This window comes from Oncorhynchus mykiss, chromosome 16 (genome assembly GCF_013265735.2).
Source record: "Oncorhynchus mykiss isolate Arlee chromosome 16, USDA_OmykA_1.1, whole genome shotgun sequence".
NCBI lineage: Eukaryota > Metazoa > Chordata > Actinopteri > Salmoniformes > Salmonidae > Oncorhynchus > Oncorhynchus mykiss.
The window spans coordinates 53,090,008-53,154,424 of NC_048580.1; the positions used below are offsets into that span (position 1 = coordinate 53,090,008).

General features: G+C 42.2%; 1 protein-coding gene across 2 annotated transcripts; it reads right to left on the reverse strand.

Annotated features, from left to right (window-relative positions):
- Positions 1–7,873: 7,873 nt before the first annotated feature.
- On the reverse strand, positions 7,874–56,166 carry LOC110492274 (semaphorin-3F). 2 transcript variants are annotated; one of them, XM_021566456.2, is made up of 18 exons: positions 55,687–56,166; positions 35,511–35,644; positions 15,683–15,843; positions 14,845–14,907; positions 14,595–14,714; positions 14,429–14,522; positions 14,199–14,318; positions 13,862–14,007; positions 12,993–13,107; positions 12,499–12,568; positions 12,172–12,316; positions 11,473–11,695; positions 11,081–11,169; positions 10,900–10,941; positions 10,632–10,789; positions 10,397–10,464; positions 10,031–10,161; positions 7,875–9,909 (listed from the first exon to the last, which is right to left on the reverse strand). In XM_021566456.2, exons 2-18 carry the CDS (start codon positions 35,611–35,613, stop codon positions 9,487–9,489), a joined length of 2,271 nt encoding a protein of 756 aa, XP_021422131.1. In that variant the 5' UTR covers positions 35,614–35,644; positions 55,687–56,166; the 3' UTR covers positions 7,875–9,486. The 2 variants fall into 2 exon arrangements, with proteins under 2 accessions (XP_021422129.1, XP_021422131.1); XM_021566454.2 differs by having other exon boundaries at positions 7,874–9,909; positions 14,429–14,714.
- Positions 56,167–64,417: the final 8,251 nt, after the last annotated feature.

Genomic DNA, 64,417 nt, shown 5'->3' on the forward strand with positions numbered 1-64,417 from the left:
AACCAGATACAATTGTATTTTACAGTAAACTTATGGACACTAGACTTTCAGCACGCTTATAGGGAAGGACATTCAGCACATACACAAATGACTGATGATTGGCTGAGAGAAACTGATGATAAAAAGTTTGTGGGAGCTGTTTTGTTAGACTGCAGTGCGGCTTTTGGCATTATCTATGATGGTCTGCTGCTGGAAAAACATATGTGTTATGGCTTTACACCCCCTGCTATATTGTGTATAAAGAGTTACCTGTCTAACTGTTAGGAAATTATGATTAATATGACTGAACAAATAATTTTAAATGGAACTGTAACTAAGTAAACTTATACTCTGTTTTATTATATCTGATTAACTATATGAGTTCATAAAGTGGGATTGTGAGACACGGACAAGGAGTAATAAAAGTTAATGAACACCATTCCAACTAGGAAGAAACGAATGGGTTGGGGACTGTGTAAACAAATAATGTCGTTAACTTAACGTTGAACCTACAGAAACTTAGCTCTGGGGTTTTTAGATAAGGCAGTGAGTGCATTCCTAGGTTTTCTGTTAATTAAAATTGTCAGTTCAGTGGTGATCGATAATGTTGAGGGGTCAAAAGTTATCTGGGAGTGTGTTAGTAAGTTAGAATGAACTTTTCACCTTACTTTGTCCCGGTCGAGAGGAGGGGATTCTGTTAAAGCAATGAAATGACGTCATGATCTGTATATAAACTGCTGCACGTGATTAAGTGGGAGCGCGCTCCGAGAATAAATTCTATTACCTATTATTGAAAGACTGGTCTGCGTCTATTTTATGCAAACAAGAAATCGTAGAAATTCTCATAAAATAGATTAAGGGCTTTCAATTGATGAAAGCACATTGGCATAATTAAATTACAGTAACACTAACAGAACACAGAGGGTGTTCTTTAATGGAAGTCTCTCCAACATAATCCAGGTAGAATCAGGAATTCCCCAGGGCAGTTGCCTAGGCCCCTTACTTTTTTCAATCTTTTTGCGTAAAGACAGTGTGTCTATGTATGTGGATCACTCAACACTATACACGTTATTTACTACAGCGATTGAAATGACTGCAACACTTAACAAAAATCTGCAGTTAGTTTCAGAGTGGGTGGCAAGGAATAAGTTAGCCTTACATATGTTATTTTCAAAAACTAAAAGCATTGTATTTAGGACAAATCAAACCCTATACCTCAACTACATTTTGTAATAAATAATATGGAAATTGAGCAAGTTGAGGTGAGTAAACTGCTTGGAGTAACCCTGGATTGTAAACTGTCATGGTCAAAACACATTGATACAACAGTAGCTACATTCTTAACAGCACTATCAACCAGGCAGCTCCTACAGCCTCAAAGTGGAGGAGAGATTGACGTCACCACTACTGGTATTTATGAGAGGTATTGATTGACATGTTGAATGCACAGAGCTGTCTGAACTACTGGCGCATAGCTCGGACACCCATGCATACCCCACAAGACATGCCACAAGATGTCTCTTCACAGTCCTTAAGTCCAGAACAAACTATGGGAGGCGCACAGTACTACATACTATCCCCCTTTTTCTCTCCAATTTTTGATCTTGCCCATAGGCCGATATGTTTTGTTAAGGTTTGTATCACAACTAAAGTGGCCAAATAACTTCTTAAAATTAAGCACATTAAATCGCTTTACAAGGGGTGTAGAGCCTAACCGGCATACATAAGCAGCGCGTGAGTTTTACGTTTGGGAAGATAATTTACCATAAAAATACACATTTCATTTTTTTTTAATTGAACCTTTATTTAACTAGGCAAGTCAGTTAAGAAAAATTCTTATTTACAATGACGGCCCACTCTGGTAAAACCTGGACGACGCTGGGCCAATTGTGCGCCGCCCTATGGGACTCCCAATCACGGCCGGATGTGATACAGCCTGGATATAATACATTTTACATTTTATAATAAAAGCATTACATGAACAATTGCATTTGCGGTCACTTTTGATAATGGTGTTTTCCTGCGAATGGAACATTTGCGTTTATACATTTGCCGTGTGCGCATTGCTGCACTTATAATGTGAAGAAATAGCCTAATAGTGCATAAAAAAAGGAAGCTAAACGTTCTGATCGGTTGCGTCAGCCACATTGCGTAAAAACATTTTTTTTTTATGCTAGTGGTATTAATTTGAGATCTATCTATTCATTCATTTGAGATCTATCTATCTATCTATAACTGACCCCGACTATATTTGGGATAATTATTTCTCGTATAGAATAGAATAGGCCAACTTTTGTGCTAAGGGGGATAGTATATTGACATAGGCTAGTCCTTTTTCTGTTCATTGGGCCTACTCACCTTGTTGGCTGACGAAAAGTAAATGTGGACAGTTCTTCCAATATCTTCAATATGCACCTCGGAATTGGATAAGGATGCACACATTTGTGTCCCCAATGTTGTCTGTCTTCAATTGTAGCCTGTGAGAAAGACCTGATCACGTGAGGGAGAGACATGTGAGTGAGAGGTGCTTCAGAACATGCAGCACTCAGTGAGAAGGGCACAACGCAGCACTAAGGGGCAAGGGCACAATGGCCACTGCACGCAAAAGGCATGGATTTCTTAGAGTGCATTACGACCACATAAAGGGGATGCCGCCAGGAAATTCGAAGCATTATCAAGTGCTTATCAAATTGTGAATGAGAGACTGATGAAGTTTGTACAGCTTGCGTAAAAAAAAAAAGCAGAGCTCATGCCTTTCAAGCGACTTTTTTCAAATCATCATTAGTCACATCATGCAGCCTTACAATGTATTACACATCAAGACATATAGCCCAACCTTTGTAGAACAACTAAAGTTACATGAACAACTCTAAATTAAGCATATTGTCATGCCTTGATCTGTTTCACCTGTCCTTGTGCTTGTCTCCACCCTCCTCCAGGTGTCGCCCATCTTCCCCACTTATCCCCTGGGTATTTATACCTGTGTTTTCTGTCTTTCTGGGCCAGTTCGTCTTATTTGTTCAAGTCAACCAGTGTTTTTTCAGCTCCTGTTTTTCCCCAGTCTCTTTTTCTCGTCCTCCTGGTTTTGATCCTTGCCTGTCCTGACTCCGAGCCTGCCAGCCTGACCATCGTCCTGTACCTTGGCCCCACTACTCTGGATTATCGACCCCTGCCTGCCTTGACCTGTCGTTTGCCTGCCCCTGTTGTTACAATAAACATTGTTACTTCAACATTGTCTGGGTCTTACCTAGAAACCTGGCACATATAGGACAACCTATTTCTTTGTTAACCGTTCATCACGGAATAGACGCAAATTGTTTGGAGAAAAATATCCTTTATTTAACCAGGCAAGCCAGTTAAGAACAAATTCTTATTTACAATGACCGCCAAACCCGGTTGACGCTGGGCCAATTGTGCACCGCCCTATGGGACTCGCAATCACAGCCAGATGTGATGCAGCCTGGATTTGAACCAGGTACTGCAGTGACACCTCTTGCACTGAAATGCAGTGTCTTAGACCACTGCATCACCCAGGAGTACAAGCTTTGATCAATTCTATACTTCATACTCTAAAATAATATAAAATAATGCCACGGAATTCTAAGAAAATCTTGTCTGCTAAATTAATTTGTGTAGCCCACAGCCATTTTGCATAGCCAGATCAGGACCTTACATAAGGACAACGCTATTCTGTTATTCTGAAATACAGGGGCACAACATTCACTGGGGACGGTGGGGGACATGTCCTCCCCTAACATTCTGAAATTGCATTTTTGTCGCCACCCAGTTTTATCATTGGAATGTGATACAAAACGATGCAACGGTGTGCTTCAGGACCATGCGGACTCCCCCGATCGGTCATGATCCTTTAAATCTGTGTAAAATAAGTAATGATGTATTGTTATTACATGGATTTATTAGACTTCTTTAAATGTAGATGTTCCAAAGGTCTTCATCAGTGGCTTGGTAGGTTCTGTGTGGAAGCCAGGAGATGCTAAATGTGTTTATGTTAATTAATGGTAATTTACTGTGAGACCGACAGTTATTTACTTGACAATCATCGGCTGACAAAATGTCACGACCGCCACAGCCCTATATGCACATACCTTTATGCTGACTATACACACACTCACATACAATCATCATACACACTGCTGCTACTCTGTTTATCATATATCCTGATTCCTAGTCACCTTACCCCTATACACATCTACCTCTATCGATCCAGTATTCCTGCACATTGTAAATATGGCACTGGAACTGACCCTGCTTACTTACTTTATAGTGTTCCTTTGGTTTCTTATTTTTTATATCTTGTGTGTTTTAGTTTGAGCTTGTTATTGTTAGTATTACATTGTTATTGATTACTGTATTGTTGGGGCTAGAACTTGCAAGAAAGGCAAGTCACTGTGACATTAAAACATGAAACTAACTGAAGAGAGTGGAAGGAGACTAAATTCAAACATTCTCCGATCTGGATACACTATATCATTAATCTCTACTGAAATACCAAAGCTAACACATATCATAATAATAAAATAATATTTATTACAAACAACCATATCAATTTAAACTAACACAAACACATCTACAAGTACAAAGAAAAAACACAGATAGAGTCAACGTAGCTCAATGACAAACACACAAGCCCAAAAAACAGCAAGACAAAGAACCGCTAAATGCACAGTATTCCTTCTGCGAAGGGTTGTGACCTGCACTAAGCTACAGTGGAATTTCCTGCTGAAGCCAACCATTGTGGCTTGCATATAAGCCACTCTGATTGGCTGACTGGTTAGACGCAGTAGGGAGTGGAAAGGCCTCTCTAAAAGGCCAAGATGGCTGACACCAATGAATAGTTTTGGGAACAAAATAATTGTATAGTTACTGAATGAAATGGGTTTGTTATTCACCCGTAACTCCCTTTAAAAATGTTAATTTACTCATGTCACTCTTGAATCAGGTCACAGACATACTCTAGAAGGAATATGGTACCGAGCGTTACATTGTTTTGTTTGAGTGACTTTTGTTTTATTACAAATAATATTCCAGAAACGAGACAGGTAGACATTTCTGGATTCAAACTCTATAGCTAAGAAAAGACAAAGAAGCCATGTAAAGCCACAAAGAACGTGAATATAGTGACAAATATGTTAAAGGCCCAGTGCAGTCAAAAATGTGATTTTCTGTGTTTTATATTTATTTTTCCACACTATGAGGTTGGAATAATACTGTGAAATTGTGAAAATTATCATAATGCACTTTTAGTGTAAGAGCTGTTTGAAAAGACCACCTGAAATTTCTGCCTGTTTTAGTGGGATGGAGTTTTGGTCTGCCTGGCGACATTACCAGGTGTTATAAGTTATTAGACCAATAACAAAGAGTTGTAAACCTCTCTTCCAATAACAGCTAGTTTTCAGGTTACATATCCCTCCTATTAGGCTCCTCCAATTAGGCCCCACAACTCCCGGACAATCCAAGCTAAATTATTGCTTGAAATATTGCTCTTTGCTAAGAAGCTATTTTTGTTTATTTTTTACAATTTTAATTGAAAACAATCACAGTAAGGTACTTAATTGTTACCCAGAAAGGATTTGATATTGATATAAAAATGGCTCCATTGGACCTTTAAATAGAACACGTTTTCATTCAAATAGAGGATTCTTTGGCTTCAGAGTTGAGTAATCTGTCAGCACGTTGCTGTACTACAGTATTATGGCTTCCTATCCATAATAATTTATTAATATTTTATTGATTCATATTTATTAATATTTTTCATTTCCAAAAAGGTCTACCTATTTTTGATGAAAGCCTCTTTCTGTGAATATTGGTCCTGTCAATCAACAATAAATCATAATAATACCCCCTACCCCATCCCATCCCTTACACCCCCACCACCAAAGTGCAGAACTTACAGGAATATGTACAGTCTCAAAATAAATATGTTTCATGGCGTGGGTGAGAGAAAGAGCAGTGGATTCATGAAAAGTCCAAACCTGACATAGATCTGTGAGATCTAAAAGTCCTTTACATGTATTCACACCATATGAATGCACTGAATACGTGTGGTATCCAACAAAAGCACATGATAGAGCCAGATGAGTGCTAGTGAGTATACTAATGACTCATCTCTAGAGGAGAAGAAAAATACAGTGTGGCCATGTCACATAGTCACATTTTAAAGAGCCTTCCAGGCCAGTTTCTGTTGGTTCAGTTTCTCATCTGATGTCAAGCTGTTGTAAAAGTAATGTAACTCCCACTGAAGAGAGAATATGTACTGCCATTTCGAAGCAACACAATGGAAAACCCCTATACTGTCTCCATTTTCTTTTCTCGCTGCAATTATCAACAGCTAATGAATCTCTTTTTCTGAATGAGTCATTCCAAACCAAACTTGCTCTATGTACATGTTCCTTTTTAAATCCCTTGATAGTCTTGGCTGGAGAATGGAACAGTGTTTGGTCCAAAATGTGGTCTCTGCCTAACACACTGTTGAAGTGCTGAGCAGAAAGAAGCACAAGGTCGAAGCAATTTACTCAAACATTAGACTTGGATAGCTTTTTAGCTGACACTAATGGTTTTGTGTTTAGTAAGTATAGTATTGGGTTAAAAAACAACAATTGCATAACCCCAGGAGTCCAACCAATAAAAATAAATAAAGACTAATTTGGTCAGTTTCTTCCTGCTAACAAATGTTTGGTCAAATTAAGCAGGAGTGTCTGATATTCCACATTTTCTGTGAAATGTCATGTTTGAAAATAGATTATATCAGAATCTTAAGAAATGGCAGACGAAAAACATAACAGGTAATTCTTGAATTGCGGTGGCATTTGCGTCCATCACTTTTGCCACCATGAAAAACGATTGAAAAAAACAAATAGTTACACATCATACATGCTTTTGTTTATATTGAACTGTTTATAAATGACAAATTATAATGCAAGTACTTTATACTGCAAGACTTTATGTTTAGGCATTGTTTAAAGTATTTAGGGAAAGCAAACTGGATTGTCCTAGTAGTGATAAGTAGAGTTGTAGTAACATGTTTTAGGGTTATCTATCTATTACTTTGAATGCTAGAAAGTAAACAAAAGTATATCATATATTTTTAGATCAGGGATGGACATCTTGGATAGGGGTGGGGGCCACCAAAAATCTGAACTCATCATGAGGGGCCCACAAATTTCATGCAATTCTACTCATTTTGCCATGGGGAGGAGATAATCATTTGGAGTTTTACAGCTAATTTCCTATGATATCCGAGTGAGTGTGACTAACAAAATCAAAGTCAGTAATTCGATCATAATTACTACAGATTTAGATAGGTGAGTTAGTTTAGCCAGCTATCAAAAACATATGTTTTGGTGACACATTTAAGCAGATGCTCTTATCCAGAGCAACTAGGGTTAAGTGCCTTTCTCAGCACGTTGCTGTACTACAGTATTATAATTTATTAATTGAAATATTAATATTTTTCATTTCCAAAAAGGTCTACCTATTTTTCATGAAAGCCTCTTTCTGTGAATATTGGTCCTGTCAATCAACAATAGATCATAATAATACCCCCTACCCCATCCTATCCCTTACACCCCCACCACCAAAGTGATCCACGGGCCTACAAAAGTGAGCCGCCGTTAGGCCTCTCGGGTGGCGCAGTGGTTAAGGTGTGCTGTGCCATCAGAGTCCCTGGGTTCGCGCCCAGGCTCTGTCGTAACCGGCCGGACCGGGAGGTCCGTGGGGCGACGCACAATTGGCCTAGCGTCTCCCGGGAGGGCTTGGTCGCGCACCAGCGACTCCTGTGGCGGGCTGGGCGCAGTGTATGCTAACCAAGGTGGCCAGGTGCACGGTGCGGCTGGCTTCCGCGTTGGATGTTCGCTGTGTTAAGAAGCAGTGCGGCTTGGTTGGGTTGTGTATCGGAGGACGCATGACTTTCAACCTTCGTCTCTCCCGGGAGTTGTAGCGATGAGACAAGATAGTAGCTACTACAACAATTGGATACCATGAAATTGGGGAGAAAAAGGGCTAAAAAAAAAATGTTTCCGAAAGTGAGCTGCCGTTGCCCATCCCTGGCAATTGTTTTTATTGTTTTTATTTTTTTACAAATATTACGTGACCCTAAGTTTTATGTCATTGGTGTTATAGAAGGACATTTAGCAATCCCTCGAGCGGCAAATTGTTATTGGCCTCCCCAATATATTAAAGAAAGTTATTAGCTAATCACACCCTTTTAGTATGTCACAAATTTGAGGATTCCATTGATCATTTAGTATGTGTAAATGGAAAGTGTCATTGGTGTTACTCAATTTAAAAGAAGGGAAATGACATTGTGACCTTAGATTTGAACATTTGTGGCCTCCATTTAAGAAAATCCACTATTACCTTAAATGTGTCATTGGGGTGACAGTCATTGGTGTGACAGTCATTGGTGTGACAGTCATTGCTGTCACTACTCCTACTGATGGCACAATGTAATCATAATGGTACAAATAATTAGTCATTAAACTTCCACATTAGTTGATTTAGAATAGAACCCATTTTTTAAACATTAAAAAACTATTTTTGCCAAAATGCCAAGGCCAGATACCACCGCAATTCAAGAACGACCCAAAACTGAGCCTTATTCTTTCTGACTTGACATTGGCAGGATTCTATTGTAACAATATTTAGAATGGAAACATAATATACGTAATACTATTAAATTGCCCATGTTTCATCAACTAGATTCAGTGGATCAAATGGATTGTAAAAAGTGAGGTTGAGGCAGCCATACAACATGTGACACATTTTACAATGAATCATATGATACAGTGTCTCTATATCACCTAACTACCATGGTGGTGGCTAGGCAACTATTGTGTACACTAACAAAATCCTCTGCAGTTTCTAAAATTTCTTACACTGAGTGATACAATACAATGTGACATACTTAAACAATAAGGCATGAGGGGGTGTGGTATATGGCCAATATACCACGACTAAGGGCTGTTCTTAGGCACTAAGCATCGCAGAGGGCCTGGATTCAGCCCTTAGCCTTGGTATATTGGCCATATACGACAAACTCCTGAGGTACCTTATTGCTATTATAAACTGGTTACCAACATAATTACAGCAGGAAAAATAAATGTTTTGTCATACCTGTGGTATACGGTCTGATATACCACGGATGTCAGCCAATCAGCATTCAAGGCTCTAACTAGTTACTAGTTACTAACCAGGTTACTAGCTTGGACGGAATAGGGTAGTTTTGCAGATTAATCTAAATATTCATGTGACCAAACACCCCGTGTGTGTAACACCAATTTTGCAAGAAACCACAGAGCTATGTGCACAGATCTAAAGTTAGAATTGGGCTCATGGAGACTAACCCTAAATGGGAGTGAGATAAACAACAACAACAACAACAAAATCACAACAACATGAGTGAGTCTGCCCGTTACCATTGTGCAGGGCCACAGTGGCCCTACAGGGCCTGGCCCAGGTACCAGTGAAGTAGAGTGAGGGAGATGGGATTTAGGACTGGCTAGGGACTCCCGGGGCTGGCTCTGGCTGGCTCTCAGTGTGCCTCCTGCTAGTGCGTTTGGTGGGCAGGTTGAGGTTGAGCTGCTGCCAGTAGGACTGACAGTACTGGTTGATGAGGCGGATCTCCGGCTGGGAGGAGAACTGCGGGGGCAAGTTGTGAGGAGGGGGTGGTGGAGGCGGAGGGTGGTGGTGGGGGTGTCGGTGGTGATGGGGGTTCTGGTCCTCCGGGGGACCGTCCGGGGAGGTGAGGGCCTCCACAATCTCCCGGTCCAGGATGCGGAGGGCCACGCGGGCCACCGTGTGCTTGAAGTTGTTCTCGGTGGCCAGGCAGTTGTACAGCCCCCCGTCGGCATGGCTCAAAGACTTAAGCAGGATGCCGTGACCAGTCTTCAGCACCTCTCTGTCTCGGCTCAGCTGGGTGGGGGAGAGAGGAAGATAAAGAACATCATTGTGAGAGAAAGGGAGAAGACAACATTATCTACAGCCATCATACAAAAGCTATCTGAATTTAACGATCCCTTAGGCCTTGTCGTACCACTTTCCTCCTGCCATCTGGTTTCTGGTAGAGCCATTTGACTGTCGCTTGTGGAGATCTGGGTTGGCACTCCAGGAAAGTGCTACTCCCCTCCACCCCAAACTGCACTGTTTCACTGAGACGCTTCTCAACTGAAGGGGAGATAATCAGAGAAATACAGTGGAGTAGACATCTGAATCAAAGGCCTTTTAACCCCGTTACAGTGGTTAACTCATTTGTGAGATTTTGTTGTGAGACCTTTGTATGCAGTGACATTATACTCCTTAAAAAATCAAAATAAATCACCAGCCCAGGCTTTCAGATACACACTCTTTATAAAATGAAATATGAGATCTAATGTTCAGTACTTTGGCTGTGATCACATACCTTTTGCATTGAACCCTCTGCACTGCCGCAAGGGGTCTCCATGCTTAATATCCTGTCTTCTGCTCCGCCTGTGAACAAGAATAGGAACAGTGGATGACTATACATTATCACAACATTGACTTATGCCTAAAACCCAGTATTCAGTTTGGATGGAATGATATCCTATTTTAAACATCTAAACTAATACAGTACAAGCATGTTATGTAACCCCTTAATTGGTGCTGAGGTGCCTAACCTCTTGGTGGAGGGGCTAAAGGCAGAGCAGGTCTCCCCATCCCAGGCACAGTAAGGGTCTCTGGCCAGGCAGCAGTCTGAACAGGCCTTCCCATAGACGCCACACCTGTGCAGGGACACCTGGGTAAGCCCCATCTCTGACGACACATACAGCTGTTGCTGTGTGTCAGAATGGGAGAGGATGGGCTATCAGAGGCATAACAACAACAGCAACAACAACAACAATAGCAGTAATCATAGATGAGCAAATTATAATTGATGAAGCCTACCCTTTTTGATGATAGCTTCATAGTCTTAATAGGAGCTGGATTCTGCAAAAAGAAAGAGCACATAAGGGGTCAGGAAAAGATAATATTGCGGAATTAAACTTTTGGATTGTCCCATCTCCCTTCACATATTCAATCAAACTAGACAGTGATTCACATGAAATAGTAAAATTATTGTCATTACCCTGAACACCTCCACCTCCTCTAACGTGAGCTCTTCCGTTGTGCTAGTGTCTTTAGGAAGTACTATCACCTTTTGGACTGTCCCACGATCTACAAAAAAAGAGGGGACATCTCAATTTAGGATTTGACCCAATCTGGGGCCGTATGTATCAAGCGTCTCAGAGTATAAAGGCTGATCAAGAATCAGATCCACCCCCTGTCCATGTAATCTTATTCATTGTGATCTAAAAGGCAATAATATGAGATGCAAACTGATCCTAAATCAGCACTCCTACTCTGAGATGCAAACTGATCCTAAATCAGCACTCCTACTCTGAGATGCTTGATACATAGGGCCCCTGATTTTCCCCCTCAGTAAAAAGGAGGAAGAACCTGGCTTGCAGCGTGACTCACCAGTGCCCAGGAAGAGCACCTCATACCTCCCGTCCACAGCATCCACCAGGTCCACCACGATGGAGGTGAAGCGGTAGTCCACCCCCGTTCGCACCACCAGAGGCCTCTTGTGTATGGGGTAGACAGAGTGGTACATGAGGGGGTGAGCCCTCACAAAGTTCACAGCCTCATCCGAAAACTCCTTGGTGGAGCGGAGGCCTGGGGTAAACGTTCCTCCTGGACACTGTAGATGAAGAAGACAGAGAGCTCTGGTTGAACTAGATCATGTTCAGTAGGCACCAAATGGAAGAAAACAGTCTGAAACAGGGAAGGAATATCAGGACTTGTCTATCAGAACTGCATCCTATCGTTTTCCATTACACCACGATGTGCACAAATGAATACGACCGTCATGTAGCACATCTTGCTGTATGTTGCATCATGGGAATTATTGGATTTTGACCACACAAAGACAATGACAGTTTGGCACATTCTTTCTATAGATTATTTGTTGATCTAGATTTAACAACTTTGACGCTATAGAGGACATACAGTACTCAAAAAACACTATCCATAATTTATTTGTTTGTTTATTAGGCTACTGTCAAGTAGTCAAATCATCTACCATTAATTAATCTGTTATCTCATTATCATGATGCTACATTCCAATGGAAATATATACAGTATTTCCTGGAAGTATTTGGGACTGAGTGTACATACTGTTCCAGGGCGAGGGTAGGGGATCTTTCCAGTGTAGGGGGTCCACTGGTAGTTGTGTCCGTGCTTGTGTGAGAAAGGGCCATTGAAGACATTGCGGATGTCGGACATAGAGTAGACACACACGGCTGAGCCCTTAAACACAGAACTAAGGAAAGAGGTGGAAAGGTGGTGGAAGAGAGTCGTCAAAATAAACTACCCAAGGTTCTAAAACTTAAAGTCGCGGAGAACTACTGGGTGGGCAGGCTATGGTTTCAGTTCAGCACTAACAAAAGACATAGAATGTATGGCCGTGGGCAACATTTTGGAATGATTCAAGTGATATATTACCCCGCAGTGGAAAAGACGGCGTACACGACAGGATTGCGAAGGTCTTGTGTTGGCTGAATGAAGACATCCTCTGAAAGGAAGCATGTTGACATACAGTACCAGTCAAACGTTTGGACACACCTCCTCCTTCAAGGTTTTTCATTTTTTAAACTGTTTTCTACATTGTAGAATAATAGTGAAGACATCAAAACTATGAAAAAAACACATATGGAATCATGTAGTAAGAAAAAAAGTGTTAAACAAATCAAAATATATTTTAGATTTCAAATATAAAATATATTTTGGTTAATACATGATTCCATTTGTGTAATTTCATAGTTTGAATGTCTTCACTATTATTGTAGTTGTAAGAGTGCCTTTTCTATAAACAAGGGTCAAAACAAGGTGAAAGGCTGTAAACATTCAGAGTAAAGCAACATTGTGGTTTTCCTTTATCTGCAATTGATTGAATTGCAGCCTGCTGTCATTACAGTAGCAATGAAAAGCAGTCTCACTCAGCTCGTCGAAATAGGTCTCCACACCATCGCTCCCTATCACTGAGCACACCAGCCGAGCTTTCAGGAAGGTCGTCCACTTGTTGACCAGTGACCTCTGACCCCCATCATCATTCTGGGGAGGTGAAACAAAGTTTGGAATCATTTACACATTTACATTTGCAAGATCACTCAATATCATCACCACCACCATTTGGCATTCTAGGGTCCAATGGTTGTGTGTTCAGTGGGCACAAAATGGGAGAAGATCCTTTGAAACGAAGGTATTACCATAACTTCAATATGAAGACTTACACTGAGTGTACAAAACATTAAGAACACCTGCTCTTTCCATGACAGACTGTCCAGGTGAAATTTATGATCCCTTATTGATCCCCTACAGTGTAGACGAAGGGGAGGAGAATGGATAAAGAAGGATGTTTAAGCCTTGAAAATTGAGACATGGATTGTGTATGTGTGCCATTCAGAGGGTGAATGGGCAAGACAAAATAACGGGGTACGGTAGTTGGTGCCAGGCACACCGGTTTGTGTCAAGAATTGTAACACTGCTGGGTTTTTCATGCTTTTCACGTGTGTTTCAAGAATGAGTCCACCACCCAAAGGTCATCCAGCCGACTTGACACAACTGTGGGAAGCATTAGAGTCAACATGGGCCAGCATCCCTATGGAACACTTTCCACACCTTGTAGAGTCCATGCCCTGACAAATTGAGGCTGTTCTGAGGGCAACTCAACTCAATATTAGGAAGGTGTTCCTAATGTTTGGTATACTCAGTGTATTTTCTGTTTCATAACGTTTTTTCAAGATGTGTGTTTGTGTGCGTGCGTGTGTCTTTGTGCGGTCAGGGGGGATATACGGGGGTCTCTCACCAGGCATACTCGGCCCACCCTGGCCAGGACACTGGGGCTGGCCCCCCCGGCACCATCCAGACTCTTCTCCCGGAAGAAGAAGTAGAGTTTATCATCATTCCTCTCGGAGCTGTCAGGAATCTGCTGGATCTTAACAAACACTGGCTCTGGAAACGAAGTGAGGGAGATTAGTCCATTTGAGAAAGGAGGGTAAGCAAGAGAGTGAGAGAGAGAGCGAGAGAGAGAAATATAAGCGATGTACCTAGGCACAGACAGCTGGTGTGGCTGACTTTTTCTCAGGGAAAAGCAGTCATGGGTTGCTCAGTGTGTCACCTGTGAGTCAGAGGGGCCAACTCACCATTCAGCCAGCGGGAGTCATATTGCTCCGTCCTGACAGCAGGTCTGTCCCCCAGGGTTCTAAAGATGGCCGGATCCGTGCCCATGAAGTCAACGTGGACCCCTGCATACAGATTCCCATCTGTATACAGGGAAGGAAACAGCACAATGGATTATGATAATGGCTATAGGTACCATAAGGGAGGACTGTGGTGGGAACTGTAATGATGAACAGATAAGAAGAGGTCTCACTGATAAGGGCCGCAGCGTTCTCCTGTCGAGGGTCATATGAGCATTTCCCTTTCCCTGAGTCCCCATAGCCAGGGACCAGCCTAAACAGGTACTCCTGCACAGAGAGGGCAATATATGGAGGTAGGAATGTTTGTGTGTGTGTCTGTGCGCATGTGTGTGTCCGTACCTCTGCTCTCCATCCTCTGTTGATGAAGGTGCAGATAGGCTTATAGGCCCCTGTGCCACAGGTGTATAGGTGTGTGCGATTCCAGGGTTCAATCAGACGCACAAAGTTTGCACACTCCCCCTGATTAGTACAGAGGGAACAGAGTTACAATACACTGTACATACTTTACATAAATACAACAACAACAGCTGAATTTGTGTAGCACGTTTCATACATCAAAGCTAAAAGTCAAGAGGTAAAGGGCACTCACCTGCCCACCCTTTCCAGTCATTCTACACTCTCCTTTCCTCTGGGTAGTGGCCGGCCAGTGAATCTGAAGGAAGAAGAGTACAAAATGCAACATTTCAGATCTGGTGCCTCTACATGGAGACATAACATATTCTAAGCCTTATAATACGATATCACAAAGGCATAAATACCTGTAGACATAAAGTATTACTATTATTTGCACTCATAGGCCTACAAATGGCAACAGAATTATAGTGGGCAAAAAAGTATTTAGTCAGCCACCAATTGTGCAAATTCTCCCACTTAAAAAGATGAGAGAGGCCTGTCATTTTTTTTGATCACACATGGGATAGAAATTTGATGTTCAGTCCATATTAATGGATAGTGCAAGTGTATTGCCTAATGAAAAACTGTGTACATTTACTGTACTGTAGCATATTACATTCAAAGGGCAATTTTGGAACATGTATCTTGCATTTTTAGCCATTGGATTAACTGGTTATTTCAATAACTAAATTGAGAAGATATCATTATGTGTTTTGGTGATTAAAATCAATGTTGTCATGGTATTTCAAAGTTTACTTATATTTTGGATCAATGGTTGTGCTGTGAAAGATGTCTTCAAGCAAAATTAATGCACAAGAAAAAGTTCTGAATATGAAACTTGCTGTATTACAAGTCTACAAGAGTTTTGTACTAAGAGTTTTGAAAATTCACCACATACATGTAAATAAAACACTAGAATGGATCCTGGAAACAGGAATACAGGACGGCCATCTTGGTCAGGAAAATCTAATCAGGTATAATATGTATCTCTATGGAATATTTATCATAGGAGTCATTATAGTGTTTGCTCTTACTATGAGGGGCTCCTTGTTGATGTTGTGCATGTCCAGGGCCACCAGGTACTCCCGGCTGCCCAGGTAGAGACGGCCCTGGTCCTGGTCCATGTGCAGGATGCGGTAGTCACTGGTGTTGAAGGAGAAGGAGAAGGGCCGTGCCGTCCGCGTCTCCAACAGCTCTGGACCAGCACACAGACAGAGAGGCAAACAGACAGACACATAGACAGACAGAGAGAGAGAGAGATACAGAGAGACAGACCGACAGACATGCAGACAGACAGAGACAGACAAACATTCAGACAGACAGATAGACAGAGACAGACAGACAGATGGGCGGACAGACAGACATAATTAATTTTGATCTGAATACATTTGGGGACAGGAAATACCTTGGACTTGGCTTGAGAAGCATCAAGGACAGACAATGTTAATGTACCATGACACATTAAACAGTAGAGGGAGCCAAACACCTCCCTCTTTATAAGTGTGAGGTGAGCCAAGGCACTGAAGTAGGTGGGGAAATTAAAGATGGGTTCAGCTGTCTCTGTGTGTGTGTGTGTGTGTGTGTGTGTGTGTGTGTGTGTGTGTGTGTGTGTGTGTGTGTGTGTGTGTGTGTGTGTCTATCAAGTCTCTTATTGTCTATATTAGTTTGGGTTCTAGCTCAGATTTACTGGCCCACCACAATGGGGATAGATACCACGCCACAATCCAAAGTAATGTGTTTTATGGTCAACCGTCTAACACAACACAGGATAATGGCACTTCTCTATTGGACGGACAATTTCAATCCTCATATTCATGTGACCTGCAGGAGGGGGGTGCAGGGAGAGCAGCTCGTTGACTTTAGACATAAATTCTGGTTATGAGGGCGTGAAGACAATGCCACCCTCCAACTATACGAGAGTGGGTGTTAGTTTGGCGATGGAGGCTTGGGGGGAGTATCTATAAATGACTCACGTTAGCCTCATACCAGACACACTTTGATCTCACCAGGTATTACTGCCCTTCCAACTGCTAACCTGTCTGGGCTCCGTCCGAAACTTTAAATACATGAAAATAGCTTGAGCCATAGTGATGTAAGGTCACGGTCGTACGCCGGCCAAGGTTCTGGGAACAGGCTTTGGACGATGCTCAATGGAGAGAATCTTTTTTTACCTTTTTATCCGAAAGGTATTCACTGTAAACCTACATGGAAGCAGAACCTTCATTTAGCTCACACTAAGTTCCACAAAAAGAGGATTAATTTGTGCTTGGAAAACAAAAATGTTTACTTCGAGTTAAGAAAGATACATCCTAGTTGTACTAAAACACATTTAAATATAACGTAACCCTTTCAAAAGACATGGATATTAGTTAACCACAAACCTGTTAGGTCTACATTTACGTAGGTATATGACAATGTATCTTTTGTATTAGAGATGCATATATGGCAGATATATCTTCATGAATGACCATACACTTGCGAGAGTACAGTGGGGCAAAAAAGTATTTAGTCAGCCACCAACTGTGCAAGTTCTCCCACCTAAAAAGATGAGAGGTCTGTAATTTTCATCATAGGTACACTTCAACTATGACAGACAAAATTAGAAAAAAAATCCAGAAAGTCACATTGTAGGATTTTTTATGATTTTATTTGCAAATTATGGTGGAAAATAAGTATTTGGTCACCTACAAAAGTTTATCTCAATACTTTGTTATATACCCTTTGTTGGCAATGACAGAGGTCAAACATTTTCTCTAAGTCTTCACAAGGTTTTCACACACTGTTGCTGGTATTTTGGCCCAACACGGACTTTCAACTCCCTCCAAAGATTTTCTATGGGGTTGAGATCTGGAGACTGGCTAGGCCACTCCAGGACCTTGAAATGCTTCTTACGAAGCCACTCCTTCGTTGCCCGGGTGGTGTGTTTGGGATCATTGTCATGCTGAAAGACCCAGCCACATTTCATCTTCAATGCCCTTGCTGATGGAAGGAGGTTTTCACTCAAAATCTCACGATACATGGCCCCATTCATTCTTTCCTTTACACGGATCAGTCGTCCTGGTCCCTTTGCAGAAAAACAGCCCCAAAGCATGATGTTTCCACCCCCATGCTTCACAATAGGTATGGTGTTCTTTGGATGCAACTCAGCATTCTTTGTCCTCCAAACACGACGAGTTGAGTTTTTACCAAAAAGTTATATTTTGGTTTCATCTGACCATATGACATTCTCCCAATCTTCTTCTAGATTATCCAAATGCTCTCTAGCAAACTTCAGATGGGCCTGGACATGTACTGGCTTAAGCAGGGGGACCAGTCTGGCACTGCAGGATTTGAGTCCCTGGCGGCGTAGTGTGTTACTGATGGTAGGCTTTGTTACTTTGGTCCCAGCTCTCTGCAGGCCATTCACTACGTCCCCCCGTGTGATTCTAGGATTTTTGCTAACCGTTCTTGTGATCATTTTGACCCCACGGGGTGAGATCTTGCGTGGAGCCCCAGATCGAGGGAGATTATCAGTGGTCTTGTATGTCTTCCATTTCCTAATAATTGCTCCCACAGTTGATTTCTTCAAACCAAGCTGCTTACCTATTGCAGATTCAGTCTTCCCAGCCTGGTGCAGATCTACAATTTTGTTTCTGGTGTCCTTTGACAGCTCTTTGGTCTTGGCCATAGTGGAGTTTGGAGTGTGACTGTTTAAGGTTGTGGACAGGTGTCTTTTATACTGATAACAAGTTCAAACAAGTGCCATTAACACAGGTAACGAGTGGAGGACAGAGGAGCCTCTTAAAGAAGTTGTTACAGGTCTGTGAGAGACAGAAATCTTGCTTGTTTGTAGGTGACCAAATACTTATTTTCCACCATAATTAGCAAATAAATTCATTTAAAATCCTACAATGTGATTTTCTGGATTACTGGATTTTTTTTCAAATTTTGTCTGTCATAGTTGAATTGTACCTATGATGAAAATTAAGGACCTCTCATCTTTTTAGGTGGGAGAACTTGCCCCACTGTATATGCATACCCTTAGTGTGTGTGTGTGTGTGTGTGTGTGTGTGTGTGTGTGTGTGTGTGTGTGTGTGTGTCACACCCTGGCCATAGAGATGCTTTTTATTCTCTATTTTGGTTAGGCCTGGGTGTGACTAGGGTGGGCGTTCTATGTTCTTTTTTCTATGTTTTTGTATTTCTTTGTTTTTGGCTGGGTATGATTCCCAATCAGGGACAGCTGTCTTATGTTGTCTCTGATTGAGAACCATACTTAGGCAGCCTGTTTTCCCACTATGGCTTGAGGGTAGTTGTTTTCTGTTTTGTGTTTCTGCACCTGACAGGACTGTTTCGTTTTTGTTCATTCTCTTGTTATTTTGTTTTGTGTTCAGTTTAAATAAAAATAACATGAACACTTCCCACGCTGCGCTTTGGTCCGATCCTTCATACTCCTCGTAAGAAGAGGAGGAAAACCTTTACAGAACTACCCACCAAGAAAGGACCAAGCAGCGTGGTAATGAGAGGCAGCGATATCTGGAGAAATGGACATGGGTGGAGATACTGGAAGGCAAGGGACCCTGGGCACAGGCTGGGGAATATCGCCGCCCCAAGGAAGATCTGGAGGCAGCGAGAGCTTAACGGCGGCGATATGAGGTGAGGCAGCGCAACAGGCACGAGAGGCAGCCCCCAATTTTGGGGGGGGGGAGGAACACAGGGAGATTGGCAGAGTCAGGCGATAGACCTGAGCCAACTCCCCGTGCTTACCGGAAGAAGCGCAGTACTGGTCAGGCACCGTGTTATGCGGTCGAGCGCACAGTGTCGCCAGTTGGCGCTCATAGCCCGGAGCGCTATAGGCCAGCCCCACACAAGTGCCATGCAAGAGTGGGCATCCAGCCAGGGTGTGTTGTGCCAGCTCAGCGTGTTTGGTCTCCGGTATGCCGTTTCGGCCCAGGGTATCCTGCGCCGGCTCTGCGTGCTGTGTCTCCGGGGTGCTGGGAGAGTGCAGTGCGCCCTATGCCTGCGTTCTGCCCGTGCCGGGCGAATGTGGGCATTGAGCCTAAGGGGAAGATGCGAGTGGGGAAGATGCGACCTACTATGCACCAGATCTCGTGCTCACCCACAGCCCGGTTCAACCTGTGCCTGCACTCTGGAGGGTCCAGGCTAAAGTGGTCATCCAGCCTGGAGGAGTGGTGCCAAGGCTGCGCACCAGAGCTCCAGTGCTCCCCCACAGCCTGGTCCATCCGGTGCCTCCTCCACGCACCAGGCCTCCTGTAGGTCTTCCCAGCCTGGTGGGTCCTGTGGCAGCCCCACGCACCAGGCTGTCTCTCCGTCTCCTCCCTCCAGGTTCTCCCGCCTGTCCGGCGCCGCCAGAGTCTCCCACCAGTCCGGCGCCTCCAGAGCCGCCCGTCAGTCAGGAGCCGCCAGAGCCGCCCGTCAGTCAGGAGCCGCCAGAGCCGCCCGTCAGTCAGGAGCCGACAGAGCCGCCCGTCAGTCAGGAGCCGCCAGAGCTGCCCGTCAGTCAGGAGCCACGAGAGCCACCCTTCACTCCGGAGCCGCCAGAGTCGCCCTTCACTCCGGAGCCGCCCTTCACTCCAGAGCCGCCAGAGCCGCTCTTCACTCCGGAGCCGCCAGAGCCGCCCTTCACTCCGGAGCTGCCAGAATTGCAGCCCCTCAGTCCAGAGGTGCCCCTCAGTCCAGTGGCGCCCTCTACGAGGGTCTTCAGTCCGGGGCCCGCTGCTACCTAAGTGGGCCAAGACTGAGGTGGAGCACGTCCCGCACCCGAGCCGCCGCCGTAAGAAGGGGGGGGGGGGGGTACTGTCACACTCTGGCCATAGAAAGGCTTTTTATTCCCTATTTTGGTTAGGCCAGGGTATGATGAGGGTGGGCGTTCTATGTATTTTTTTTTTCTATGTTTTTGTATTTCTTTGTTTTTGGCCGGGTATGGTTCTCAATCAGGGACAGCTGTCTGTCGTTGTCTCTGATTGAGAACCATACTTAGGCAGCCTGCTTTCCCACTATGGGTTGAGGGTAGTTGTTTTCTGTTTTGTGTTTCTGCACCTGACAGAACTGTTTCGTTTTCGTTCATTCTCTTGTTATTTTGTTTTGTGTTCAGTTTAAATAAAAATAACATGAACACTTCCCACGCTGCGCTTTGGTCCGATTCTTCATACTCCTCGTAAGAAGAGGAGGAAAACCGTTACACAATGTGAGTGTGCACATCAGAGAAGAGAGAGGGCAGCAGAGAGGGGTATATGAATGTGTTTGGTGCCGTTATCTGGCCCTCTAACTAGGTGGTGAAGTGTGGCCGTCTGTCTGTCTCTCTCGCAGCTGTGTGACTGATCTGTAAACAATCCGTAGAATTCCGTCCGTCACCGCTCCGTGGAGCGCCTGGGATTCCGGCCGCTCGGTGTGCGTAGGGAGGACAGGGAGGGCAGCGGGCTTCTATTCTCAGGGCTCCTCTCATCCCATTCCAAGTGGGTTTATCCCGAAAATCCAATATCTTTGGGCAAGGGTGGGACAGAGGGCTGACTGTTTGAAAAAGGACACACCTGCTGGCCATCAAGGTCAGGACTAATGGACCCTCTGAGGCTGTTTCTACACTGTGGGGAAGGGAAGGCTAGTCTTAAAACAGGCATGTTGAGATGTACTTACTTACAATATGCTGGGTATGCCTACACTACTATACAACTGCATCACCTAAGAGTAGAATCATGCAAAGGTTATGCAGAGTTGACGACTTAAATGAAATTCACTGAGTGCTATATAGTCTGAGACATAGTTTCTGCTGGTTTGTGGTAATAGGATAGCGGGGAACAGTCACTTATAAATGATTTCACTTCCCATAGCAATGTTCCAGTTGTAAAGCAGCGACAATCTCACAATCTAATCATTCGTCTCCATCATTAAAATGAGAATCCAACGTTGTCTCTCTCTTGGAAGATAGCACTGATGGCCACTTTGTTTCAGGATCCTAAGGGCATTTGTGTGCATTGTTGTCTATTGTTAGATATTACTGCACTGTAGCATTTGGCTACACCCGCAGTAACATCTGTTTCAGCCACATTGATGCCGTATGAACTACAGTAGCCCATCTTTCCAAACTGGATCATTCTGGATCACACTTCTTGTAGTGACCTTTAACCTTTCCACCTCCCGACCTCCATCTGTTAGCGGTCAAATGATCTTCTTCCCATGGCAAACCAACAATAAGGTGTGAAGTATGTGTCGTGGGCAGCTTCACAGGCAGAGGCCATTGTGTTGACTGGTGCTGAAGCCTGTCGATCCTCTCTGGGGGAGCAACCACACTGACGCTTATACTGTACTAGCACAGAGTTGTAATACTTATCACTGCATCCTGTATCAAAAGGTTGGCTGGTCCTCATTAAAGTCCCGTAGACCACTTCACTGCTCCCTTTTTGTTTACAAAACTCTACTACACAAGCTTCCGACTTAACTAACTTCGTTGTTGAAGTATAAAACCATGAGTTACCAAACCCGTTCAAAGGGTTGGTTAACTCTTGAGGTACTTCAGGTCTCCACCGAAGTAGGTAAATCCTCTTTTAGTTTTAATGTACCTCACTGTTGGAAAAATGTACAAAAGTCATTATATTTTCTATGTTCTGGTGCCACTTGGGTAATTTAAAGTGTTGATTGAAGACCCATTAACTGTGGAATGTAACAGTTTTCCTTCCATTTTGTGCTGTATTTTTGTTGTTGTATTGATTGATGTTTTGTTTCACATTGTATTACTGTGATCAGGGTGCCCTTGAGAATGAGACCCTGGCCTCAATAGATTACCCTGAAAAAATAAAGAATAAAAAATACATTTAAATAAAAATGGAGTGAATGCCATCCCCCGTGAGCAGAGCTACCTAGTACTGTAACTAGCAAAATATCAGTAGTTGTTGTGACTTCAAAACAGAAACACGCCATGCTTTAGGGACACAAGGTCATGCTGAGTGTAGTGCAAAAATGAAACAGTTACTAAAACGAATAATGGAACAAATAATTTAATATTTTAACCAACAGCTTTACATTGTGAGAATAATAATAACGGTATACAGATGTAGGATCTTAATTTGAGCCAGTTTGCTACAGCAGGAAAATAATCCTGCAGCAACAGGAAATGTGAATTGTTACAGTATGTGGATTATAATTAATGGACATTTTTCAAGGGGTTGATACGTTTTTCATAAGGGAAAGTCAAGTCTGTAATTTCAAAGTGGAAATTACAAACTTCATATCCCTTTTTAAACCTCAAATACACAAGTATGACATGTCCTGCATGCAGGAAAGTTATCCTGGGGGTGATCAAATTAAGATCCTGCATCTGTAGGCCTACTGTAGGATGTAACAAATATGATAAATCTGAGGTTAACCATGACGAGTTGCTCAACCTACTGCTGCATCCGATTTTTGGGCCCGACTGAGTCTTTTCCTCTCTCTCTTATTCGCACACATATGAAAACAAGCACTGCCAAAACAATGTGTGGAAAACCCAGTCAAACCAGGAGTGTTACTGAAGTAAAACATAGCAGATGACATCATCAGAATGGTGAAGAGAGTGTACTGTAGATTTGATTAGAATCACTAGGTGTTTGGGGTATAGTAGTCGTATTTCAGGCCTTGCACTGAATGAACACCACAGAATGTATGTGTCCCCAGTCTTCCTACTTCCCAATGTTGTAATGGACCTATTTTATATCACAGTACAAGACGTATGTATACAGTGTATCAGTGTGGTAATTATGTTAGAGGTCGTGTGGGCAAGTCACTCATCAAACAGTACGGTTAACAGTTCTGGGTGAGTCAGTTATCAGTCCTATATAATTATCATTCAGTTAATACCGTATATTTTTTTCAATTTTCACAAGTATGTGGTACCTTTTTACAACTCTTCGTACAAAAGTTTTTTTTAAATATAATCAAAAAGGCAGTTGTTTCAAAACTCAAAGTACATTGTTAATTGATGAACACACAATTTTCACTTTCTCACCAAACTTAATCAGTGTCTAGAAATACATGTTTCACATTGCAGTACATGTTCATATAAAGTAATTGCCTTTAACAATACAATGCTCTCATTACTTTTTATATGATTCTCTTCTCACTTGTTAAAATACATTTGAATATTACTTAATGCAACTGCTCTTGATTGATAATCACTTTACAGTTTGGTAAACCTACAGTAGAGATTTTAAAAACATGTTTGTCTACTACAGATTTAGAGAACTACATAACAAAAATGGAGGTCCGTAAAGTGGAAACATGGGGCGGCAGGGTAGCCTAGTGGTTAGAGCGGTGGACTAGTAACCGGTTGCAAGTTCAAACCTCCGAGCTGACAAGGTACAAATCTGTCGTTCTGCCCCTGAACAAGGCAGTTAACCCACTAGGCCGTCATTGAAAATAAGAATTTGTTCTTAACTGAGTCAGGGACTTGCCTAGTTAAATAAATAAATAAAAATATGATATTACAATAATGTACCACTGTCCACTGGCTGTGGATGAGGCATGCAATGACATCAGTCAGGACCTACAGTGAAAAGTTTGGACACAACTATTCATTCAAGGGTTTTTCTTTATTTAAACTATTGTGAAGACATTAAAGACATTACAACTCTGAAATAACACATGTAGTAAACAAAAAAGTGTTCAACAAATCAAAATATTTTAGATTCTTCAGCCACCCTTTGCCTTGACGACAGCTTTACACACTATTGGCATTCTCTCAACCAGCTTCATGAGGTTGTCACCTGGATTAACAAGTTAATTTGTGGAATTTATTTCCTTCTTAATGTATTTGAGCCAATCAGTTGTGTTGTGACAAGGTAGGGGTGGAATACAAAAGATAGCCCTATTTGGTAAAATATCCATATTATGGCAAGAACAGCTCAAATAAGTACAGAGAAACGACAGTCCATCATTACTTTAAGACTTGAGGGTCAGAGGGTCAAATTTCAAGTTTCTTCAAGTGCAGTCGCAAAAACCATCAAGCGCTACGATGAAACTGGCTCTCTTGAGGACCGGCATAGGAAAGGAAAACTCAGAGTTACCTCAACTGCAGAGGATAAGTTCATTAGACTTAACTGCACCTCAGATTGCAGCCCAAATAAATAAGCCCAAATAAATTATTCACAGAGTTCAAGTAACAGACACATCTCAACATCCATTGTTCAGAGGAGACTGCATGAATCAGGCTTTCATGGTCGAATTGCTGCAAAGAATCTAGAGGTCGACCGATTATGATTTTTCAACACCGATACCGATTATTGGAGGACCAAAAAAACCCGATACCGATTAATCATGTATTAAAATGTATTTATTTATTTGTAATGATGACAATTACAACAATACTGAATGAACACTTTTAGTTTAACTTAATATAATACATCAATAAAATCAATTTAGCCTCAAATAAATAATCAAACATGTTCAATTTAGTTTAAATAATGCAAAAACAAAGTGTTGGAGAAGAAAGTAAAAATGCAATATGTGCCATGTAAAAAAGCTAATGTTTAAGTTTCTTGCTCAGAACATGAGAACATATGAAAGCTGGTGGTTCCTTTTAACACGAGTCTTCAATATTCCCAGGTAAGAAGTTTTAGGTTGTAGTTATTATAGGAATTATAGGACTATTTCTCTCTATACCATCTGTATTTCATGTACCTTTGACTATTGGATGTTCTTATAGGCACTTTAGTAATGCCAGTGTAACAGTATAGCTTCCGTCCCTCTCCTCGCCCCTACCTGGGCTCGAACCAGGAACACATCGACAACAGCCACCCTCGAAGCATCGTTACCCATCGCTCCACAAAAGCCGCGGCCCTTGCAGAGCAAGGGGAACAACTACTTCAAGGTCTCAGAGCGAGTGACATCACCGATTGAAACGCTATTAAAGCGCACCCCGCTAACCTGCTCGGGAGTTGATAGGCTTGAAGTCATAAACAGCTCAATGCTTGAAGCACAGCGAAGAGCTGCTGGCAAACGCACAAAAGTGCTGTTTGAATGAATGCTTACGAGCCTGCTGCTGCCTACCACCGCTCAGTCAGACTGCTCTATCAAATATCAAATCATATACTTAATTATAATATAATAACACACAGAAATACGAGCCTTAGGTCATTAATATGGTTACATCCAGAAATGATCATTTCGAAAACAAAACGTTTATTCTTTCAGTGAAATACGGAACCGTTCCGTATTTTATCTAACGGGTGGAATCCCTGTGTGTAAATATTCCTGTTACATTGCACAACCTTCAATGTTATGTCATAATTACGTAAAATTCTGGCAAATTAGTTCGCAACGAGCCAGGCGGCCCAAACTGTTGCATATACCCTGACTCTGCGTGCAATGAACGCAAGAAAAGTGACACAATTTCCCCAGTTTAATATTGCCTGGATTTCTTTTAACTAAATATGCAGGTTTAATAAAATATACCTCTGTGTATTGATTTTAATAAAGGCATGGATGTTTATGGTTAGGTACATTCGTGCAATGATTGTGATTTTTTTCGCAAATGCGTTTTAGTTAAATCATCCCCCGTTTGGAGAAGTTGGCTGTTTTTGTTAGGAATAAATAGTCTTCACACAGTTTGCAACAAGCCAGGTGGCCCAAACAGCTGCATATATACCCTGACTCTGTTGCACAGAACGCAAGAGAAGTGACACAATTTCCCTAGTCAAAAGAAATTCATGTTAGCAGGCAATATTAAATTAATATGCAGGTTTAAAAATCTATATTTGTGTATTGATTTTAAGAACGGCGTTGATGTTTATGGTTAGGTACACATTGGTGCAACGACAGTTCTCTTTTTTCGCGAATGAGCTTATTAAATCACCCGTTTGGCGAAGTAGGCTATGATTCAATAATAAATTAACAGGCACTGCATCGATTATATGCAACGCAGGACAAGCTAGATAAACTAGTAATATCCTCAACCATGTGTAGTTAACTAGTGATTATGTTAAGATTTATTGTTTTTTATAAGATACGTTTAATGCTAGCAGCACCTTACCTTGGCTCCTTGCTGCACTCGCATAACAGGTAGTCAGCCTGCCACACAATCCCCTCGTGGAGTGCAATGTAATCGGCCATGACCGGTGTCCAAAAATGCAGATTACCGATTGTTATGACAACTTGAAATCGGCCCTAATTAATCGGCCATTCCGATTAATCGGTCGACCTCTAAAAGATACCACTACTAAGGGACACCAATAAGAAAAATAGACTTGCTTGAGCCAAGAAACATGAGCAATGGACATTAGACCGGTGGAAATCTGTCTTTTGGTCTGATGAGTCCAAATTTGAGATATTTGGTTCAAACCACCGTGTCTTTGTGAGACACAGAGTAGGCGAACGGATGATCTGCACTTGTGTGGTTCCCACCGTAAAGCATGAGGAGGTGTGATGGTGTGGGGGTGGTCTGCGATTTATTTACATTTCAAGGTACACTTAACCAGCATCACAGCATTCTGCAGCAATATGCCATCCCATCCTGTTTGCGCTTAGTGGGACTATCATTCATTTTTCAACAGGACAATGACGCAAAACACAACTTCAGGCTGTGTAAGGGCTATTTGACTAAGAAGGAGAGTGATGGTGCTGCATCAGATGATCTGGCCTCCACAATCACCCAACCTCAAACCAATGGAGATGGTTTGGGATGAGTTGGACCACAGAGTGAAGGAAAAGCAGCCAACAAGTGCTCAGCATATGTGGGAACTTCTTCAAGACTGTTGGAAAATAATTCCTCATGAAGCTGTTTGAGAGAATGCCAAGAGTGTGCAAAGCTGTCATAAAGGAAAAGTATGGCTACTTTGAACAATCTAAAATCTAAAATATATTTTGACTTGTTTAACACTTTTTTGGTTACTACATGATTCCATATGTGCTATTTCATAGTTTTGATGTCTTAACTATTATTCTACAATGTAGAAAATAGTAATTACAAAGAAAAACCCTTGAATGAGTAGGTGTGTCCAAAATTGTGACTGGTACTGTATGTCAGGCTTGGATTCCCCATGCCAAAAACTTTTTCCCCAGGTGCATGAAGAATGAGGACATGTTCCGCGATGTCAATGAGAACCTACGGCCAAATGCTCAAGACAGGATTGATGCAAACTAGTGCCTGCTTAACATTGTTTCTTTCATTTGTTTCATTAGATCACAGTCAGACATAATTACTGTATGTTGTAATTATGTCTGAACAATACATTTATTTATTGCATCAATGATCACACCTTTGATCACACATGGGATAGAAATTTGATGTTCAGTCCATATTAATGGATAGTGCAAGTGTATTGCCTAATGAAAAACTGTGTACATTTACTGTACTGTAGCGTATTACATTCAAAGGGCAATTTTGGAACATGTATCTTGCATTTTTAGCCATTGGATTAACTGGTTATTACAATAACTAAATTGAGAAGATATCATTATGTGTTTTGGTGATTAAAATCAATGTTGTCATGGTATTTCAAAGTTTACTTATATTTTGGATCAATGGTTGTGCTGTGAAAGATGTCTTAAAGCAAAATTAATGCACAAGAAAAAGTTCTGAATATGAAACTTGCTGTATTACAAGTCTACAAGAGTTTTGTACTAAGAGTTTTGAAAATTCACCACATACAGTGGGGCAAAAAAGTATTTAGTCAGCCACCAATTGTGCAAGTTCTCCCACTTAAAAAGATGAGAGAGGCCTGTAATTTTCGTCATAGGTACACTTCAACTATGACAGACAAAATTAGGAAAAAAAAATCCAGAAAATCACATTGTAAGATTTTTAATTTATTTATTTGCAAATTATGGTGGAAAATAAGTATTTGGTCACCTACAAACAAGCAAGATTTCTGGCTCTCTCAGACCTGTAACTTCTTCTTTAAGAGGCTGCTCTGTCCTCCACTCGTTACCTGTATTAATGGCACCTGTTTGAACTTGTTATCAGTATAAAAGACACCTGTCCACAACCTCAAACAGTCACACTCCAAACTCCACTATGGCCAAGACCAAAGAGCTGTCAAAGGACACCAAAAACAAAATTGTAGACCTGCACCAGGCTGGGAAGACTGAATCTGCAATAGGTAAGCAGCTTGGTTTGAAGAAATCAGTAACACACTACGCCGCCAGGGACTCAAACCCTGCAGTGCCAGACGTGTCCCCCTGCTTAAGCCAGTACATGTCCAGGCCCTTCTGAAGTTTGCTAGAGAGCATTTGGATGATCCAGAAGAAGATTGGGAGAATGTCATATGGTCAGATGAAACCAAAATATGACTTTTTGGTAAAAACTCAACTCGTTGTGTTTGGAGGACAAAGAATGCTGAGTTGCATCCAAAGAACACCATACCTATTGTGAAGCATGGGGGTGGAAACATCATGCTTTGGGGCTGTTTTTCTGCAAAGGGACCAGGACGACTGATCCGTGTAAAGGAAAGAATGAATGGGGTCATGTATCGTGAGATTTTGAGTGAAAATCTCCTTCCATCAGCAAGGGCATTGAGATGAAATGTGGCTGGGTATTTCAGCATGACAATGATCCCAAACACACTGCCCGGGCAACGAAGGAGTGGCTTCATAAGAAGCATTTCAAGGTCCTGGAGTGGCCTAGCCAGTCTCCAGATCTCAACCCCATAGAAAATCTTTGGAGGGAGTTGAAAGTCCGTGTTGCCCAGCAACAGCTCCAAAACATCACTGCTCTAGAGGAGATCTGCATGGAGGAATGGGCCAAAATACCAGCAACAGTGTGTGAAAACCTTGTGAAGACTTACAGAAAACGTTTTGACCTCTGTCATTGCCAACAAAGGGTATATAACAAAGTATTGAGATAAACTTTTGTTATTGACCAAATACTTATTTTCCACCATAATTTACAAATAAATTCGTAAAAAATCCTACAATGTGATTTTCTGGATTTATTTTTTCTCATTTTGACTGTCATAGCTGAAGTGTACCTATGATGAAAATTACAGGCCTCTCTCATCTTTTTAAGTGGGAGAACTTGCACAATTGGTGGCTGACTAAATACTTTTTTGCCCCACTGTACTTGTGAAAATGGCATCCAAAGCACAAAAAAAAACCCCGATAATACTTCATATCACCTCTGGGCTCATCCTGACAATAACAATCCTGCCTTAGCCCCAATCCACAGTATGTTAGAGCAGCACTGGATGGAGACAGAGCAAGGTTTGGGAGGAGTTCCTTCTTTACCACAGTGGAATAAAGTTTTGTTTGCCAGTTGCCCGTGTGTGTGTGTGTGTGTGTGTGTGTGTGTGTGTGTGCTCGTGCGTGTGTGTCTGTCTGTCTGTATGTGTGCCAATGTGCCAGGGCCAGAAAAGCTGGTGGTCACATTTTCCACTCGCAAACACTGACTAACGGGTGCTATAGGAATCAGGACTGCTCACAAAAAAAGTTAATAAAACCATGCCTCTGGTGCCAATCCTAGTCATCTATTTGTACTTACAGAAATAATGACAATTGTTTTTATTTTACAGCCATTAGGTAACCACATTATGTCCCCTATTATCTGAATCTAGGTCGATTGACAGACAATTTTGTATAAATAAATCTAAAAATCTAACTTTGCAGTAGTTTGGTAGGCTCTGTATCCAATGAATGCCTAAATTGCTAGTGCTATTGTTAACTTTCTTGTTTAGAATAGTGTGATAGAAGATTGTCTGTGTTCTCATTTCTATGGAAACAACTTAAAGAGTATGTGGACTTTGCCAAGTGTAGTAATAGTATCTCTAATTAGCAGATTGGTCTGACCAGTGAGTGAGTGAGCCAGTGAGTGAAACAGTGAGCTGAGATTAGGAGCACACTCTTAAAGGGAGTACTCCTAATCTCAGTTTGTTACCTGTATAAAAGACACCTGTCCACAGAAGCAATCAATCAATCAGATTCCAAACTCTCCAACATGACCAAGACCAAAGAGCTCTCCAAGGATGTCAGAGACAAGATTGTAGACCTACACAAGGCTGAAATGGGCTACAAGACCATCGCCAAGCAGTTTGGTGAGAAGGTGACAACAGTTGGTGAGATTATTCGCAAATGGAAGAAACACAAAAGAACTGTCAATCTCCCTCGGCCTGGGGCTCCATGCTAGATATCACCTCATGGAGTTGCAATGATCATGAGAACGGTGAGGAATCAGCCCAGAACTACATGGGAGGATCTTGTCAATGATCCCAAGGCAGCTGGGACCATAGTCACCAAGAAAACAATTGGTAACACACTATGCCGTGAAGGACTGAAATCCTGGAGCCCCTGCAAGGTCCCCCTGCTCAAGAAACACATATACATTCCCATCTGAAATTTGCCAATGAACATCTGAATGATTCAGAGGACAACTGGGTGAAAGTGTTGTGGTCAGATGAGACCAAAATGGAGCTCTTTGGCATCAACTCAACTCGCCGTGTTTGGAGGAGTCAGAATGATGCCTGTGGCCCCAAGAACACCATCCCCACCGTCAAACATGGAGGTGGAAACATTATGCTTGGGGGTGTTTTTCTGCTAAGGGGACAGGACAACTTCACCGCATCAAAGGGATGATGGACGGGGCCATGTACCGTCAAATCTTGGGTGAGAACCTCCTTCCCTCAGCCAGGGCATTGAAAATGGGTCGTGGATGGGTATTCCAGCATGACAATGACCCAAAACACACGGCCAAGGCAACAAAGGAGTGGCTCAAGAAGAAGCACATTAAGGTCCTGGAGTGGCCTAGCCAGTCTCCAGACCTTAATCCCATAGAAAATCTGTGGAGGGAGCTCAAGGTTCGAGTTGCCAAATGTCAGCCTCGAAACCTTAATGACTTGGAGAAGATCTGCAAAGAGGAGTGGGACAAAATCCCTCCTGAGATGTGTGCAAACCTGGTGGCCAACTACAAGAAAAATCTGACCTCTGTGATTGCAAACAAGGGTTTTGCCACCAAGTACTAAGTCATGTTTTGCAGAGGGGGTCAAATACTTATTTCCCTCATCCCTCATCCCTCAATGCAAATCAATTTATAACATTTTTGACATGCGTTTTTTTCTCGATTTTTTTGTTGTTATTCTGTCTCTCACTGTTCAAATAAACCTACCATTAAAATTATAGACGGATCATTTCTTTGTCAGTGGGCAAACATACAAAATCAGCAGGGGATCAAATACTTTCTTCCCTCACTTTACTTCCAACAAGTATCAGCTTTCCAGTCATATGGGGGTTCTTTGAGGAAATGTTCACTTTCTTTATCTGATTTCTGGTGTGTGCCCTATAGCTAATGACGGGCTCAACTAAATGAGCAAGACTCAACAGCGTACCACTGGCCCCCCTGACAGCGGTCCCTTAGTTTTCAATCATTAGAAGAGCTTTGGACTGAATTAGTGTCTGGAAGCCAAGTCCTGGCAGGTGGCCAGCTCGTTGGGACAGAGACTGCTATTGACACAAGGGTCCTTTAAGGGGCTGACTTTTTACAAGGCTGGGCCGGTCAAGTATCTCTTTTGGGCTGAATTCCACAAAAGTTCTCAAGGGAAAGAAATGTAATCAGGCAATGCTTGGTTCTCAGCCGCTGGACCTTGATTATCTGCTGACATTCTATCCATCAATGTTCCAATGAAAATTCTATTTCCAAATAGAGCATTACCTAATATGACGATTTGGCCCCTTTGCAGGCTTTTTAATCTAGGAATGGTGACTGCATTAACTCATACAAAGGGAAGCGGAAAGTATGGATGTTGTTCTTTCTGAAGTGATATCATATGATGGATGTTACTCTTTCTAATGTGAAATAATTTGCAGATATTCTTTCTGAAATTCTATCATTGGATATTAAGATGCAATGTTGAGTTGAGCACAAGTGCATTCAAGTGAAAATGGATAGCATCAGCATTTCCACACCTGGAATAGCTGATCAATGTATCATTACACAAAATATATTCATTATTTAAATAAATATTCCTCTTATTCAATGTTTGGGTCCAGGGTTATGTCAAGCTTAAACTTTGACACCAAGCACTGGACATTCACTTCCCACCAAGTTATTTAAATCCTCTTCCCCGATCTCGGTGTGTTTCACCCTAATTGACACAGTGGCTGTTATTCTTTCCCAATGAAAGTATTTCCCACAAGAAGCTTCATAGTCATTCCAGGGGTAGTTGACTACTCTGGGAAGTTCTTCAGTTCCTGGTAGTGCAAATAGCCTAGTCTGTGACAGAGATTGATGGAAAAACCATCAACCACCCTAGGATGAAGAGACAGTAAGTATGCTCTACGGCTGCTGTTTCAACAGATGCAGAATGGGGGGACAAAGAGTAGACCAGACGAGTTGTGTAGAAGAAGAATGCCATGAAGGTTTAAGGAGATAGGGGACAATATTGCGAGACAAAAGGTAGTTTTCCAAATGGATATTTGCACGTTAACATTTGGATGGGACATACCGTATGATGCATCCATCCCATTATTCTATTGTTTTCAGTGTGTGTTTTTTCTCCCCTGCCTGTAATACTGGGTTTCAGAATATTTTCCTGCAGTGAAATGACCAAATCGCCCTCTATTGGCCTCATGGGTGGAATGTTATTCATATTTTTCTGAATTAATAACCTTTTTTTTTTTAAAAAGCTAAAAATATGGTGTTTCTATTTCAAACTGTTTTGTTATATTTCAGTTTTCTGTGATGTATATAAAGTGTAATATTGGGATGAAATACATTTTCAACTCATATCTAACATGGTACAGGTGTCTTTTTTTTAAGCCCAAAATGTATGTGTGGTGTACATACTTTTGTTTCAATGTAGATTTGTTTAAGACTACCAATAAACACTGTGTGACCCTGATTTAGCCCACTGGAGTAAAAGGTTATTAAACTGATTTCAGACACAGTGAGCAAAGTTACATGCACACAATAATACGAATATTGTGGTGGATAATCAAGTTTTTTTTATTTTTTACATGCTTTGCAAGAAGAACGATTTCCCTAATAATCCTGTTTACATGGAAACCACATCTGAAACCAGGCTACCTATGGGACTTGATAAATGCAGAATATCGGCAATCAAAATAAACGCTCTACCACAGTGACCATGTTCATTTTGCGAAACGTTTTTGATTCAGACATTTAAAGTTTGTATGCGAAAACTATTTCTAAGATACATTTTTTCAGTTTTTTTAAACTCACTTCACTCGAGCATAAGAGGGAGGCTTGCGCTACTGGTGCTGGCACATGCGTAGATCACATACACAGCTGCAACGTCCATTAAGCTATTTACATGTCCTAATAGTTCGATTTGGACCTTACGCCGATTAAGATTACTGTAAGCAGAGCAAGGTGTTTACATACTTGGCCTAGCGCCATAATCAGTTTAATATTGAATTATTAGTGTGCATGTAAACGTACTCATTGCAGGATAACTCAACTGAGGTGGCAGTAGCTTCTGCACTCTGCCTTGAGAGAGTCCGTCTGGAACAAGATGACAGGCCCCGCTCTGCATAACAGGCATGTCTGTCTCGCATATTGGAGCAGGTTGTTGGATCTGGGCCCTTGCGTTCTTCAGGGGGCTTCCCTGTGCGTTTGCTGAGGTAAACACAGCAACCATGGCAGGCTATTTATACCCCGGTAACACCAGTGCCCTATCCTGCTTCTCAGAAGAGAAATCCGTTTCACTGTCACCTACGCACACAATAACCCAGGATAGACCACCACCCCCTGTCACCGCTCTCTCCCTCACAGTGACACCCCTCCCCTTTCCTCCCTTAATACCCACACCCATGTCTGTCTCCATTTCTCATTCTCACCACTCTTTCTATCCATTACTCTCTCCAATGCCTTTATTTTCACTCCCTCTCATCTCAAACTTGCTTTCCTTCTCTTCTCCATCTACTTCACCAGATTTATCTTCTTCCTTCCTCCCTTCATCACCCATCCACCCCTCCATTCCGTGTGGCTCTAGTGTTACATGGCGAGCTCATACCTCCTGAGACATGGGCGCCACCAGTGTCCCCTGGGCCCTGGCAGAGGGCCAACAGATCCTGTACCCCCTCCCCTCCACAGAGGGTCAACAGATCCTGTACACCCTCCCCTGCACAGAGGGCCAACAGATCCGGTACCCCCTCCCCTGCACAGAGGGACAACAGATCCTGTACCCCCTCCCCTGCACAGAGGGCCAACAGATCCTGTACCCCCTCCCCTGCACAGAGGGCCAACAGATCCTGTACCCCCTCCCCTGAACAGAGGGCCAACAGATCCTGTACCCCCTCCCCTGTACAGAGGGTGGCAAGCTGTGCCCGTTTGAGTTACATATAGCACATTCAGACACAGAGCTCCACAGAGACACAGCCAGGTATTTTCAGATAAAGAAAACACCAAACGCATTTTTTTGATGAGAAATAGTCTTATTGTCAGTATCGAGGGAAAGTGTCCTTTTGCTCTTGGGTCAAAATGCCAGTCAGCTTTTGGGTTTCTAAATACTATTGTGTTCAAAGGGTGCCTGCTTTCGTTTTATAATTGTCTTTTGGTGTATAAAGTGAAATACGTATTTTATTGAAAAAGTCGCTCTCAAGACCCCAACTTTGATGTCTTTCACATTAAACTAAAATGTCATAGTTAAATGCACTGACACAAATGATCTTAAGTGATGGGGAATGTTGCTGTTGGATAATTATTATAATATCAGCCTTAAAGGGCCAATGTGTATACATCAACCAGCATTAACTTTAGGCAGTCCACAAAAAGTTATTAAGTTAAGCTCCAGATCTGTATTACTTTGAAAGAAAAGATGTGGTTTTGAAGTTTAAAGAGCTATCTATTTCAATTACACTGAATTTCACTAAAGCAACGGTTAATCTTCCCACTAAGAATATCCCAAACGATATCTGTCAACTGATCACTCACTGAAAATAAGTAAGGCTCACCTTTGTAAGACAAATGCACTCTGGGAGCAGTCCGAGCGTCGGCATGGCAACTGTAGACACATAAACTCAGGAGAAAGAAGAGGAGGGCTTGGGTGGTCTCCATAGCAATGAAGGCAGAGTTAACCTTTGGAGTCCTACAAAGGGGAAAGGGAAAAGCATTACAGATGAACTGAATGTCACTTAAAACCATCATATAATTTGCAGCCATTTAGAGAGAGTTCCACATCCAATGCAACATCCCTTGCACAGAAAAGTGTAGATTTGAGAAGTTAAAAAGCAGATGATACGTTTTGAATTAGCTTCCAGTCTTCTGACACTGAAATCACCCTGACCCTTGTAATAATCTGTTTGCAGGTCAGTGAGCATCGACGCTTTCTTTGTCAGAACCAGAGTTAAGAATAAAAAATACCTCATTACTGAGAGATATCATTAGCATGTCAATCGCTAGACATTCCCATTTCAAGAACACTATCAATAACAGGACAACAAAAGAGTGCACACAATCAACTACAAATGGATGCAGAAACTTTGGGTACTAGTAAATATTAGGTGCCAGTTTGCCTGACACAGATTAAACCTAGTCTTTCAATAGAGATGTTTCAATAGAGATGTTTCAATAGAGATGTTTCAATAGAGATGTTTTTTTTTTTGTTAGGACAAGGCCTAATACTGTGTCACGGAAGCGGACACTAAGAAAACTATCCTATTTAACATACTGAGAAATTGTCAATTAAAAAAAATCATTGAATTGTATGACTTTGTAGGAAGCCTCATCAAGTCATCCACATTCAGAGGCTTCTTCATAGCAGGGACACCCAGATAAATCAGATATCAATCAATGACGACAAGACAGAGAAGCCATAGACAGAGAACACAACCTAGTTCACATGATTCAGTTTGGGGCAATGTCTTGTTCCCGTTCCTATGAGTGGGTTATTGTAAAATAGCTTGGGTCTCAGATAGCCAGGGAGCAGCACAAAGTGACCATCTCTTTTTGACCTGTGTGGCCTTCCCCAGTCACTGGGACAGTGGTGGAGTAAAAAAGACTGTGTGAGAGTGGGGCAACAAGGACTTCCCGGGAGTGACACACTCCAAAGGAGATCAGGAAAGTATGCACCCCGAGACTGAGAGTTCTTAAACGCTGCAGCCAAATCCTGGCAGCTAATACAAATCCCAGTCACAATGTCTTGCTTTAAATCTTAAACTCCTTTAGTAAGAGACTGTCTAAAAGCAAGAGAACCACCAATAAGGATCACACTCACTCACTAGGCTTCGGAATCTAATGTAAATCAGGTCTGTTTAAGTTAGGGTGTGGGTGCTGTGCTGTATTTTCCACACATATACCCAAGGTTAATGACGGGTTATCATAACTGGAACAGAAACACCTTTGCCTAAGCTCAGACACACCACAAAGAAGAAGGGTTAAAAGGAGCGTGTGGCCGTCCTATCGTGTCTGACCAGAATATCAGACAACATGTCACGACGATTCTACATGTTGAATTTACGCAAACAGCCACCGTTCGTAGTCACCCAGTAGGGCGATCAATTACACAAAACGGCTACTTGCTGCTTTTAACACTTCGTTGGAAACCAACATCATTATGTTGTCATCCAGAGTCACATTATAGCACACAATATTTTACATACAGCAGGTTTTTAAAGGACCAAAGAGTTTCGTCTGCTTCGTGTTTTCATTTTTGCCATGGAAAAAATATTGCAATACTGGTATCATCACAGCCCTAAATGATAATATTGCTTTTCTCTGTCAACATGCTTACATCCATACTTATCCAACACAATTACCACAGTAATAGTAGTAGTAGCAGTAGTAGTAGTAGTAGTAGTAGTAGTAGTAGTAGTAGTAGTAGTAGTAGTAGTGGTTGTAATGCAGTAGTAGTACAGTAGTATTTTTTTACAGTACCAAAACCATAATTTTAAAGAGCTAGTGTGTAATCACCTCACTTCTAGTTTGACTGAGTTGAGCCCCAAGTCTTACATTATCATAATACTGTTTAATTAAGTCATAATAATAGGCTCCATTATATGCTTGCTGTTATGGTGAATATGAGAGCAGTGGGGCCTCTGCTTGACTTGCTCAGCAACATTCTCCACAGTCTGTTGCTTCTGTATGGCCCCGGAGGGTATCAGGACATTAGGCTGCCTTTGAACATGACACATTGGATGTTTCTCAATCTGCATACTACTGTGCTCCACACTCTCATGCTCCAAGTTCATTGTCCGAGGACGTTTTCTTGAGTACGCTCTTGTGAGGACGAGATTGTGGAGAACACATAAAAATGTATATTTGAGAAGCACTGCCCACTCCCATGCTACTGCATTACCTTTGACCAATAAGGACAAAACAAGATATCTACATAAAAAAAGCAAGCTTGTAACTTAATAATTATCAGCTATATGTGAATCGTATTAATCTATACTGAACAAAAATATAAAAGCAACATTCAACAATTTCAAAGATTTAACTGAGTTACAGTTAACGCAAGAAAATCAGTCAATTGAAATAAATACATTAAGCCCTAATCTATGGATTTCACATGACTGGGCAGGGGTGCAGCCATTCAGAATTAGTTTCCCCCACCAAAAGAGCTTTATTACAGACAGAAATTCCTCCTTTTCTCAAAGGAGAAAATCCTCACTAACAGGGATGTAAATAAATTTGTTCATAAAATTTGAGAGAATTTGCATTTTGTGAGTATTGAACATTTCTGGGATGTTTTATTTCAGCTCATGAAACATGGGACCAACACTTCTTGTGTTTATATTTGTTGTTCAGTGTAGCTAGCCACATAGTTTTACATGTAAAAAACGACCTAAAACTATTGTTGATATGAAAGGCCAACGATAGCCACAAATTCTTCGTGGGTAATTAGCTAGCTACCAATTCTTTGTCAGTTAGCAGCAGTCTTGGCACACTACACTGGGTATTATAGGCAGATAAACATGTCAAAATGACTGCAGCATTTATTTAAGTATCAAGCTAAAATATTGTAGTCAGGCTACATATGTCAGGCAACTTTTCATTCAGAGTTCATTTTCTCTCGCTTCAGATCAAAACCAGCCACCATTGTTTAAAAAAAAACTTAATAATATAATAATAAAAAAAAATAATTTTTTATGTCAACAATCCTGGGAATATTTCAGTTGAAGCTCAAAATGTGTACAAATGAAGTACATGTCTGAGAACTGCCCTCCGTGTTTCGCATACTTTATTTTGGACTCATACTCCGACTGTTCCGTGCTCCAATTTGCATGGTTGTATGCATATTGAGAAACACCCATTGTCACTGACTTGTCATTGACATCAAGACTATCACTGCAGCAAAAATGTTATCCAACTGGATCCACAAACTGGGTCTTACAGTAACACACAACATGGAAAACCATCTTAATTTTACTCGAATTTACTTACTTACTACCTTTTATTTGTCTTTTATATTTATTATTCCTACAAATAACATCAACGTGTAGTCAATCTGGCTCCCAAGTAAAAAATTCAATAAATATACACTACCGTTCAAACGTTTGGAGTCACTTAGAAATGTCCTTGTTTTTTAAAGAAAATATCATTTTTTGTCCATTAAAATAACATCAAATTGATCAGAAATACAGTGTAGACATTGTTAATGTTGTAAACGACAATTGTAGCTGGAAACGGCAGATTTTTAAAGGAATATCTACATAGGCGTACAGAGGCTCATTATCAGCAACCATCACCCCTGCGTTCCAATGGCACGTTGTGTTAGCTAATCCAAGTTTATCATTTTAAAAGGCTAATTGATCATTAGAAAACCCTTTTGCAATTATGTCAGCACTGCTGAAAACTGTTGTTCTGATTAAAGAAGCAATAAAACAGGCCTTCTTTAGACCAGTTGAGTATCTGGAGCATCAGGATTTGTGGGTTAAATTACAGGTTCAAAATGTCCAGAAATTGTCAGTCAATTCTTGTTCTGAGAAATGAAGGCTATTCCATGCAATAAATTGCCAAGAAACTAAAGATCTTGTACAACGCGGTGTACTACTCCCTTCATAGAACAGCACAATCTGTCTCTAAACAGAATAGAAAGAGGAGTGGGAGGCCACGGTGCACGACTGAGAAAGAGGGCAGGTACATTAGAGTGTCTAGTTTGAGAAACTAACGCCTCACAAGTCCTCAACTGGCAGCTTCATTAAATAGTACCCACAAAACACCAGTCTCAACATCAACAGTGAAGAGGTGACTCCAGGATGCTGGTCTTCTAGGCAGAGTTCCTCTGTCCAGTGTCTGTGTTCTTTTGCCCATCTTAATATTTTATTTATATTGGCCAGTCTGAGATATGGCTTTTTCTTTGCAACTCTGCCTAGAAGGCCAGCATCTCGGAGTCACCTCTTCACTGTTGGCCTCTGTACGCCTATGTAGATATTCCATTAAAAATCTGCTGTTTCCAGCTACAGTAGTCATTGACAACATTAACCATGTTTACACTATATTTCTGATCAATTTGATGTTATTTTAATGGACAAAACATTTGCATTTCTAAGTGACCCCAAACTTTTGAACGATAGTGTATACAGTATATATCCGAAGAATTGTGGCCTTTTTGAAATGTCATCAAAGCATTACATAAATCATCCATATGAGCTCGCATGACAGGGTGTTGTGGAGGAGTCTGAGTCTGCATATAGCATGTTGGCCTCTAATCACAAGCCACAGGTGACTGAGAGCATGTTATTATCATCCCAGAGAGAGCCTTGGTCTAAGAGGAAGTTCCACCTGCATATTGGAGACTGGAGACAGAAGAATGGGCCTCGCCAATGCAAACAGACCACACTCTCAAATAGGTTGAACTGCTGAAGATAAGAGGAGATCTGGATGGTCAGATACATGGTCGCAGGGTAGGAAAAATACAACTCTTTATGAAGAATACACAACAAATATGGTTGCTACTAGATCCTCAGAGGAAAAGAAGAGCAGGGTACTAAGTACTTGAGTGTGTTTACTCTCTCTAAAGTCCAACCTGATTCAAGCATATTCATGAAACAATGGTTCTTACTGTACAATTTGCAATTAGCTATTTCTGGTTCTGCATGATTTACAACTGATCTATTCGACCTGAGGACTAGTGCATAGATCTAATGAGATGTGCTAGACTGGACAAGCGTATCCATGCCACATAACAGGGGGGATGGGAGGAGGAAATTAAAAAAAGAGAGAGAGAGAGAAAGCAAGAGAGTGGGGTGAGAGAGGGAATGGACACAAAACATGTTGGGAGAGCAAAACAAATTACACGAAAAGGGTAGGATTTTCACGTTTGAGTCATGATTTTGGACCTGTGTCCACAGTAGATAAACAACAAAAAGCCATCAAGTTCCTTTCCACTGCCTCAATTCCTCTGCCAAGTGTAAGCTTGAAGACAAACAACGAGAAGCTAGCTAAACCTCGGTTTTGGGTTGTAGCGTAGTGAAATTCTCCTCAATATAAATGTAGTTTCTGTGAAACCAGCAAAATTGCCTGCAGTGGCTTGCAAAGGGCATTCAGTCCTTCAAGTGACTGGATAGCAGAAGGAGTATGTCATGGAGCAAAGATGGGTGAAACATTTTCAAAAGAACAGTCATTTCTAGACACAGGGAACATCATAATGGACAATTGAGCACTAGCTCTGCTTATGATGTCATAGATGCTCCTGTGTGGTCAGATGTGGTTGCTTCATAGGCAATGCAATGACTAGTGAAAAGTCCATGGAAATAATGTGGGGTTCACAGCCGTATTCTGGAGTTAGTTCCAAATGACAAACAGTTCACATTAGAAGTCTAGATAGGGGTGGTCCTATCAATGCAAACCACAATTGCGATAAGGAATGCACAGATCCACAGAACGAGACAAACAAAGGAATGCATCAAAGGATCCCTCATATGGAACTCAATGAAAGAGGAATGAAATTAAACAAGCTAGTACAGACTTTTCAAGCAACATGTTTATTTTGTCTGAGACTCCATTTCAGTCCCAAAACTATTCGTCTCATAAAAGTAAAAAATAAAATATGTTTCTTCAACGTTAGTTGATTGAGTGAACCGTTGGCGTTGCAACAAAATCCTGGATCCCGTAATCCAACCTGTCATAGGTTTAAGCCGACAGAAGGGTGGCCATGGCTCTTGGAAACATGTCAACATCTATCTCACACACTACTGTCTGTCCACATCTCACGATGCAATCAGAGTCATTAAAGTAGTGCAGAAAGAGCTGTGTGCTGCACCCTAGAGAAAACATGTTGGGGCCTGAAAACCTGCGACAGCTGATACAACTTTTCACACCATTATTGTCCCATAAAAAAAACAGAGACAGGCTATACTTGAGGGCTAATCCTCGATCTTAGCATACTGTATAATGATACCATTAATCACTAACAGTTACACAGTAAATGGATGTTGCAACAGCACAGGAATTCGCCAACATACATGGCTTTCCTTGAGGCATGAATGTATTGAATAAGTCATATCAAAATGATTTCTATTTGTCTCAAGCATTTGCTTTTTAATCAATGGCCTTCACTTTGGTATAACCAGAGATAATAGTGTTATGGTGAGTGAATGAGGACCCAAAAGCGAACTAACTTAAACAGAGCTTCTTTAATAACCAAACATAGGTAGGCTCAGATAGACCGGCAGATTCCGACAGGACAGGACAAGGTTACAGCAAACATGACGATAGTCTGGCTCAGGCATGAAACACAAACAAACAAGAATCCGACAAGGACAGGAGCAGAAACAGAGAGAGATATAGGGACCTAATCAGAGGGAAACAGGGAACAGGTGGGGAACGGGTAGTTAGAGGAGACAAGGGACAGCTGGGGGAAAGCGGGGGAGAAAAGGTAACATAACAACGACCAGCAGAGGGAGACAGGGTGAAGGGAAAGGACAGAGACAAGACACAACATGACAGTACCCCCCCACTCACCGAGCGCCTCCTGGCGCACTCGAGGAGGAAACCTGGCGGCAACGGAGGAAATCCTCGATCAGCGCACGGTCCAGCACGTCCCGAGAGGGAACCCAACTCCTCTCCTCAGGACCGTACCCTTCCCAATCGACAAGGTACTGGTGACCACGGCCCCGTGGACGCATGTCCAAAATCCTGCGGACCCTGTAGATGGGTGCGCCCTCGACAAGGATGGGGGGGGGGGGGGGGGGAAGACGAGCGGGGGCGCGAAGAACGGGCTTAATACAGGAGACATGGAAGACCGGGTGGACGCGACGAAGGTATCGCGGAAGAAGAAGTCGAACTGCGACAGGATTAATGACCCGAGAAATACGGAACGGACCAATGAACCGCGGGGTCAACTTGCGAGAAGCCGTCTTAAGGGGAAGGTTCTGAGTGGAGAGCCAAACTCTCTGACCGCGACAATATCTAGGACTCTTAGTTCTACGCTTATTAGCAGCCCTCACAGTCTGCGTTCTATAACGGCAAAGTGCAGACCTGACCCTCTTCCAGGTGCGCTCGCAACGTTGGACAAAAGCCTGAGCGGAGGGGACGCTGGACTCGGCGAACTGAGATGAGAACAGCGGAGGCTGGTACCCGAGGCTACTCTGAAAAGGAGATAGCCCGGTCGCAGACGAAGGAAGCGAGTTGTGGGCGTATTCTGCCCAGGGGAGCTGTTCTGACCAAGACGCAGGGTTGCGAAAAGAAAGACTGCGTAAGATGCGACCAATAGTCTGATTGGCCCGTTCTGCTTGACCGTTAGACTGGGGGTGAAAGCCGGAAGAGAGACTGACGGAAGCCCCAATCAAACGGCAAAACTCCCTCCAAAATTGAGACGTGAATTGCGGACCTCTGTCCGAAACGACGTCTGACGGAAGGCCATGAATTCTGAAAACATTCTCGATGATGATTTGTGCCGTCTCTTTAGCAGAAGGAAGCTTAGCAAGGGGAATGAAATGGGCCGCCTTAGAGAACCTATCGACAACCGTAAGAATAACAGTCTTCCCCGCTGACGAAGGCAGTCCGGTGACAAAATCTAAGGCGATGTGAGACCACGGTCGAGAGGGAATAGGAAGCGGCCTGAGACGGCCGGCAGGAGGAGAGTTACCGGACTTAGTCTGCGCGCAGACCGAACAAGCAGCCACGAAACGACGCGTGTCATGCTCCCGGGTGGGCCACCAAAAACGCTGGCGAATGGAAGCAAGCGTACCCCGAACGCCAGGGTGGCCGGCTAACTTGGCAGAGTGAGCCCACTGAAGAACGGCCAGACGAGTAGGAACGGGAACGAAAAGGAGGTTCCTAGGACAAGCGCGCGGCGACGGAGTGTGAGTGAGCGCTTGTTTTACCTGCCTCTCAATTCCCCAGACAGTCAACCCGACAACACGCCCCTCAGGGAGAATCCCCTCGGGGTCAGTGGAGGCTACTGAAGAACTGAAGAGACGAGACAAAGCATCAGGCTTGGTGTTCTTAGAGCCCGGACGATAAGAAATCACGAACTCGAAACGAGCGAAAAACAGCGCCCAACGCGCCTGACGCGCATTAAGTCGTTTGGCAGAACGGATGTACTCAAGGTTCCTATGGTCAGTCCAAACGACAAAAGGAACGGTCGCCCCCTCCAACCACTGTCGCCATTCGCCTAGGGCTAACCGGATGGCGAGCAGTTCGCGGTTACCCACATCATAGTTACGTTCCGACGGCGACAGGCGATGAGAAAAATACGCGCATGGGTGGACCTTGTCGTCAGAGAGGGAGCGCTGAGAAAGAATGGCTCCCACGCCCACCTCTGACGCGTCAACCTCGACAACGAACTGTCTAGAGACGTCAGGTGTAACAAGGATAGGAGCGGATGTAAAACGATTCTTGAGGAGATCAAAAGCTCCCTGGGCGGAAACGGACCACTTAAAGCACGTCTTGACAGAAGTAAGGGCTGTGAGAGGAGCGGCCACCTGACCGAAATTACGGATGAAACGACGATAGAAGTTCGCGAAGCCGAGAAAGCGCTGCAGCTCGACGCGTGACTTAGGGACGGGCCAATCAATGACAGCTTGGACTTTAGCGGGATCCATCTTAATGCCTTCAGCGGAAATAACAGAACCGAGAAATGTGACGGAGGAGGCATGAAAAGTGCACTTCTCAGCCTTCACAAAAAGACAATTCTCTAAAAGGCGCTGGAGGACACGTCGAACGTGCTGAACATGAATCTGGAGTGACGGTGAAAAAATCAGGATATCGTCAAGGTAAACGAAAACAAAGATGTTCAGCATGTCTCTCAGGACATCATTGACTAATGCCTGAAAGACAGCTGGAGCGTTAGCGAGGCCGAAAGGAAGAACCCGGTATTCAAAGTGCCCTAACGGAGTGTTAAACGCCGTCTTCCACTCGTCCCCCTCCCTGATGCGCACGAGATGGTAAGCGTTACGAAGGTCCAACTTAGTGAAAAACCTGGCTCCCTGCAGGATCTCGAAGGCTGAAGACATAAGAGGAAGCGGATAACGATTCTTAACTGTTATGTCATTCAGCCCTCGATAATCTATGCAGGGGCGCAGAGACCCGTCCTTCTTCTTGACAAAAAAAAACCCCGCTCCGGCGGGAGAGGAGGAGGGGACTATGGTACCGGCGTCAAGAGCTACAGACAAATAATCCTCGAGAGCCTTACGTTCGGGAGCCGACAGAGAGTATAGTCTACCCCGGGGGGGAGTGGTTCCCGGAAGGAGATCAATACTACAATCATACGACCGGTGTGGAGGAAGAGAGGTGGCCCTGGACCGACTGAACACCGTGCGCAGATCGTGATATTCCTCCGGCACCCCTGTCAAATCACCAGGCTCCTCCTGTGAAGAAGAGACAGAGGAAACAGGAGGGATAGCAGACATTAAACATTTCACATGACAAGAGACGTTCCAGGAGAGGATAGAATTACTAGACCAATTAATGGAAGGATTATGACAAACTAGCCAGGGATGGCCCAAAACAACAGGTGTAAAAGGTGAACGAAAAATCAAAAAAGAAATGGTTTCGCTATGATTACCAGAAACAGTGAGGGTTAAAGGTAGCGTCTCACGCTGAATCCTGGGGAGAGGACTACCATCCAGGGCGAACAAGGCCGTGGACTCCCTTAACTGTCTGAGAGGAATGTCATGTTCCCGAGCCCAGGTCTCGTCCATAAAACAGCCCTCCGCCCCAGAGTCTATTAAGGCACTGCAGGAAGCTGACGAACCGGTCCAGCGTAGATGGACCGACAAGGTAGTGCAGGATCTTGAAGGAGAGACAGGAGTAGTAGCGCTCACCAGTAGCCCTCCGCTTACTGATGAGCTCTGGCTTTTACTGGACATGAAGTGACAAAATGACCAGCAGAACCGCAATAGAGACAGAGGCGGTTGGTGATTCTCCGTTCCCTCTCCTTAGTCGAGATGCGGATACCTCCCAGCTGCATAGGCTCAGCTCCCGAGCCGGCAGAGGAAGATGGTAGTGATGCGGAGAGGGGGGCAACGGAGAACGCGAGCTCCTTTCCACGAGCTCGGTGACGCAGATCAACCCGTCGCTCAATGCGAATAGCGAGTTCAATCAGGGAATCCACGCTGGAAGGGACCTCCCGGGAGAGAATCTCATCCTTTACCTCTGCGCGGAGACCCTCCAGAAAACGAGCGAGCAAAGCCGGCTCGTTCCAGCCACTGGAGGCAGCAAGAGTGCGAAACTCAATAGAGTAGTCTGTTATGGATCGATTACCTTGACATAGGGAAGACAGGGCCCTGGAAGCCTCCTCCCCAAAAACAGATCGATCAAAAACCCGTATCATCTCCTCCTTAAAGTCCTGATACTGGTTAGTACACTCAGCCCTTGCCTCCCAGATTGCCGTGCCCCACTCACGAGCCCGTCCAATAAGGAGAGATATGACGTAGGCGACACGAGCAGTGCTCCTGGAGTAAGTGTTGGGCTGGAGAGAAAACACAATATCACACTGGGTGAGGAACGAGCGGCATTCAGTGGGCTCCCCAGAGTAACACGGCGGGTTATTGATTCTGGGCTCCGGAGATTCGAAAGCCCTGGAAGTGGCCGGTGGATCGAGGCGGAGATGGTGAACCTGTTCTGTGAGGTTGGAGACTTGGGTGGCCAGGGTCTCAACGGCATGTCGAGCAGCAGACACTTCCTGCTCGTGTCTGCCTAGCATCGCTCCCTGGATTCCGACGGCTGAGTGGAGAGGATCCGAAGTCGCTGGGTCCATTCTTGGTCGGATTCTTCTGTTATGGTGAGTGAATGAGGACCCAAAAGCGAACTAACTTAAACAGAGCTTCTTTAATAACCAAACATAGGTAGGCTCAGATAGACCGGCAGATTCCGACAGGACAGGACAAGGTTACAGCAAACATGACGATAGTCTGGCTCAGGCATGAAACACAAACAAACAAGAATCCGACAAGGACAGGAGCAGAAACAGAGAGAGATATAGGGACCTAATCAGAGGGAAACAGGGAACAGGTGGGGAACGGGTAGTTAGAGGAGACAAGGGACAGCTGGGGGAAAGCGGGGGAGAAAAGGTAACATAACAACGACCAGCAGAGGGAGACAGGGTGAAGGGAAAGGACAGAGACAAGACACAACATGACAAATAGAGTACTGTACTTGAGTTTATAATTTGCAGCCTGCTCCCTGATTGTGCATACTCTCATCATTCTGCATCTGGGCAACTGTAATTTGACCCAGAATCCACTAAGTATACAAACTGTAATTTTACCCAGAATGCACTAAGTATACAAACTATAATTTGACGCAGAATGCACTAGTATACAAACGAAGACTAAAGAGGGCAGAAGTTTACCCAGGACTTTGAGGATTTAGTGTCCATAAAGGGTGGTGATACTTTTCCAAGAGCCAACATTCATAGTAATCCTCCTGATCTTGGTTTTATTTGTTTCGTATAACCGACAGGTTTATGGAGGTTATTTTTTCCTAAAGGCACTTTCCTGTCTGGAAAGCTGTGGATATGGACGGAAAAATATAAAGGCATAAAATGTGTGGGTCATAAGGCTGTTTGAATCCTTCCTGCAGATTTGAAGTGCAGATTAGGAGCTGGTTGAAGTGACAGATTGCATATGGTTTTCTAGGGCACATGGTCACAGGGGAAAAGGAAAGAGGTGCCCACGAGAGGCTTGTGTATATCACCATGCATACTGCATCTCCAACAGTACAGGGACCATAGAGATAAAACTAGCCATACAAAACGAGTGTTTTATCTCTATGACTGGGCCCGCTAGCTTGGCCAACAATTAGTCCCTGATGTTGGTCCGAGTGGTCGTCCCCATGCAGCACCTCTCCACACGCGCCGATCGGGGACAGGGCTGTCAACGTGAGAGCTCATTAGCACGGCCTCTTGGAAAGAAAGCTGCGACAGGCTTGGAGGGCGGCCCCAGGAGGGACGGAGACCGCCAGCATGGGTCAATGGGGGTCATGTTTCCACATCGTCTGCCGAAAACCTAATCATTATTTACTTAGGCCCAACCCTTGCTGTTAGCGCCATCTCCCCAACACCAGGTGGGTTTCTCTCACTGTCTTTCTGTCTGTCTCGTTCTCTATCTATCTCTGGAATGGCACCAGCACATGCCATATAGATCATACGATAATGAAAGTCAAACAAATACCCCTGTGAAACTTTTTCTAATACAATGCTGTATCACCTGTCAGGAACCGTACAACATTACTGTGTGGAGTGACTGACCTGTGCCTCCCTGCCTGTTCTCTCTTGGTCTGTTTCAGTATCAGCACGTGTCAACACCTATTTAATTCTGTGGAGGGTACAGCATGTTTCATCCTCGCTCAGGGGACAAATGCTTGGCCAGTCAGAGGGCCTCCGACTCACAGCAGAAATATTTAATTCACAGACTGTCAATGCCTCCACTCCACTTGCGGATGCACCTGTGCCGTAGTCCTGAGACTTTTAATCAATCATGATTCCTATTTCTGACGCGTCACAAGAACAGTCTGTTTGGTGAACCATGACACCATGCATCCAAAGCATACAGGAGACACTCCCATACATGTTTGTAGGGAGTGTCTCCTGTTAATCTGATGTCTCTTTTGTCACTTTTGGCTCCATGTGTTATGACTTCATTGCCTAAATCAAGAGCCCAGTGTTCTAGAACCCAATAGTGTGTTTGAGGAGAGGAAAGTGCTGCTATCCTATGGTCTGTCCGGAGGGTCCTACAGTGGGTGTGTTGTGGCTCCTCTCCAGTAGCAGCTGTAACCAGGCTCCCTCCACACAGGTCCAGGGTCCAATGTGTAATCCAGGCCAAGTGGTGAACTTTGGAGTTGACCGTTAAGCTCCTGCGCGCCTAAATACTGGATTCAGCACCTCCCTTCAAAGGCTGTTAAGCTCCCGCTGTCTTATCTGCTCCTCTTTGAAGTACTGCACTTCCATGACCATGTCTCCTGTAGCTCCACAATAGGCCTGTCAGCAAGCACAAGACTCAGGACAAGTAGTGAGAGACGAACTGACTGAACTTCAATTTGAAACTAATGTGTTACTTTTCAAGAAGAAATAACTACAAACATTTGAAAGGATCCAGTTTCCTTCAAAGTGTGACTGGCAGCACAGCCTTAATTTCTAGGCTATTTCACAAGGAAAGTGTCACACTTGGCAAACTCAGTGAATTTAAGGAATGAAAAAAAGCTTGGTAGCTGCTGGCGCCAACACAATTGAAGTGTTTCAGAAATGCTACATTAGAAAAACGATGACTGAACATACTAGCTAGCTAGCTAAGTCATAGTCCTTGAAATGTTACCTGTCATTCAGGTGGAACCAGAGCTATATGTGTTAGCTAGCATATACTTGTTCCACTGTGCCTAAGCCCACAATGATATCCACAAGATTACGGTGTCTGGCTACAAGACTACTGGCAGCAACAACAAAAAAGACATTTAGAAGATACATTTGCATTTGCTTTTGTTTGCGTCAACTAAAAATCGAAAGAGCTCCAAAGATAGTCTCAAACAATGTTGGCAAACATTGCTGTTTCCCTGAATCTAGAAGGAAAGTGAGGGCAAGGGGACAACGCATGGATGCCCCCTGCCCTCCCCCTTATGTGATAGCACAAAAGGGGAGCATTTGCGTCACCCCACATTTATGCAGTCCATCGTTCCTCCCTTTCCTGTCTCTGTTGGTAATCCAGCCCCCCAGTACTCATTCCCTCAAAGTGGAGGTCATATGTGCTGTAATGGTACAAAATGAGCGAGGGAGCATTAGAGAGCTATTTTGCAAAAAAATAGAGGGCGATCTATGGACACCCTCCTGTCACATTCCAACACCTGTTTCAAATGGGCTTACTCTTTTGATTTACACAATAAACACTGGATTCCTTTGCAATTACTAAAACTTCTTGCCCTACTATTTATACCCTACAGCTGTTTTCCAGCATTGGATTGGCTTATGACAGAACATAATTTTATTTGTTTTATTTTTTCAATGCTTGTTTGTTTTTGCCAGACCCAAATCCTGGCTTAACAGACCTTCAGAAAGGTTGCCGTGTTTAGATATAGATTTCACACACATTACAGTCAAGGCTGCACTGCGCATCCAGAATTCTATGTTTAATAGAACATTCTTCACTAAAATCAGAACATAGAAAATGTAACACTGAACTCTAAAACAACAGTACATAGTATCCAAGTCCACAAGAGCTTGAGTCTAGAGCTTGAGACCAGTGAACAATCAAAGTGAGGCCCAGCGACACCAGACATGATGAATGTCTCTCTAGATTTACACAGTCGCTGGCTACATCTTCACTCGGTAAAAGGCTTGAAGAATGGTCCATTGGGTTCCAAGAATTTACTTCAGTTCGAGTACAGTGGATACAGAGGCCTAGCACCAGGCCCTCCATGCCTATACTCCATGCCTGTCTGAAAAAGACTGTCTCTACCTCTGGCAGGTCGCCAAGAATCTTCAGAATGGAGGCTTAATACCCCGCGGGCTGACAGCTGCATGGATTAGCTCCCCTTGCCTGCTGTCATTGACGCCCCCTGTATTGTGCCTTTCCCTGTAAAAGTGGCACCAGATTTAGGAAGGATGGTAGGGAGGGGAGAGGGAGGGGGATAACATTCTAAAGTCAAGTCAGGTGCTTCTGCTTTTGAAGTCCTGGTGACAGGCACAAGTGCTGTGTGGCTGGCGGTATACAATATTTATATGGTATAAATGGTATATAATCAGTCTGATACTATCTCTGACTGTCACTGGGCTGACTGATAATAAAAGAGAACTCTGCCCCTTGCTCACCTGAGAGCTCCTTGTCTTTTTCATTAAGTGCCACATTGTCTTTGTACGGGTTTGAAAAGAATGTGAATTAAGACTACTGTGAATAGTGTATTAATAATAAAGGAGTCTTTTTGCACCAGGTATGGTTGTTAAACATTTGCCAGATGTGCCAGGTTCTGCAATTCTCTTCCTGTATCATACAGCCTAGTACATCTAGGGTATTGTGTTTAGTCACAAAATAATTGGGGGGGAAAAGAAACCCCAGGACAAAAACAACAAAAACATTTGAGAAATGATTTCACCTGCTCATAAAATGAAATACGGCACCAACAGTAGCGGGCCTATGTATTTTAAGTCTGCCACACTCACTGGTATACCTAACAATCACTCTCTTCCCCCCTTCCCCCTCCTCTTAACCTCTAGGGCCCAGGCTGGCCCTCATTTGACCCCAGCAAAACTCACTGAGGCTGTCATGACAACCGTCTCAAGAGACCGGTTGTATTTGTGGTGAGTTGGAGCCTGGCAACTGCTTGAACGCCCCAAATCCTTGATGACAAGGAGAGTGTCAGGGAAAGTGATGACGAACCATAGCCAGTTCCCTATCTGAACATATATCTACATGACACCAGCTTTGTGGTTGGCTTCTGATGCACTGTGGATCACCTCCAGTTGTTACCCTACATCAAACGTCAAGATGGAACATTTAAAGGTAGACTCAGTGAAGTGACTTTGCCACGAGCAGCACCACAGATATTGAGATGAGTGAGATGCAAGACTTCTCTCTCACAGTCACGCACAGTATCTGTGCATGTGCACGGGTTCACTTCACGCTGTTCACAGTGTGGTAGCCAGGGTACCAAAACAGCTGAGAAGTTGAGCCTATGCTGTTTACTTTCTGCATCTATGTCATATCATTGAGTCTACCTTCCATTAATGTACTTAGTTGCAAATCTGCTACATAGAGAGGCATATTATAAGCCTTATACATGTATAGGGCCTTGTAAAATCAGTTTTATTTTTTGTTTGATTCCATTTTGTTTTCCCTGTGTTCCAGTTTCACCGTTTAGTTTTTCCAGGTTCCCATTTTCCCCTTTTTTCCTTCAGGTTTTCGCTCTCAAAATTACACCTTCTAAGTCGACAACAATGCTTAAACTACACCAGGAGACCACTTTTGAGGTCTGGGAGAAAAACATTTAAATGTTGATTTTTGGGTGTAGTTTCCCTTTAATTCCAGTGTGCACCTAGCAAGAGGCTGTTGTTTAGCTGTGTTTTTGTAGCACACATGTGAAGGTAGAGTTTTCAAAACAAATATCCACTGGATAATCATGATATCATTCTGCCATGTTAGCATAGGCTACTTTGTAGTTAACATTTAATTTAGAAGGTTTTTGAGAAAGCCTTTCCATCTACCAGAAGACTTTCATTAGCATCATCGCTAACGGCTGCACAAAGGGGTAGACTCTCACCCACCGCACATGCACATAGAGAGGGAATTATCGTTGCCTCTTACAGAAAGTTGCAGGAAATACGAATCACTGATGCATTCTGTTCATGCTTTATGATAAACTTGGCCAAATTAACACATTTTCAATACATTTAGTTTGTTCCTACTAAGTTCAATACATTTTTGATTAGTGTTGAATTCTGTTTTAATGTATGGATTCGGTGATTCCATCCGCGTTCTTCTTATAATAAGACATTATAAAGGCTTAAACATGGTTATAACAAGTAATACAGCATTATACCTCTCTACTTTATGTAAAGTGTTACTAACTATAATAACAACTTCCTTAGTATAGCACCTTCATACACGCAACACAAAATTATTTGCATACAGTACAAAAATGAAAAAAATCATTTTGCCAAGGTTTGCAAAGTAAGGATAAATATGTTCCAGTAAACCTACCAATTGTTTATCCCTGCAATAAAGTTTGTAAATGCTGAGATTCCCCCTAAACTGAAATGTTAAAATATATATATATATTTTACCTTTCTTTAACTAGGCAAGTCAGTTAAGAACAAATTCTTATTTACGATGACAGCCTGGGAACAGTGGGTTAACTGCCTTGTTCAGGGGAAGAACGACAGATTTTTACATTGTCAGCTCAGGGATTTGATCTAGCAACCTGTCGGTTACTGGCCCAACATTCTAACCTGACAGGGTGTCAGGTAGCCTAGCATAATTAAAAGCATAATGCCACAAATATACATCAGGTGTGACAGTAAATTACACGTCAAAATATATTTCTACTATTTATTGCAAAATGTCAGACAGATTGCTTTTCTTTTTCTTTCTCCTTACACTCTCATCCTCGGGGATTCTTGGAGATGTTATGGCAATCTCTTTTGAAGAGCTAAGATAAAAGTTAAAGGTAAAAAGTCAAACTGTCAAATAAAAATAGAGATATTTTGCAGTTGGACAAACATGACTTAGGAGCTGGCCATAAACATAGTAGCAATGAAAATTGTCGCTCACAATGTCTCAACCAACCATTGCCAGGCGACTGTGCCAGGACTCAACGATAAGTCAAAGTTGGATAGGAGGTTTTGCTAATTAAAATGAACCTACACTGGAGTATGAGAACCTACACATAGCCTGTTTCTATTTCAAACAGAAGAGGAGATAAAGTTTTAGGAAACAGAATGGCTTTGAGTCAAGCAAGGCTCAACATGAGAGATTGGAGTATAGACTATACAGAGAGACATGCTAAACAAAAGTAAAAGTTTGCTGTTCAGATAAGAGGAAAACGTTCATAGAAGTGCATATTAACAAGAGACATTAATGACCATACAGAGATGGATTATTTTCAATTCTGGTTCTGAAAATAATGCATTTTAAAAGCTGCAGAGAGACATTTCGTAATCCTACACTCAATTTATTTAATACCCCTTTGCACTCCGATAATCTTTTCACTTCAAACTCAATTCCATAATTCATTCTATATTCCAATACACCTAACATATGATTTCTTTCATGTTTTCAAACTTTCAAACCTGACTTTCAAGCAGTTACCTAACCTTAGCATATTTACAACTTTCTGGGGGCAAAGAAAATGCACGAATAATGCAGAATCCAACTGGTACACGGGATGTTGAGAAATAGAATGGAATATTCACACTGATTCATTTACACAATGATTCAATTTTGAAGCGACAATGTGATAAAAATGTCAAGTTAATTCCACAAATAGGGGCAAAAACTAACAACTGCCAGCATTATGACATGTGCAGTGTTAAAGCACCTGTCAAGACAACATAACGAGGTCTCATAGACATTCAGAATTGATAGGAGCGATCTATCGCTGCATTTGAAGCTAATGTCTGACTAATACTACTAAAACGAGACATTAACATTTGCTGCATTGTCAGATGTCGAATATGAGAGGAAAATGTATTTGTGAAACAACCATGGCAATATGAAAGTGCACGGTGTTAATATGGTTACCATGTCATTAATGGTATGTTTGTAGCGGTAGCTACAAAGTAAATATTTAAGGGCCATAATCTGAAATGTAACCATTCAGATACATATTCCATGGATTGCACGGGTGAGCCATTAAAGCTATCATTACTTTATTTACTCCCCTTTTCCGCTACACATTTAAAATGCAAAACCATTCCATGATTTCACTAAAATGACAGATGTCCAACCGTGGCTGTAGAGGGCGAAAACCACTGAGAGCTTTTTCATGTTTTTCCTCGTGTATTTGACGAGGCCCTCACACCTAGCACAAAGCTAGAACACTGTTTGACACACTAAAATAGAAGGAGCAGTTTAGAAAATGTAGCGGATTTTTTGTTATTGCTGAAAATTCATATAGATGTTTGTATTTCTTTATTTCCTTGTCAGAAATTACAGTGTCCCTGCTGGGTTTTTTTCAGCTTTTTGTCATTTGTTCCTATAGGTACTGGTGTAGACTTACCAGTGTCATAGGGGATAGTGTGTAGGTAGGGAACAATTTGCAGCATGACCACAGGTCACAGGACCACACGACTTGTGAAGAACTAGTAGGCCAACACTGAACAAAGCCCCTATTTATCTCTTAGATTAAACACAACATAAACAACACTATCAGACGGGGCCCTATACTAATAATAGTCTAGCTAAGAGGATAATAATATGTTCTGACATTATTTGAGTATGGGCAGATAGCCTATGTCACAAAAAAGTGTTGCGCTTTTAACTTAAAATGCATTATTCATAAGCACTTCTGCCAGGGAGGCAGAGTATGAATTATACATAGGCCCACTAAGAGGGGAACATATAATGTGCATTTTGAAACCTCATCTCTGGTCCTCAAAAAGTTTGCTCATGAGTTTGTTAAATGAAAATAACATCACTCAGGTGGATGTGTGCCTGCCATGTGGGGAGTGAATTCATAGCCTAGTTTACTACCAGAATTATCAGTCAGATCAGTGAAGCTAAAATGAGATGATAGAGAACATAATAAATGCCCCATCATCAGGAAAGTTGGCATATTTGAAAATGTGGGGGCTGAGGAAATGTCAGAGCATGTGGTATCATTTGCCATAATTTGATCATGTTGAGGGAGGCTGATGGGGCAAAACCTAAGGTTGAACCCCATCTTTGAAAGCCTTTATAACCTTTCTATAGTGGTTTTATAGACGCTTCATGTCATTCATAAGCGGCATATACATGCTATAAGGATGGTAAGGGTTTTGCCACATTTGTCAAAGCAGTACACGTAGGTTTACACCTTCTTTATAACAACATTTCTATTGTATGACTTACAAATTATTTCTGATGTATGAATATTTGATGAGTTATACATAAGCTTTATAAGTATAGCGTAACTTATGCTCTAACTGCGACTGAAGATGTCAAAGGCCAATATGGACTACAATGGGGTTGAAAGAAAAGTAACTAGCCTAGTTTTGCAGACAAGAATGGGACTTTACCCGTGACAAAAGGTGCTCTAAACAGAAATGAATAACAAACTCACTTGCAATGCAGGTATGCTCAGTCGGCGTCGTCGCGAGACAGTAGATGTCACATTCTGTGGCGTTGTTTAGCCTACCGAAAATGATAACGTTTGAAATCTGCCTCCAAACTAATAGTAGAAAATGTGTATCACCGTAGGCAATGTAAACGTGTAATACTGCTTCACGTAGACCCACTGCTTGGTAAGGTTTCGCAAGTTGTCAAAAAGTTTGCTTCATGCAGAGAGCACTTTTCCTCAAATTACATGCATGGAAATTACGTGATGCTTTAGAAATCTCTCACGTTTTCATTTAAGTCATCGTCCCCTGAAAACTCCGGAATGACAAATCCAGGCATAGACAAATTCAGGAAATATTAACACTTAAAATAGTAAAATAGTCTGGCAGGTGTTAGGCTCTATGCGTTTGTTCTTCCTCAACAGCTCTCTGAGCTCCAGTGTTCAAGCCGCTTGTTCCATTCTTGCTACCTCTCTAGCCAACCGTGTCACAGTTAATTAACTACCTCAGTGCCAGTCAGAGTGAAACTGTAGAACTGGCCATTTTTTTCCCCTCTAGCAAGACCAACGTGAGACGCTCTTTCTGTCCTGTTTTTATTTGCATTTCAAAACTAAACTATATTGAAAAAATGTTTTATCAAATCTGTACAAGATGGGTAATCAGAAAAGACAACTTAATCCAGATACATCTAAATGTGAATTACTGCCTTATAGTAATAAGCATACTTTTTAATTGACCACATGATGTACATGATAATTGTAATGTTAATAGGCCTAACAAACAATTGAAATAGGTAGCCTACCAGTTACCTATTTTTTTAAAGCATATATGTTTAGCAAACACTCCTAAGTAATTCACAGGGCCTCTCATCAACATGGAGTCTGTTGTCCCTTCTTAAGGAGTTTAGATGGATTTGACAATGAGGGAGAAAGGGAGGAATGAGAGAGGCCCCTGAGTTCATGCTGTGCAATTCAAGAAAGATGTTGCTGCTGTCATTGTTCATTTGGCACTTTAGGGCACTGGGAAAAAGCCAGTGTCTGGGAATTCCAGAGATTCCTGCATGGCGGTCCAGCTTGGTGGCATGCAACCAGAAACACTTTGCTCCGCTGGAGTCTCGATAAAACGGGAGAGGTGAGACAGGGCAACCATGAGGGGGGGATAAGACGGGCATTCACACACTGCAAAGCCATTCGTCTATTCCCAAAACAAATCAGCAGTCTCCATTGCTCATTGTGCAAAATAGCTAACCTTAAACACTACGAAGCAAGATCTTTGTGAAACATCTTCCTTAGTGAATAACTGAAAGGCAATGACAAATGGGGGGTGCCTTGATGTCATCTGTGTTTATCTACTACACTTAGATTTTAAAAAAGGTGCTATCTAGAACTTAAAAGGTTTCTTTGGCTGTCCCCATAGGTGAACCCTTTGTAGAACCCTTCTTGGTACTAGGTAGAACCCTTTTGGTTCCAGGTAGAACCCTTTTGGGTTCCTTGTAGAACCCTTTCCACAGTTGAGGAACCCTTTTGGAACCCTTTAAAAAAAAAGTTTTCCAAAAGGGATTGAGGATTCATCATCATTGTGACCAAGGGTGTCATTTCTTGGTCCACCTAGGCACTGAGGGACTACTCCACAGCCTTCCATATCCGCTCCACACACTACAGTTCCGCTCCACACACTACAGGAAGTATTATGCACTGGGAACTAAGCTTTCCTTTTTGAGGAAGTGACTTGTCCATTACAGGATACAGTTCCGAATCGGTAGTGAACACCACTTACTATGTACTAGTACTGGCTTAACTATTTACACTTGTTTTAAAGTTTTCCAGCAAACAGTAATTTAACAAAATCTTAATGCATTTTGTTCTGAGTCAGTGTACCCCTGAAAGTGTAGGAACATAAGTATAGCCACATCTTAGGGGAGATCATCCTGACGTTTCATAGAACAAAAGCTACAGTGACTGATGATGGGGCTGTGACTTTGTGTGATCCTTATGTCAACTAGCCCAAAGGGAAATGTATTATTTGTGGCTACCACCTGCTTTTATTCATTTTGGGATGACAGAGAACGATGGAGAATTTTACTTTAGTTGAATGTAATGACAGCTATACTCTCCCCCTTTAGTAATCTACACGCTGCTGATATATCACGTTATTGTGTTTTGTTAAGATGTTAAGATTTAGTGTTTTAAGATGATATATTATCATGAATTATAAACCAGTTTAGCCCTGGTTGTCCTTTGGGTGAAAAACAGAAGCTGCAGAAAAATCCCGTAATGAATAATTACGCATAAAACTAGCAGACCTGATGTTCCTGGAAATATTATAATCTAAAAAGAACTCATACTGTAGATAATAGAAATAAACAAATGCAAATGATTTGTAAAATATTGTAAATTGATCAAATTAATGAATTCCTAAAGTCATCATATAAGTGATTAATTGGCTAGAGTGAATCTAGTACCTTGGGTTGGTTGACTCTAGTGTAACTGACATTCAGGGTGTGTGTGACAGAGTTTCCTGAGCTGGAAATGAACAATATCCCTTACGAGATGTAGAACAGGAAACACAGAGTTGACATCCCAACTGTGTGGGTGTTCTCTCACAAACTCATCCCCATCATAACTTGCTGACTACATACTGAAATTATCCCCATCTGTTTTTGAACCAAACCTCTATGTGCTTTGGACAAAACACTCAAGTATCTCCTGTTCTATGTATTGTGGACATGACATACACTGTTGTTGTTGTCCTCCACAGACCTTAAATTCTCTGAGTTTGAATAACCAGTGTTGTGAAAGGAGATTCATGTTCAGTATGCCAACATGCATTCTAAATTCACATTTAATCCCAGGATATGGTGTAAACACTACCTCAAGGAAAAGCTACATGTATATCCATAGCTGTTAGCTAATGTTCCAATGTGGCCAGAAAAACAGTATTTTGTGACAAACAGGTGTCCTACATGGAAGCATTAATTATGTAAAAACATTTTATGAAATAAAACAACAGAGACAAGCTGTGTTTTACGTGACACAAATCCTAATTGGCTCTAACTATAATGTTCTGCATAAATTAGCCATGCCCCCACTGGGCTGGGACTCCAAGCTGTTTTCAGAAATGTGCTCCCAACAGGATCCCTTTAATTGTTGAGAACAAAATACTACACAATACATTTTTCTTCAGTAGAATCGCCATAACAGAGTCCTACTGTTCGCAGCTGCTCTAAAGCATACTCATGATAGTACTCTGGCTGCAGAGATGGAATGGAGAGTCTGGGATATCTGTCCAATGAAACAATAAATCTTTCACTCCTTACAGTACATTAGTGCAGGAAACTGCAGAAAAAAATAAGATTCTGGAAATGCTTTAACTCATTAATGATGTATGCTCTTTTCATTTGGCACAGATCATTCTCCAAGATAACTCTTGAAAAGTAATGAGACAGAGAAGCCCAAATTCATCTGGATTACTGTAATGGTCTATATCATGTTCACTGACATCTCAGTAGGCTATCAGGGATGGGACATTTTTCAAAGCAGCTACAACAATTCAATAGGCTTTAAAAAACGTCTTGGGAAAATCTTGTTGTGCATGGATATAATTCAAAGTTCCTTTTTGGGAGAAAACGTCAATTACATTTAGACATGGATGAAGGTAATCTGTAGCTGTTCATCTTACCACAATGGACTTCATCTAGCCAACTCAAAAGACACCACTGTGGTTTCTTTGAACGTAAACAATCTATCACCCTAGAGGAATGGTGGTGGTGTGTGTGTGTGTGTGGGGGGGGGGGGGGGGGGGGGGGGGGGGGGGGGGGGTAGGAAGGTTAGATCAAGCCATTCTTCTGGTGTACATAACTCTGTCATATCAAAGGAGATGGGGCTAATTACCCAACTACGCACCATTCTGCTCTCTACTAGAATATGCGTTTGTGGGGGAGAGGGTTGTCTGTCTTTCTGTATTTGTGTGCATATGTATTTGTGAGTCAATGACTGTGGATGTGTGACTATGTGTAGTTCTGCTGTGTGAAATCACAGGCAGTAGTATTGCTGTTTACAAAAGCATGTTTAGTGCCAAAATGGGACAATTCCAGTGCTAGCTCAGAACCAACGGTGGACATGTAAATCCACCCAAGGGATAAATCTTCAATGTAGGACAAACTGTCCCTCTTTGTTCACTGTTGTCAAGCACAGCACAGTTATTTTTTATTTTCTATGAGATATGCTTCAAAGTCACAAGAGTGTTGCACCTCTCTTTTGACTGCTAAGTGTGTTCAACGGGTGTGTTTAATGTGTTCACACTTTGCTGAGGGACTTTAATCATGCTCTGAGCAATTATATTTTATACAGCCCGCCAGCAGGAGACAGAGAAATGGGTGAACTCATGCAAGTTATCATCCGTCTCCCCCCAGGCTGCTCCATTCAAATGTCATGGCATCAAAGTGGTGGAAAGTCCTGGGCTGTCAGACAGCATCAGGAGCTTGTCAGGCCCTCCGGTGGGATAACCCCATCCAGTGAAATGGAAACCATCTCTCTGTTCATTTTCTCTGTTCAGATACAGCATCTTCTCTCTCAAAGACAGTGGGAGCTGCACCATAACAGAGGAAAACACAGACAATGTCATTCCTCTGAACTAAATCCTGAATATGTATTTTGCAATCATTATAGGAATTCATATCACACATGAATCCCTTTATAGTTTGTAGTTTCCTGGAAAAACAGGAAAAAACTGTCTTGAACCATCTTGAAGCATTTAGTTTGAAGATTGGGTTTCAATGTGTCCCCCATAGGATGGGCTTGGCTTGGAGGGCTTTGATATTCAGACTAACTCGTTGGGGATTAAGCATGATCTTTGAACCCATAATCCCCAACAGCAAAACACAGAGTTGGGAAAGGACTACAACTGTCAAAACTGCAGCCACCAGGTCATGCAGTATGCTTCTGAGCTGTGACAGAAGTATAACAGAACCACATTATCCAAACAGTAAACTTATCTAAAGGGTACACTTGGGATTGTATACACAAACATACCCACCAATTAAATGTTATCTTGCAAAATCAAATTATTTGAACATTATCTTTTTGGGGTAGTCCAGCAGATGGGTGAAATAATTGTTCTGGTGACTATTAAACACTCTGAATCTGAATCCATTGCTGCCTAGAAAGCCAGCAGCCCGGAGTTACCTCTTCACTGTCGACGTTGAGACTGGTGTTTTGCAGGTACTATTTAATGAAGCTGCCAGTTGAGGACTTGTGAGGCGTCTGTTTCTCAAACTAGACACTCTAGTTTGTACTTGTACTTGTCCTCTTGCTCAGTTGTGCACCGGGGCCTCCCACTCCTCTTTCTATTCTAGTTTGCACTGTTCTGTGAAGGGAGTAGTACAAAGCGTTGTACAAGATCTGCAGTTTCTTGGCAATTTAACGCATGGAATAACCTTCATTTCTCAGAACAACAATAGACTGACGAGTTTCAGAAGAAAGTTATTTGTTTCTGGCCTTTTTGAGCCTGTAACTGAACCCACAAATCCTGATGCTCCAGATACTCAACTGGTCTAAAGAAGGCCAGTTTTATTCCTTCTTTAATCAGAACAACAGTTTTCAGCTGTGCTGACATAATTGCAAAAGGTAAATTGATAAATTTGCCTTTTAAAATGATAAACTTGGATTAGCTAACACAATGTGCCATTGGAACACAGGAGTGATGGTTGCTGATAATGGGACTCTGTACGCCTATGTAGATATTGCATTAAAAATCAGCCGTTTCCAGCTACAACAGTAATTTACAACATTAACAATGTCTTCACTGTATTTCTGATCAGTTTGATTTTATTTTAATGGACAAAAAAATGTGCTTTTCTTTAAAAAACAAGGACATTTCTAAATGACCCCAAAACTTTGAACAATAATGTACATATCCTTAATTAAAAATATGAGTAGAAAAGTGGCAAAAACATGTGCCAACTTAATTTATGTACATGTTTTCATGGCTAGTTTCAATAGTTTACTTGTAAATGCTCAAAAAATATATATGGGTGTTCCCTGAAGTCTACTGATTGCAATACTATATTATGTTTAGTTAAAATCCCATATGTCCAGCAGAGACACGTGACCCATTATAATGAGAGCTTTCAGTCTTTACACAAAGTGAATAAAATAGTATATAAACATGTCTAGCTATAGTGCCATTGCAGATGTAATAACCTAATATACCACAGCGTTGTTGAATACTTGTTTCTGATTGGCTAGAACGGCATTCTAGAATGGACATTCGTTTTTATTTATTTTTTACAGTCGCTAGGACCCATTTCTCAATACTTAGGTCACTTTTTCAAAACTCTTCACACAGTTCTCCTAACTAACTTTCAGCTTAGGACAGCAGTTAATTTCACATTCAAAATGCCCTAAAACTACCAAAACACTTCATACATGTCTTAAATCAACTCGTTTTTCCATAACACCAGCAAAGGTTGTCACCCAACAAGCATACGTTGTCACTCATAAAACAATGACCTAAACAACACTAACAACAGGTAGCATTACACAATGTTTTCTTTACAAATCAAGAATGATACCTCTCTACATGATGCAATATGCTTCAATATGTTTTATGCCATTGAATGGCATTGAGTGATTCCAAAATACAATAATTTGTATATACACCATCTACCAATACAGATACAGTAGCAATACTAGTCAACCCTGTCTTATCCATTTGGCCACAGGTTCTCATCCACGTCACAGCTTATGTCATCTTGGGCAATACACCTAGGAAAGAATCATTTGGAATGCCTGGTCCATTCCTGGCAATCTTCTGCAGATATGTCCAGGCATCCAGCATTCATTGCATCCAGGAGGGACATTTGATCATGTGGATGGTGGTCATAAACCTTCCACCTCCATGAGGAAAATAATTCCTCTATGGGGTTGAGGAATATCAAATCAAATGTATTTATATAGCCCTTCATACATCAGCTGATATCTCAAAGTGCTGTACAGAACTAGAGAGGAAGGAAGGAGGAAACGTGACATCATCCTGGGATGGGCTGCAAACCACTCTGTGACTGCACGGGAGTGGTGAAATGCCACATTGTCCCATATAATTACAAACGTCGGCCGATTTCGCCTCACTGCAACCCTTTCCTCACCTGGCACAACCCTTCCATAGAGGTCACCCAGGAATGAAATGCGATTCTTGGTGTTGTATGGCCCAATTAGCGGTTTGTGTAACAACAATCCATCAGAGGATATTGCTGCACACATTGTGATGTTGGCACCCCTCTGGCCCGGGATATCCACTGTGGCTCTTTTTCCAATCACATTCCTTCCTCACCGCCGTGTTTTGGCCAAGTTGAAACCAGCCTCATCAACAAAGATGAATATGTGGGTTGTTTGCCTGGCTTCAATCTCCATGACTCTCTAAAATAAATCCACAACACCAACATAAGAGTTAGGCTATTACAGTAGTTTACATTATACCTTAAAACATGCCATTGTGTGCCTCTGCCCTGTTTGGTTTTGTTCAACACCAGTTCTGTATTTTATAGTCATCTTACCTGGACTTATTGGTTTCTGAGTTGCTTGACTCGTTCAGAGCTCCTCTCAAAGGGGACAGTGTACAACTGCTTCATCCTGACTTGAGGTTGTTTCAGGACTCTAGAAATATTTGATATGCTTACATTGTCTGCCAACACTTGTCCCGAATCTCTGTGAGTTTTATTCAATTGTTTCTGATGACCATATCAACGATTGCAGTTTCCTGCCCAGCAGTGAAAATCCTACCTCTCCCGCCTGTAGGAGGTTGAGTACTAAGCAGAAATACAAAAACAATTACACACAAGTAGGTTAGGAGGCTTTGCTCAATTTACTCATGTAATCCGTAGTTCAGTCAGATGCCCTTGCAGAATGCACATCTTACCTGTTTTTTTGCCGGAAATTTCTCAGAATAGATGCCACTGTTGAGCGTTGCAGATTTGGCTGCACTCTCAGACCAGCCTCTCCCATTGATAGATCATGATTTAGTACATGATGAATTATAGTAGCCCTAATCTCATTTGAGAGTACAGCTCTTGATCTTCCTCTCAGTCTTCTTCCACCATGCATACGTACTCCTCTGTCAGCCACTCTTCCTCCTCTGTCAGCCACTCTTCCTCCTCTGTCAGCCACTCTTCCTCCTCTGTCAGCCACTTCTCTATCTCTGGCTGGGTCCATGTTTACATTACATCACTATTCCTAAAATGTCCCCTTTTGTATAGATGGTAATGTAATTGAGTGACCTGTGTAGGTGTTTAGCTACAATGGGAATCAGCTGTGGTTGGTCTAATTGTTTTGATAGTATTTCATTTTTTAGATTTAGAATATATTTCAATATAGTATTACTGTAGAAATGTAGCAAATGTATGTCTTATTCAATTTTGGGTTATTTTGGATTTTGAATTTAAGTTTAACAGTTTTGAAAAGAGTATGTAAACATGTGTAAACTGTAGGTACATAGAGTTGGTGGTGGTTGTCTGAGTGAGAAAAGAGTTCATGAAAATTGAAAGATGTAGTCATTGAATGCATTTTGTGCCAAAGCAATGAAAAATGATCCATAGTTTAGCCCACATAGACTGCTGTTATGTTCACTGTGTGAAGAGTTTTGAAAAAGTGACCTAAATATTGAGAAATGGGTCCTAGCGATTGTAAAAAAAACTGTAAAAACAGATTACGGGACAGTTGGAAAATATATTGGGACTCCATG

Coding starts and splice junctions, on each gene's coding strand:
- LOC110492274 (XM_021566454.2), bottom strand. CDS start 35,613: ATGGAGACCACCCAAGCCCTCCTCTTCTTTCTCCTGAGTTTATGTGTC. Junction 13,108..13,861: donor GGGTGGGCCGAGTATGCCTG/GTGAGAGACCCC, acceptor TCACCTCCCCAG/AATGATGATGGGGGTCAGAG. Junction 9,910..10,030: donor CAGATGGCAGGAGGAAAGTG/GTACGACAAGGC, acceptor TCCCCCACCCAG/CTGAGCCGAGACAGAGAGGT.